This window comes from Emydura macquarii, unplaced genomic scaffold (genome assembly GCF_026122565.2).
Source record: "Emydura macquarii macquarii isolate MOO-44397 ecotype Brisbane River unplaced genomic scaffold, CSIRO-AGI_Emac_v2 contig_2362, whole genome shotgun sequence".
NCBI lineage: Eukaryota > Metazoa > Chordata > Testudines > Chelidae > Emydura > Emydura macquarii.
The window spans coordinates 1,910,644-1,982,732 of NW_027132499.1; the positions used below are offsets into that span (position 1 = coordinate 1,910,644).

The following is a 72,089-nucleotide window of genomic DNA, read 5'->3' on the forward strand; positions in this document are numbered from 1 at the left end:
TAGGCAGTGTGCATATATACAATAAAATATATATGATCCTTGCCCCAGATTGCTTACAGTCTAAGGCCTTGATTTTATATTGTGCTTTGCACAGTGTCTGCAGCGATATCAGTGGGAATTTAGGATACATAAGGAAGGCAGGATCAGAGCTTTCACTGTGTTATGGTTAGAGCTAGTTATGGTTAGGGAATCTTCTGTTAAAATGGTTTTTCCTTAGAAAATGCTGATTGGTAGAAACCCAAACTTTTCACAGGAGTATACGAGTTTCAATGAAAATTTAAACAGGAAAGGGTCCAGGATGAAATTTTGGGTCTAAAAACCATTGAGACAGCCAGACAGACCCATCCTAGAAAAGCCAATAGCTTGGTGTTTAGAGCATTTACCTGGGATGTGGGAAATCCAGTTTCAGCAAATCCTTGCTGTGCCTCTTTTGGGGCCAGGACATGAACCCAGAACTTCCTTTTGAATGCCCAGCCACTAGGCTATTGGATGTTCCGCTATTAGGGGGGCAGAAAGGAGTGTCTCTTTCTTTACATTAATAAGAAAAAAACTTTGAAAAGTCTGTTTCATCCTGATGCAGAATAGGAAAATTTTCAAAATCATGAAAAATTTCATTTCAACAACTTCCTGCCTATCTCTAATTATGGTATAATTTACTGACACATAACTCACCAAACTAGTGAAACAAAAAATGAGAAGATGCTAATACCTTTGGATTTCTTGCTTGTGCCTATTTGTTCCTTAGGCATTTGTTTCCTTTCTGTTCAGCAGAGACATTTTCTGAATCTACACAATACACAGCATGACTCATTTCAGTTTCTCTGAGTAATATCACCAAGGGAAGAGCAAAATTGCAACTATAAAAACAGACGGTCACATGATGAAATGTAGTTACTGAAACCTAATATAATGCAAAGTGTACCTTAAACGTAAATCCTGATTGTGTTAAATGGTGGTACCAGCTGTTTCCATCTACAAACTACAGCAACAGTTTTACCCTGGGAGTCAGCAGGTCTCACTTTCTATGCCAGTATGAAATTATGAGCAGATAGTTCTACATGTATATTTCAGCTTGTCTGTAGCTCTGAGACAGGCAACATCACACACAAGAAAATGGGAAATTAGACATAGAAGAACAAACTTTTGATATTGAACCCTTGTTTTATTAAATAAACACATTTGGTTTAATTTGATTTAAGATTTTGTTTGCATGTTTTTTGAGTCTGAGGTGACTGCAGAATCTAGGAAATGAGTATACAGAAGACAAATTCTCTAAAAGTAGTGATTACAAAAATATTTATCTTGACCAGTTAGCCATGATGTTTGAAATCTGAGCCAACATGGATGTCAGAGCCTCTAGTTAATAAACAAACCCAAATGTGGTTATTTTCCCCAACATTCTTCACTACATTTTTATCTGTTCATGTGTGTGAATATATGTTAATTATGTTTATCATAAGAAATGTTAAGAAATAAAATAGGAAGTATTATATTTACTATAAATTTTACAAAAAAGGAGATTTGTATTTAAACTGAAGCACATCGTTAGTTCTATTGATTCAGTGAAACATACACATGTATAATAAGTCTCTGCAGGATTGGGAATTTATGTATGAATGCATAGCGTTGTAAGGAAAAGGGCAATATTAAACTGAACAAAAAAAAATCTGATTTTCATGTAAGTAATTTGTCACTGACACTTGGCTCAGGCAAAATAAAAAAAATTGTGAATGCTTTTTCCTTGATAAAGCATTATTTGTTTTAATGAAGCTCTTATATACCTGGTTCTATTTCCCTTGGTCATCTTGAAGTATTCATGAAAATCAAATAGGGACAACGGCAGGTAAAGCTGCTATTTAGGAACACATAAAACTTAAAAAATTAATGTGTAATAACACTCATGCTAGTAATTTTCAATGGAGGATCCAACTTCAGATTTCACGTAGACTTCATCAAAGAAGTAACATTTTCATAAGTTCCAGAGGGGAAGCCATGTTAGTCTGTATACAGCAAAAACAACAAGAGTTCCGTGGCACTTTAAAGACTAACAAATTTAATTTTTGTAGGCATAAGCTTTTGTGAGACTTAGCTCACTTTGTCAGATGCAGAGGTAGAATGATACAGTAAATAGGAAACATAGATATACAAGTGCATAGAGAACAATGGGGGAGGTGGATGAAAACTGGGTACTTCAGGGTTAATGACAGTCATTAAGTAGGAGGCGAGAATGGGTGAGCAAAGCAATTACCTCTTGTTATGAGAGAGCCATTCCAAATCTCTGTTTAAACCCAGTTTGAATGTGTCAAGTATGCAGATCATTTCTAACTCAGCAGTTTCTCTTTGAAGTCTGTTTTTGGAGTTTTTTTGGAGAAGTACGGTGACTTTCAGGTTAGTGACAATGTGCCCTGAGAGATTAAAGTGTTCTCCCACTGGTTTATGGATGTTATTATTTTTTATATCTGATTTGTGTCAGTTTATCCTTTTGTGCAGTGATAGTCCAGTTTGGCCAATGTACATGGAAGAGAGGCATTGCTGGCACATGATGGCATATACAACATTAGTGGATGTACAGGTGAATGAGCCCCTTATGGTGTGGCTGATGTGGTTAGGACCAGTGATGTTGTCACTAGAGTCGATGTGTGGGCAGAGCTGACAACGGGGTTTGTTGCGGAGATAGGTTCCTGGGTTGGACTTTTTGTAGGGTGTATGGTTGCTGGTGAGTATTTGCTTCAGGTTGGGGGGCTGTCTGTAAGCCAGGATGGGTCTGTCCCCCCAACCTGAAAGTTGCCGTACTTCTCCAAAAAAACTCCAAAAACAGACTTCAAAGAGAAACTGCTGAGTTAGAAATGATCTGCAAACTTGACACATTCAAATTGGGTTTAAACAGAGATTTGGAATGGCTCTCTCATAACAAGAGGTAATTGCTTTGCTCACCCATTCTCACCTCCTACTCAATGACTGTCATTAACCCTGAAGTACCCAGTTTTCATCCACCTCCCCCATTGTTCTCTATGCACTTGTATATCTATGTTTCCTATTTACTGTATCATTCTACCTCTGCATCTGACGAAGTGAGCTGAGTCTCACGAAAACTTGTGCCTACAAACATTAAATTTGTTAGTCTTTAAAGTGCAACAGAACTCTCGTTATTTCCATAAGTGGAATCTTCTGAGAAGGTTTACTAGATCTAATATTGCACTTGATTTTAATACCTGATTTCCTAGGCCAGAAAAAAAAAAGTTGAAAGACCTGAAAGTTTTAGCACTCTGTGACAAGTCTTGCTTTGACTTACATTGGGAAAATTTCCATTTTCCTCAATAAGAATTGCATATGACACCGTGTCACAGTTTGAGCAGTTTTCTTGGTTTCATAATGATTTTATCTCATTCTTGGACTTCAGTATTCTCATTAACCACATTTAGGTTCAGTTGTGGTAGTATTGGGTTATTAATGATTAATCTATTATTATTTTATTATTTATTGTTAGGGCCTTAAAGTCCTGAAGTAGTGTGTGCTCCAAATATTCTGTGTAATTCCCCCAGTGAAAATTATTCTGAAAATCCAGAATACCAATTAAACAGTCCAACCTTGGGGTGACATGAGGGCTGTGGTGGTTGAATATGCTCCCACTTATGTTGATGCAGGGGAAGGGAAAAAAAAGATGAAATATTATTCAGCATATGGGAGTACTCAGTCCACAATTTTTTTAAGATGAAAAGAGTTTATGGGATTGGCTAATTCAGGTTATAAGAAATATACTGTGAATGGCATTCAAATCATGTGCTGAAATCCAGTCCAGGCTATGCATTTGAAATTCATTATCATCTGATAGTGCCTGAGTTGTTTACATAAAACTGAGTTTGTGGTCTCAGTACAGTTCCTGACAAAAGGTATCTATATTGGAAAAGTGACCATCAAAATGGAATTGAAATGCTTATCGGCAGTCTCAGCAGAGATTCTAACTAGTAATGAGCATGAAGACTGAATTATTTCCATTAGAAGTGATCTCTTCCTAACAGATTTTAAAAGATGATGGTGAAAAAATGGGGGTCCTTGTTTTGCTGCTCCTGCCCTGTAGATAATTTTGTTAGCCCTGCAGAGCATATGTAATTTGTAGATTGTTACTATTATTTCAAATGACAATGATTCAATTTAAGCCTTGTAAAAAGGTGCCCAGAAACTATGGAGATCAATTTCCGTATAGATGCTTGTAACAATGTGAAGAAAAAATAGTATACTTCAATCTTCCAATCCCAGATGAGGGCCCTAACCACTTGGCTATTCTGGGGGGGGGATGGTGAGGGTCTGTCTGTCTCCCTCTTTCTCTTACCCTCACTTGAAAAATGTTCCTGATGACATGTGTGTCAAAACTCATAGGTATCCATGACACATTTCATATTGGATGGAATAAATTTTGTCAAATGTTCCACTCACCTCTAGTGGGTATATTCAAAACAGAACTCAAAGGATAGAGACCTGTATGAACTGAAACCACAAAATGGTTCACATTAAATGCCTTTAAACTAAAACTACAAAGTTTCACATAGTTCTAGGATAGAATGAGAAGAAGAAAGGAGTGGAATTCAGTGAGAGTGTTTCCCTAATAAGACTGCAGGATGAGGGTCACAAATCAATCTCATGTTTTTAATACTCATTTGGCCCCCATTACCATAATACCTGAGTACCTCATAATCTTGGATGATGATACAATCTCTAAAACAACCAATCTTTGTGATTAGGGCCAAGTTTCCATTGTAGTCCAGAAGTGAATGGAGAGAGAGCCGGTAGAATGCTTTGAGGACTGGGTGTTAAGCACACATCAGCCTTTATTCCTAACATGGGAAGGCTGCTATTGCTGTATGAGTTGTAGCCTCCATGCAGCAATCACTTTCATTTCCAGACAGTGTGACAAGTTCCTGTTCATCCTTCTGCTTACTTCTTGAGGACATCTCACATTAGTACTGAACCATGCTGAACCAATTAAGAATCAAAGCATTATAAAAATGTAGGAATGGAAGGGACCTCAAAATCTCACCTAGTCCATCCTGCTGTGCCGAGGCAGGCCCAAGCAAACCTAGACCATCCCTCCCAGGTGTTTGTCTAACTTGTTCTTAAAATCCTCCAATGATGTGGATTCCACAACCTCCTTTGGAAGCCTATGCCAGGCCTTAACTATCTTTATAATTAGAAAGATTTTTCTAATATCTCATATAAATCCCCCCTGAAGTAGATGTATAACAGCACATCATCTACACACTGCTGCTACTCTTGGTGTCTCACAGTCTTGCATGTGTTGCAGCAGATAGCTGAAAATATTGATTTTAGTAGAATTCCACAAGTAAAGAGACAGAGTCTGATCCCAAAGCCCATTGAAGTCAATGGGAGCCCTTCCTTTGAGAGGAAGGGCTGGTGATTACCATGACATTCTGGAAACTGTTTCAGAGAAATGAATGGCTGCAGCATAGTCAGGCCACCCTGTACTATGACTCATTTGTGTGTGTGCCACCGCCAACTTATAGCCAGTGGTGTTGAAAACTGCTGAGAAAATCTAGTGAAACTGGCATGGAGGTTTACACTTTCCAAAGCTTAGGAGAAGATATCTACAATTGTCTGACATATCTTATTATGAAACTTGATTGTGAAGGTTAAAGGATATTGGCAGAGGACAGGGAAGGACTCCATTCTTAATTGTGTGCTACATAGGTTCTACTATTAATTAAAACTTGGCATTGTAGGCAGCATGCAACCTAAATTCTGGGTGCCTAATTTTGCAACCTTTAATATTCTTTTAATGTAATTTTTTTTAAATGTAATATATAGCTTGTCTTTTTTTTCACTTGCATAAGAGTATAAATGTCATATTATATCAATAAAACAGAAAAATGTATATAAAACAAAAAAAAAAAATCCCTCTTGCTTTCCCTTCAGCTTCCTATTTTCAGTGATCAGTATCTAAAATCCTTGAAAATGTATGTGGTTTTTCTCTTTTGTTAAGACATTGATCAATCTTAACATGAATTTTCCTGCTTCAAATCCTTTTTTTCACTTATATTCTTTGTAAAAAAGTGCCCCTCATGGTTGAGCACAGCATATCTCTTTCTCTTTCTGGCACCCCCGCCAACAGCTGCTCTGGTCCTCCAGTGGTCTGCCTCTTCTCATGACTCTGCTCTCTGGTCCAGTCACATTGTGATCCCAAAATGGTGGAAGAACAGAGTCCAACAGAAAAATAAAGACAATCTTCAGTCTTGGGCTCAGCAGACTGCCCCTCTCCCTCACAGGCAAGCCTCAGCAATAATACAATGTCTTACATCTGTCCGCAAGGTCCTGTGCATCACTCCACCTCACAGTCTAGGCTAGTTTTCTGCCTTCCCAGGGTTTCAGGCAGGCCATTGTCCTTCAGCAGCTCCTGATCTTCCTTCAGGCTCACCTCAGAAGCAGATTGTCCCCACTCTTCTACCCTTCTATCAGGCCCCTCCTCTGAAATGATCATGTGTACTTTTTAAATCCATCCCCTTCACTTGGCCACACCCTTCCCAGGTGTAGTCAGCAAGGTTACTAGCACTTTCAGACAGCTTTAATCCTTTTATGCCTGTGCTAGGTTTACATGGTATGCGTCACACTCTTCTTGATAGCTTGGATGGAAATCCAACATACCACTAAACTATTGCAGTAGCGTCACTTTCTTTTTAAATATAAGCTAATTTAAATCTTTAATACTGAAGTCAATGGGAGATTTGCCTGAGGATTTTCATGATTCAGTCCTGAAATTGTACTTTTTAATATGTAAGAATCATATTTTTATCTTCAGTTTTCATTTTATTGGAAGCTTAGGCTTTCTTTCTGTTATTAATTTCCTTCTCTTCCTCCTCCTCCATGGTGAGCAAATTTAGTAAGAAAGGGGAAAATGGGGCACTTTTATAAAACCGGGTTACCATAGCAGCAAAAAGTAATTTGAGTTTACCACCTACAGTAACAATAAAAGATGAGTTATGCAGGATTCTTATCAACTGCAGAGACAGTAATCAGACAAAATCAATTGGCATCTGTAATGGAGGAATACTTACACAAAGACAAATCTACAGCTGCAAAGAAAGCATCCTTTTATTTACTAGGAAATGAGAAGCAACCCGTCTATGGCAGTGGTGATGCTGTGGAACTTGCAGATTTAAATGGCTTATTTGTAATAGCTAATATTCTCAGAAATGTTTACTGATGCTTCTCTAGATTTATCACTTATGATAATAAACGGAGGTATTTAACAGTGTGCAGTAATGCACAGAAAATACCATACCAATATATGACAATTTGTGGATGGGTGTATTGCCAAACATTAAGGAAACAAATAATAATAAAAACAGTCATCTTGTTGCTTTTTCTTCTTCCCATCTCGTTCCATTTGCAGTATTTATATCCAGCAACAGAACGCAAGAGATGAACAAAATACTATTGTTTTTAATATCTTTGTGACAACTTTTATATATTGTACTCATTTTTCATGTAGAAAATTCCAGTACAGATGTATAATCCAAACTGGTTTCCAAAAGCATAAATAACAGTACACTCCCAGGGCTTGAATCACTCTTTTGTGTGCAGAGTAGATTAATTTGCATCCTTTTCCATTCATGGTGCAGCTGGGCACCGCCAGAGAAGATAGACTGTGGTACGACTGCCACCTTTGGTCAAAAATCAGGGCCTGCAGCAGAGCCAGTTCCTCAGCAACCTAATGAACACAGCTGTCCTGTAGTAGGCTGCCTGATTAGCTACACCACCTGATTGGTAGGAAGAGTCAGCAGATGGGCTTCTAAGCCTAGCAGCAGCAGGAATTCAGTAGCTACTCAAAGCATTTGTTCATGGATGTGATAGCTCCTGTGTGTGCTTGTTCCCAGCCTTGCTCTGACCTTAGCACCAGCTTGCCCCTGCCTTGTCTTAGTTCAGGTAATCCAATCCTTACCTTTGTCCCTGATTCTAGATCTGATGCCTGATTACTGACTCCAGTGCTAACCCCTGGAGTTGACTCCTGCTCTAACCCCGGGGCATGACCACCCAGATCCCAATTATTGACACCTTTTCCTGCAGTTTCCAATGGGAGAGTAAGAAGTAGCATTAAAAGGGCTGGATTTAGAGGCAGGTGACAGCCTGGGTGCTGGGTTTGGGGGATTGCTGGGCTCAGGGTGCTGTTTTTGTTGTTAGTGAGGAAAAGGAAAATAGAATGTTTGAAGTAAAATGTTTCAGGAATTCTGTATGTGGATTCATTTTTCACTAACCTCCTAGAATGTTCTGGACCTCGTAGCTCTCAAAGGTTCTGAAAGGTTCCTTATTTTCCTCAAACCTCCTAGAATGTTGTCAGCAATGCTCTTGCAGGGTATAAAGGGTAGGGTGTCATCAGTTAGTGAGATATAAGAATGAACTCAAGTGAAGTGAGAGCCCAGATGTGACATTGTGAACCTTGTTTTATTGTGAAAACATACTTGTGTTTTAGGACTCAAAGAGTTCAATAGTGACTAATAAAGGATATATTTAATGAGACATGAGATATCTATCGAACCCCTATCTACGCAACAGTATAAAAGAAATACTGTTACTTGTTTTGTCATGCTTAACAAGTAATGTTTGACTTTCTAAGACTGTGGAATAGAGACTTTTGTCCTCCCTAATACTGTCTGTTTTCTCCTGTAGAAAATAAAAGATGCCCCTGAAAAAGCCTTCAGGAGCTTAGTATAGGAAGTGAAAAGCTCAATTGAAATCTAGTTTGCAGCAAGGGGCAAATTTTATGGGAAAATATCTGGAACAGAACAACATAGAAGGGGCTTTATGCAGTAGTGATTGTCCCAGTATAGAAGAAATTGAGAACTTCTTAAAATTAAAAAGTTTCTATAAACTTAGAGGAAATTATGTTTTTATTTGCTTATATCTACCTTCCCCATTGTTGTTCTTTACCCTTGGATATGCATATATATACCTCCTATTTGATTTCTATTCCTTATATCTGATGAAGTGAGTTACAGCCCACGAAAGCTTATGCCTGCAGAAATTAAATTTGTTAGTTTTTAAAGTGCCAGAGGACTCTTGTTGTTTTAAATAAAAAATAAGATATTCAAAAGTTTAACAAATGGACAGGCACTGTCACCAAAGACGCTCCTCACCTGGGTGCCATTTGGTCTAAGGCTGGCCATGTGCTTTAACAAATAGTTGGTGCTCCATAGGAATAGCACTTGCAAAGGGTGCCCAGGACATGAGCTGAGAGAGTGCATTTCATTAACATTCATCAATTTTTGGTCTCTGTCAGCCAACACCAGGCAGAACAGTTGACTTGCTTTACTAAGCCATCTTCTGGGTAAGGTTCCCTTCTCTGCTGGGCTTCAGGAAATGAAGCAAGCCCCAATATTGTTAAACAACCCAAGAGTGCAGATACAGAATTTCAATATACACTGCTCCTTACCTGCACAAATAATTCCTGTTAGAACAAATATTTGCTACATAAATTGATAACAAACAATGATTTTTTTCCTGATTCCTAAATGTTTAATCAGATAAGATTTTATTACTAAATGTTTTCATCTGAGTATATTTTGTAGGGATAATGGATAGATAATTATCTTTTTGGGGATAAACAGACAACGGCTATTCAGGTGCCATATATTTTCATTTGGAAGTCTCTCAGTTTTGTAGAAGCTATCACTTTTCTCCCTCTGACTTGGCATATGAGAATGCAACTATTAAATGAGGACAGCCTCTACAGGAAGATGTAATTGAAGTAATAATGTCTAACTTTTAATAGTACAGATGTTTTTTATTTTGATTTTGATAGATTTTGGAGGCACGTTTGTTGTGGTAGCTATTCTCAAATAGACGAGAGAAAAAAGTTCCTTGAAAATGATATCTACTTAGCAATTTGAACACGTAACAGGTGAGATTAAAAAGTTAGTACTTGTGATCTCAGCTGCACCAATGTAACCCCAGAGCAACTCTACTTCAGTTAGTGAATTTACTCCATGTTTATACAGGTGTAACTGAGATCAGAATGTTGTTCCATGGGTGTATGTTTACTGGCAGCAGATTATTATCATTTTAAAAAGTTGAAACTGTCATCGTAGTAATATGGGAATTACTATACCCTTTCCTTCTCCCTTACTTTTCACCTCCATTTTCTTCCCTCATGTCCTTTTGCCTAACAGTCAGCCTCTCCCTCATATCCTTCCTTTCCAAATACAAACATGCTCCAGTTTCCTACCTTTATAAAAACAAAACAAAATAAAAGATCCCCCTGAGCCTACCTATTCTTTCCATCTTACTCTTCAAAGTCATTGATCAAGCCAATTAGAGCCATTGCCCTGACTTCCTCTCCACTAATTATATCTCAGATTCTCTGGAATCTGATTTGCGGGTCTTTGTGCCTATTTTCCCCTCTCAGTATGTGTCTGACATTTCCTCCTGAAATAGCTCACAGGCAACTAAAGCTAAAAATGCTTGGGCCTTAAATTTCCTTTTAAGCCCCTTCCTCTTTCCATTCATGATTAGTATTGAAAACAACCATATCCCTGGTAACTTCCAGGTTGAAAACCTAGGTATCAGCTCCTCCCTATTGTTCTCTGCTCACATCCAGGAGCCTTACCATTTCTTTCTTGACAACATTAAAAATATGCAACCTTCATTTTGGTCTCATTAGCAAAAATACTACCATGGGCTCTGCTCATCTCCCATTTTGGTTATTTAAGTCATGTTCTAAAGCCTCACTAGTAACCACCATACCCCTCTTGACTCAATCAAAAAATAAAGCTACCAAAATTATCTTTTGTTCCTCAAAATAGCCATATCACCGTACCTTATTCCCTCCGGAATTCTTCCATTGGCTTCACTTCCATATAATTTGAATTTCTTATCCTTACCTTAAAAGTTCTTCACAGTTCCACTCTTCACTCACACCTCATCTCCTATTATGTTTCCGTTCTGCTAATGATGTGACCTATTAGTATCATCATAATTTATTATTATTAACATTATGGTTGCAAGTAGCTGCCTCAAGTAAGATCAGAGTTTCTTCATGCTTGATGCTGTACATACACACAGAGCTGAGTAGAAACTGGAATATCTGTCTTAGAAGAAATTTCAATGTTTCAACATTAGTTTCTGCCCTGAATTGGGATAAAAAGTTGATTTTTTTTTTTTTTTTTTTTTTAAGGAACAGAATGTTCTGAAAAAAATTCTATTTGGAAGAGAGAAAATATTTTTTATCTAAAGAAAACATTTTTATTTGAGAATATCAAAATATTTTTGTTTTGGTTTGTCAAAAGGATCCAAAACATTGTTACATTGCATCTCTCTCTGCTGATTCACTGCTTCGTTGGAGTTGTAGTTTGAATGTCTTATGCCCTGCTTTTTCCCCCCGATAGGTGAGGCTCCAGACTTAATATTATCCCTTGCTTGACATTGTTCCTGTTCTAGTCTAGGATGGGATATTGTACATCTGATACTAGTTTAGGGTTTGATTCTATACCTACCTTAATTTGGAGATCAATATTACAGTACTTCACTAGTATACATTTTAACAAGTAGGAGTCCTACACATGGTACCATTTTCCTCATGACTTAATATGATCATTAATTTAAATCTAACTCAAATACCTAGCAGCTCAGTGTATTTATACATAAAAAGACTCTCTTCTAAAAAGTTTCTGTTTTAGACAAGTCAGCAACTCTTTAAAAAGAAGGAAACTGCAAACTGAATACATTTTTCTCTCTGTTCTTCGGCATTTTACTGACTAACTAAAAATGCATTTTACAAATGTATTTCACAAGCACAAGATATTAAGCTTTAGAACAAAGGAATTACTCTTTCATTTGTCTTTTTAAAGTGTTTTCTTGCAAAATACATTCAGTTCTTAAAAGTTCATAAGCCTCTTTCACACTAAATTGATATCACAATAACATGCTTAACCACGACAATGGAGCTGAGTGGTTATTTTAAGTTCTGAATTAAAGCATCATAGCCACAGGCATGCAGATTTGGGTTTCTCTTTATACCACAAGTAATTTTTTCCCCATTCTGCTAGACTAGGCTAAACATCTAAAATTCATTTTAACATTTAACTGTGATTCTTTTGTGTGTGTGTGTGTGTTCTTTGGGATTTTTCCTGGGCTCAACGCAGGGGTAACTGCTGTGGGTTTGGTGGCCTGTGTTGTGCAGGAGATCAGACTAGATAATGTGATGGCTCCTTCTGAACTTTAATGACTCTGTTTATGTACTGGGACCAATTAAAATGTTTGCCTTCTTTGTAATTTACAGATCAGATGCAATCTGGTAATGTGACCTGTTAGTGTCTTCATTTTATCTGAGCAATCATTACATCAGATGAGAAATGCAGTGTTTTTTATTCCATATTTATTAAATAATTTAATCATATTGTAATGTAGTGACAGCTTTTAGAAATGTACCTAGAGATGCAGAGTCTTCCTGGTTTTATGACCATATTATTCCAGATATTATGACCATACTTAAAATGCAGAATTATTTAACTGACTCTGCTGGCAGCCAGATTAGGTAGGTTCAATCTAGCACCAACCCAGGGTCTAATCGTTTGAGTACCTCTCTGAATGAGATGGAACTAGGGACGGGAGGAACCAAGACTTGAAGAGGTCATGGAGAGGGTATACATCCCTGAGCAGTTCTATGGAGCTCTCTGGGGAGTAGTTTGCAAATGACGTTTGGGGGAAAGGGCCAGATCCACACTCTTTAATGGAGAGAACACTAGGGGTATGTCTACACTGCTGTCGTCAGATCGATCTTTCCAGATCAATTGAGCAGAAGTGAAGACCTGCTCAATCTATCCGGAAGTCAATCTACTAAAACCACCTCCGAAAAAGACGTAGCGCTGCATTGATGGGTACACATTTCCCATTGGCACGGTGCAGTGGAGATGGCATGTTAAATTGAAGTTACAAAGACGATGGGAAGTTACAGAAGCTATTCTGCATAGCTTGCATAACGTCTGTTGACTGATGCCAAATTTTGCTGACAGCGTAGACTAGGCCTAGGTCAGTCAGAAGAGTATCCTTGCTGGAGGATTCAAATTTCACTTCCTCTGTGCCGCCCGGGGGAGGAATCCTTTGACCTCATCCCACGGTTTTCTTTTGCACATATCGGAGATACCTTGGCTGGGGCTGATAAGTGGATTTGCCACAATGAGAAAAAGTTCTCAGAAATCTTGAGCCAGATTCTTAGCAGGTGAGAGTCAGCATGGCTCTGTTTGAAGCCAATGGAATGACAACAAACTACACCAACTATGAGAATAATCTAGTTATTTGTGAGGATCTTTGTGTAGGAAGTTAGGTAGGAAGAGTCCTAATGAACATTTGATAGCACACATTGAACTTGTTGTTTTTCTTTTTAGTAGCTTCAAGGCTTAAATTCAACATTGGGTACAGATTTAGGGGGAAAAAAAGGATAGAAATAGATATATTGGGAATACGGAGATGTAACACTTAAAACATCATGCTGCTTCATAAGGCTAAGGACCTGATTCAGGAAAACAGTTATATGGCTTTATGGCTTTATCTTGGTAAAAGAGGGGGGGGAAAGGAGGGAGAGAGAGAGAACTAATTACAAAGTCTCAAGGCTATCACAGGGTGATACTCTTGTGATAGAAGCATTCAGTCCACACTAAGATTAACTTTCACCTGAATTCAACTGACCATCTCTCAAACTTCTGTTAAACAAAATGTTCTAGATCTAAATGGTCATTTACAGATACAAAGTCATAGTGGATTAAAGTTGTATATATCACAGTTAGTAGGGTGGATAAGTTTCTCTTTTTTTTTTTTTTTTTCCTCGTCAGAGTCACTGACATGCTGATGGAAACTTAGACAAGTCATTTTACAATTCAGTGCCCAAATTTGCCCTTCTCTATAGAGGGTGTTATGATACTTTGGTCTCAGTGTAATAAATCAATGGGACTATGGCAATTTACTCTATGGACCTTAATGTTTGAAAAATGCTTTGAGATCCTTGGATGAAAAGCATAGTAGCCTCGAATCTACAGATCCTTGTATGGTGCAGTGCACCGGGGTATTGTGAGCTACATGTGGTGCAAATAATATTAACCACTAGCTATAATGCTCTGTCCTTGGGAGATGTAAATTTCAAGTCACCTGCATGCCCATAGAGCAAAAAATGTTGTCTAACAAGTACAAACCTCAGTATGCTAGTGAGATGCCTGGCAACACTTAATCCTTTTAGATCTTGTTAATGTTACTAGACAAATGTGAAACTTATTTGCATGGAGGATTGCTCTCATTAACACAGGATTGGGTTCCCTTCTTCTCCTTATCCTGTCCACCAGTTTTTACCTTGCACTTATATACACCACACTCTTCACTTTATAATGTGTAGGACCAAGCTCTTCCTTAGGGGAGACAGCATGATGCTGGATTTCAGGGTACCTGGGTTTGATTCCTGGCTCTATCACTATTTGTTGTGCAACTCTGGGCAGGTCACTTCACCCCCCTGTGCCTGTAGGGTTGCTACCTTCCTAATGGCTGGTAACCAAACCCCAGAGCTTCCGCCCCTCCTCTTCCTCCCAGGGCCCTAATCTTCTCCACCTCTTTCATCATCTCTGCCCCCTTCTCCACCTCTTCTCCCCAAGGCCACACCCTACATGCCACGTGCTGGTGCAAGCTGCACCAGCAGCCTGAGCCCAGAGGTGGTGGCTGCACTGCCTCTTTCCTTCCACTTAGGGTTGCCTAACAGACATCAGGGCTTGTCAAATGGCACCTGGACACAGAAGCCAAAACTCAGACTGTCCAGGTGAAAACTGTATGGATAGCAACCTTGCTTCCCACCATTGTCTGTTTAGACTGTAAGTTCTTCAGGGTGGGGACTGTTTCTTACTCTCTGTAGGTATAGTACCTATTATAATTGTGCCGAGATCATATCTGAGCCCATCAGATCCTGCTGTAATCCAAAGAACAATGTAAGCACAAGATGTTAATTATATTGCAATAAAAATGGCTTTAAAAGAGGCAAACCACACAATCAGTGTTACTCAAGTGGAATAGTTTCACATTTAGTTTCTCCTTATTCTTGTTCAACACACACACAATGAGATAGGACCATAAAACATAAAATGAAAGTAAGATTTGTAATGTTGAGGGAAATATTTTAAGTTTGAAGTCATCCACCTAGCAATTGGAATTTAGGGTAATTATTTAAAACAAACAAAACTGAGAAGTGCTTATCAAACAAAACTACAAATTAACATAATTTCTTGAAAAATTCTGTAACTAATTTCTCTTTGTGATTAGCCTCACATCAGCAAGCCAGGGAGATAATTATGTGTGAAATTATATAAATCTTTTTGTATTTGCTGATGTAGGGTGTTTTTTATTGCTTGAGATTCAGGTGTGGCAGATCAAATTAATTGGATGAACAAGTGCAACATTTTCTCATCGAGAGGAAAAGTCTAAGGTTTGGTCTACCCTAAAAATGTATACCTGTGTATGTCAGTTGGGGGGATTTTTTTTTTAACTGACATAGCTATGTTGGTATGAGCTTTAGTACAGACTCATTTTTGCAAATCAAAGAGTTTTTATACTGGTATTACTTATGTCTCTTGGGCAACCATTGTGAGCTATGCCATCAGAAGCACTCTTATGCTGGTGTAAGCAACTTCTACAATAGGAGGATTTGCTGGTATAGCTATATCATATAGCTATACCAGCAGAACTTTTTTTATATAGACAAGGCCTGAACTAGGGAGTGAACAAACTCTGAGATTTGCAGTTTGGGCTTTGCGACTGTTAGCAAAGATCATCAACTTTTAAGAATTCAAACCTACATTCGAGCTCTTCCTTTTGTTACGTTCTGGGGAAATAAATCCCAGAATACTAGGATATTAGTCCCAATGAAACTGAGCAGGACTTGTGCTCTGAAAAAGTTACTTATGCATTTTTGAAAATACTACATCTCTAAGAGACAATTCTCCTTAGGTGATCAGTTCCCTATGTAATAAAAAAAACCAAAACTCTTCTATTGTGATACTACTTCCACTGAACTGACTATGAAAAATTCATGTTCAGTTGCCCAAACTCTCACACAGCTAATTCAAGTGGGCTTCCATTTTCACCCTAACTATTCCCATAACCTTCCTCCAGGTATCAGATATTCTAGAGTATTTAAATTGAGTAACTAACTGATTGATGATTTGCAGGAAACAGGTTAGATGACTATGTGCAACATATAAGGAAGTCTCTAATGCACCCTCCTATCTATAAGACAGTAAAAGAATGGCATAGCAGCAGCATATTGAATGCTCCCTCCAGGACACATGGAGTTTTGTATGGATTGACCTTCCTATCTGAACACTGAGTGCTGAACATTTTGCTCAAGGTTTAGTAGTGTAAAAGGATGAGATTGATTTAATTTTTCATGCAGGGCAATATAGATAGCCACAACACATTATTATAGAGCCTGTTTGTGGAAAAAGAGCTGAATATGGGCATTTTTTCAAACATAATGTTCAGTTTAATCAATAGGCTGTAATCTTAAGTAGTTCTGGGCTTTACTTTCTCAGCTCTCACTTCTCCTTCCCTGGACTGCTTCTATTCTTCTGGTTCCCACACTTTCTCTAGGTATACCAGCTCCAAGTTCCTCCTCCCTGTTGCCAGGGAGTGACCACAGCCTTTCCCTGCAGCGCCTGTCTGTTGCCAGCTTCCTGGCTTTACAGACCCCACATGTTCCTGCCCAGTTGAGCTTGCATGCAATCAATTCCCTGCTCCCTGCCTCTTCCTCCAGGTGTAGCCTGTGGAATAAACATGCCTACCTGGCTACCTTACCCCCTTCCAGTCCTATGTGGGCTGGACACCCTATCACAGTGCCCAACTCACAGTGAATTTCTATGGGATTTGGGTACCTAACTCCCTTAGGAACTTTTGGAAATCCCAATCTAGCTGCATCCACAGGTCACAGATTTAATAAACTAATCAATCGCTGTACCCACAGCTCACCATCTGACAATGTGTTATCAGCTGGCAAGTTTCAACACATACCACAAGAGGCAAGTATTAAGGAGGGGTTTCAAGTATAATGTGTTGCTTTTTGAATGGGATGTTCTCTCATGTGTTTGATGGAAGATGGAAGAAAGAGCAAAAGTGATTTGTGGGGGAAATGTAGGAGCTGGTGGTCAAAGCTCTTGAAAATTAGACTGTTAGTATTATATTATATGGGGAAGTCTCTGTGTAAGCTTCCTCTTTTGGGTCTGCCAATTAGCTTCTTTCTGTTGTACACCTCTCACAAGAATTATCAAAATTCTAACCAGGCTGAATGATCTTAAGTTGTTTATTTTCGTAGTGTGAAAAGATTTGGACTAACGTGACACCAATAAGCTAATGTTCACTTGTGATTTCACTCAGTATCTGAATTCGGGTATTCACTGGCTGGATTTTAAACCCGTTGACTTTTTCCTTCATCTGTTTCTGCAGGTTTCCGTTATCTCCTCCACGTAACTAGTTTGTAAAAAATAAATATTGATGTCAAAATTCAGACGCTTAAAGTATGGCACCTAAAAATAATCTGAATATCAGAATCTATATCTGATTCTGATTAAAAAACTAATGAGAACACACAAGAAATCTTATTAGTGGGGCTGGTCAGAATTTCTATTGAAACCTGGTTATTTAAAAAAGTTCGGATTTTCAACAAATCGATTGTTTTTGTTGTGTGGAAAGTGTCTGTCTGCAGAAATTTTTCTTTTTATTGAAAAACTGATCCAAGGTAAATTCATTTTAAATACGATTATAAATTTAGTATTCAAAATAATGTTAAGTATTTAAAAAATGTATTTTTAATTTAAAAGGGGGGTTGCACTCAGAGGCTTGATGTGTGAGAGAGGTCGCCAACACAAAAAGTTTGAGAGCCACTGGTCTATAGACTAAATAGAGGGAAACTTGGCACTCAAAACTGTAAAAGGCTTAGTAAAAAAAACAACTAATCAGTCCCCCCCTTAGTTATCTTGTCACATACTAGTCTAATTTTTTTACATGTGTATAAGGTTATATAACTGTAAAAGTTGTTACTGATTATAAAACTATTTTCTTTTCAAATTTTGGGTGCCTAGAATTCGCTCCTTAAATCTGTGTTTAGAAATCAAATATTGGGGCTTGATTTTTAGAGGTGCTGAACTCTCCCAGCTCCAGCTGACTTCACGGATAGTTGTGAGTACTCAGCACTTCTGAAAGTCAGGTCACTTTAATTCAGACAACTAATTTTAGGCAAAAAGGGGGAATGTTTTAAAAGGCACAGAGGGCAACTGCAAATTAGCACCCACATTCTATTAGTGCCTAATTCCCATCTGGGACTTTGAAAAGCTTCCCCCTTCCCCCAAGTTTTATAATTAATCCTTCATGACAGCCAACATAGAGCCAAATCATGAAAGTAAGTGGAAATTATTCGTGCTCAGCACATGTCAGGGTTTAGGCCCTGATTCAACAAATCATCTAAGCATATGGGAGATCTGAGGCTACTCACATGAGTTGATTACTACATGCTGATGTGTGTGGGTGTATGTATATATATATCATATTAATAATATGTATTATCTGAACCATCTGTGCGTTAAGCAAAAATAGTATAGTAGTTATATTGGCTAAATTGGCCTATTCTTTTACTCTAATTTTATGTTGTGTCCCATAATACCTTATATTAGCTGAAATAAGCGATGGAATAAGCAGATAGGAAACTTGTCAAAATCAAAATACATTTGTCTTATGTTTTAGTACAAGCTAGGGAAGTACCTCCATGTACCACTACCTGGATTATTACTATGCAAAACAAAGGTAAGGAAGGAACAGAACAACAAATCAGGGAACTGCTACAAACTGGTTGTTTGGATTTTAGCGATGTATAAACAGATGTGTAATGTGTAAAATCATCATAGAAATAATACCCGCTGAAATTTGTAACTTTAGGACTACCTTCTGTGTAAGGTGAATGGCACAATGCTTCATGAGATGGTTTCCCAGAGACTGGTATCGTATTGAGCCTTTTTCCTGTACTATATTATTAACTTATAGCAATAAATCTGACTGGCATTGGTTATTTGGTCTCTTGAATATATTTCATCGCAAACCAAAGTGTGGTTAAGCAACTGACTATACCATTTATCAACACATGCTTAAATTTAAGCAAATGCTAAAGTGTTTTGCAGGTTCAGGGGCTTAGCTCATACTATTTTTCTCCATGACTCCCTGTTATGCCAGGCACCGCTGCTCACAGCTGCCTGCAGGTTCTGGATACCAGGTGAGGAATAAAAACACGCCCACTTATCTTCAATCATGCCTTACGCTCCAAACAGCAACGGGAGACTCTAGGGCGCACTGTGGAGCGGGCTGCCGGGGGATTTTTGCCTTGCAATCCAAATGGATTCCTGGCCGAGTCTCATTGTGCAATTTGCATTTCAAGCTTTTATCTGCAGCATAACATATCAGCTCTAAGATACAGCTAGCATTGGAAAATTTATTGCACGTGACCTTGTTTCCTAACTTTCCTCCTCTTTTGGCACCACAGACAAATTCACACGGCCTTGCACAGCCTGTTTACCAGGCCGAGTAGCGCTGCTTATCAAACCAGTCCTGACCAGACCTGTCAAGCCCCTATTTCTAACCCACGCATCACAAACATCTTCCGTGGCCTACACTCCCCTAGCAATGAGTTCCATGGTCTAACTCTGCACTGTATAAAGATGTATATCCTTTTATTTGTTCTGTGCTACTGTCCTTCATATTTAAATAGTGTATCCTTTTTCTCATATTTTAGGATCATAAAAAGGAGAGAGATTGATTAGGTTTCAGTACACCCTTCATAGCTTTATACACTTCACTCTAATTCCCTTTATCTCCCTCTCTCCATAATAACTCCAGCCTTTTCAATGTATTTTTAAATGTATTGAGTGTAAATCAAGGACTTATTTGTGCTAAATTTTGCACAATTCCTGTTTCTCCAGTGCTGGAAACTTTTATAACTGAAACAAAACCCAAAACAACCAATCCCTTCAGTTCTTCTTTCTGCTTGAACAAATCAACATGTATATATGGCATCAATTTTCAGCAGAGTACCTAGACAACTAATGCCTGGTAAAAAAAAATAATCAGAACCTGAAAGTGAATAAAAGACATAAGGATGGATTTAAGTATCAGACTGAAATTTCAGTAAGTTAACAGTGGGGGAGGGGGTGCTACCCGCCTACCCCCTTTCACATACTGGGCACATAGTGGGTCCAATGCAAGGTTTCAGAGCTCCATATACAAAACCAATAACTCACGTTAGTCCCTTTTCAGCCTAATTGCTGGAAGTCAGCTCTCCTCTGAATCCTCTCACCCTTTATCTCCCTCACTGGGGGAGGGTATCAGGAGGACCTCAGCCTCTGAAGACTTCAGTTCACCCCTTCTCCTTACAGGCAAAGATCCGCCATGTCCCAGGTCTGATTTACATCAGGAACTGGGTTTTTTTAGCCTTTTTCTATGGGGGTGCTGGTTGCAAATTGTAACAAACTACACATTTCCTTATTACCTCCACAATGCTGTGAAGAAGACAGAAAACACTTGGGACTCCTGTTAATTTGGCCCAATGGGAAAAAATATTCCTTCCTAATCCCCTTAACAGGCAATTGGGCAGACCCACAGCATCCTGGAAACTGGGTATACCCGTAACCTGAATGATAAGAGGGAGGGCAGATGGGACAGCAGGCATGGTGAGATGGCCGCCAGACACCTAGGAAGGTTTTACATTGAGGGCGGAGGGATCATGAGACCCAATCAGCTTCCTTAATCCATCCCTGACTGACCAAGCATCTCTTGTAGGTAGGTAAAATACCATGTTGACTTTGAGGCAGAAGAAGGGACTAGGCTCCAGCATATCTGGAATCTCTACAAGCTCTTTTCTCTCCCTCTCAGGGGCTGGTCACTCCCGGCTGGTGTGATCATACTTCCCACCCCACTGAGACAAGGTTTCCACCTATAGTTATTAGAGAAATGTAATCAGATTATGGTAACTATTACACATAATTAATTCCAAGCAGTGCATTTTAGCATGTGAAATAAATTTGAGGAAAGTACAACATATTAAATAAGGCATCATTTCACAGATTCCTAGAGATGCAATGTATATTTATTAAACTACATTAAAATGTTAAATTTGCAATATGAAGCACTCAAAAGTATGAAATGCCTGAATTAAAGTTTCCATGGGCAGCCTTTGTCCCCCTTTATGCATATGCATTATGATACATGGGATTCCTGTCTCATTCAGTGCACAGGATGGATGGTGTTCAAGGAATGGTCAGCTGTTCCATATTTCCTTTTATGTCCATCAGTCAATGTGTGATGCCGGTATTATTTACTGCACACATTGCAGCATTGGAAGGATGAAGCAAACTCAGTGCAGACAGACTCTTCAAGGATTTAGCTGCCAAGATCTCACAAGTTTCTACTGAGTATGTGTGAAATGTTTTAAAAGCTCAAAACTTGCCCAAATTTGGATGAATTTTCATAGGGACAGCAACAGGCATATTCCTGACACCAGCATGACACATACACTCACCAAATTTCAGGTCCCTTCTGCAAAGCTTGGAGAAACTGGATCCTCTCAATGAAAAAATGATTTTTGTTTTTGTTTTTAAAACATGGTCAAAACAAAATATCTTTCCCTAAATCATCTCAAAATTGGCTGAACCATGTTACCTGAAACTTTTTTTTTTTTTTTTTTTTTTAAAGTCAGCCAGAAGCAGATACCTGGAAGGAAATTTCAGCCTGAATGATTTATATTTGGCACAGTTAAAAGCCACTGAAAAAAGCAACATCGTTTTTTTCTTTCTTTCTTTCTTTATCTGTGTTCCTATTGAATTTGGGTCCTGGTCATGGACCAGAACCCCATTATGCTAGGTGCTGTACAGACAAAGAACAAGAATAGATCCCTACCCCAAAGAGTTTACAATCTATGGAAAGTGCTCGGCAACCTTTTCTATAGGTATTGTGACCTGTGCTACTTGTTATAAATCCAATCTCTCTGGTTTTCATGTAATGGAATGGAATGCTAGGTAGCTAAGAGGAAAGAATAGAAGTAGATACCAGAACAAGTGCCTTGAACCTTGCAGAAAAGATATTAACCTGTAAAATTACATTACTCCAAATGTAGCTGCAGTAACCAAATGAATAACTGTAGCAGTCATCTTGGCTATTAAAACATAACAGTTTCAGACATCTGTTTGGTATGTCCTTTGGGATTTGCCTTTTGGATGTCTGCTATCTGTGACACAGTTGCTGTACTTTATGGTACCACAATCACATCTTTAAACATCCCACTGCAAAGACTCTCCTATATGGTCTTTCAAAAAAATCTATACCAATGGTAATACTGCAGATACGACAGATTGCATAAAAAGAGGAGGAAAGATTCATGAATAGGAATTGGTAAAGACTATTTCTATGAATGCCAGGGAAAGGGAGCAGGGCAAGTAAGTTTGAGTGCATTCATTGCAGGAAAGAGGGGGATTCACATCCTTTTGGATCTCAGTGGGATACTTTTGTCAGTTCTATTGCAACTGATTTTTGACTTTTTGAAGTCAGACATTTTTTCTGTAGTTAGTTTTGGACCAGGTCAAAAACTTTATTTTATCTGGAATCTCCCATCCTGAATATTAATTATCATTAATCCAATGAACATCAATGGGAGCTATAAAATCTGTGTGAATAAAATTCAGAATTCTGTGGACAGACTTGGAGGTTGGTTGTGTTTCTGTCCAGAAAAATATCCAGGGTTTTGCCCTCTCTTTAAAAAAAAAAATCAGGTTTTGAAGTGTGGAGAGGAAAGAGGTGGTGGGTTTTTTTTGTTTGTTTGTTTGTTTTTTAATTTCCACATCACTTTAAAATATTTGAGCACACATAGTTAAAAGGGTGAGATATTAGAAACAATAGGCTCTAATTTCAATATTAGAATGAAAATCTTAGTTACTCCAAAATTTTAAAAGGGTACTGATGAGAACTTCAAGATTTGTATTACTCCTCTTAGTGAACAAAGTTTTAGAACTTTCTAGGAGCCCATCAAGGCAGGGGAAATGGTGATGAAAGGTAGGGGCTTAGCAAGTGGATGGATTCAATGATCCCTGGATGTTGAAGGTCAGGGAGTGGGTGGAGTGTAGAAACAGCAGGGGCTTAGTTTCCTTGAGGCTAGTTCCCTAGCAGCTTCTGGAAGGTAGGCAAGTTGACTATTATAAGAATTTCAGGCCTTGTATTTAATAGATGGCAAGGTTCATTACATGTCTGAGATTCCACAATGAAGGAGGACTCTCACTATGAAAATGTGTGGTTTGCAGCATTGTTGTAGTTGTGTTGGACCCAGGATATTAGCGAGACAATGTGGGTGAGGTAATATCTTTTATTGGGCCAACTTCTGTTGGTGAAAGAGACGAGACTCTGTGTCGTTTGAAAGGAAATCTGGTAGAATCAATGGATTCATAAAACTGGAGTGGCAGACTGGTGAATCAGAACCTTAGTATCTAAAATAATAGAAGGAAGGAGAGGTGGAAAATATTCTGTCAGTGGCAGAGGTACAGGATTAAGGAGGGGGATGAGGTATCCTTTAGGACAGTACAAGGAAAAATAGCTATGAGAAATAGGCCGAAACTGAAAGACAGCAAAATCAGCGGAGCTGCGGGAGAAGTGTGACACAGTGTGCAATATTGTGTGTGGGGGGGAGGGTTAATCAATGTTTCTGCCCTGTGTCATCCTTTGTAAGCTCTCAGACGCATAGAGGAGAGGGGCAGAGGAGAGAACAAGACCTGGAGGGGTTTGGAGCAGCTGCTGAAGCACCTAGGATCAGGCCTAGGAGCCAGTATAAAATCCCCACCCCTGCCAAGTCTCAATAGATGAGATCCCCATGCGGAGCACCCACTCCTCTCCCTCTACTATCCTTGACACCCCTCCTATCTCTGTCCCACTGCTTCTGACTTCCCCACTCCAAATGCAAAGCACCTCTGACACCCATTCATGTTGAGCTTCTGCCATCTCTGCAGCAAATGTTTTGAGGAAAAGTTTCCTGAAAATGAGATCTATTCATCTGTGAAATAGCACCCCAGGAGAAGTGGTGGAATACCTGCTTACAGAGTCTTAAAACTGACTGGACACTAGTGAACTAACAATAAGGAATGACTCTCATTTTGGCTGTGAGGCAGGCTAGATAGCAATGGAAATCACTATTTAGGTTACCTTGTAGTATTCTTTGTCACTTCAGTAAATTTACATTTTTAATATATTGTGATGAGAATATTCTAGGTTGTTTGTTAGAATGAATTTACGTCTGTAACGTGTAGGGGTCACTGTATGAGGATGCTGCATCACTGTTCTGTTGCAGCGGTTATGTAAGGCAGCTGTGTGCTTTCACACTAGGGCTTGTCAGCATTCAGCCTCATTCGAGAAATAAATTCTTGTTTATATGAAACTCTCATTTTCTGTTGTAAGTTTATGGGATTAAAGGAGACTACATCTCCTGTGAACATACTCAGAGTTAAATTTTGCTCTTTGGCACACCATGTTTCAATCCAGAGAAATTACCATGACATTACCTCATAGGTATCATTGTTCCTGTGCTGCATTTGCCCTTTTATTCCTTGATGTCCAATTAAGGTTTTCGTTTCACTGTCATACTGATATCAGTCATTGCCCCCATTATTTTAATTTTATTTATTTCTTCAAATTTCTAAAGTACAGGTAGTGGCAACCATCCAACTCAAGGATGCTGGGCGCCTATCCCAGAGGTTAAAAACCACACACACAAAAAAGTTCTGCCCGTAAATACATCCACCCCAGCCTACCATCTTCCTCAACAGGCTTATAGAAGAGAAGCAAAAAGAAAGGCTTTGCTGAATTCCTGGAAAGTTAACAGAGCTAGGTTCTGGCAGGGAGCATGTTCCAAAACAGAGCTCTCCTTACAGAGAACACCTGCCAGAAGCCCCCTGTTGTTTACACTGAGGGTGTCATAACTTGAGTGTCTCTGTTGATCTCAGTTGTGGCAGAATGTCACTGGGATACACATGCCTTCACAGGTAACCAGGTCCCAAGATATTTAGGAATTTATAGGTTAAAACATATTAATTTAACAAGATTTCAGGAATATTATTTTGGATTTTCTTCTGTGGATCAGAGCCCCTAAATTTCTCTTTCATTTTTAGTGGGATGGATTCATTACATTCTGGATTCATTGTTTAGCAACTAAAGCTCTGGAAAAACTTCTGTATAATAATAAAACAGCTCTGATTGGATAGCTACAGAAGAAGACCAAATCTTAAGCATTGTAAATAAAGAAATAAAAAGCCTGACACACAATCAACAAAAAAATGGGTCCAAATCTTATATTATACAATATGACAAATTTTCAAACTCATGCACCCTAATTATAAATTCCAGAAGACATTACCAAATGGTAGTCGGAAAAAGGAATGAAAAGAAAAACTCAGCCAGACATCAGAGGAAGATCATTTCAAATGCAGCATAGTAACAATAACATCTGATATTGAGGAGAGCTATCATGAGTAGCTATCATAAATAGAGCAGTCAGATTAGCTTTGGGACCCATTATGTCTCAGATCCCATGAGGATTCCTCTCATCAGGTATTATTGCTTAAATTTATCAGACAAAAATATAAATAAATTTGACAAGGGAACAGTGTATGAAACTGGCAACTTGTTACTAAAATATTTAAACAAAGGAGAGGAAAAAAGCCTCAGTTACAGGATTTCATATTAATGCAAACAGAATGGATACAGGCAGAAAATGATTGGACTAGAGCGACATTTCAAATAAAAAGAGAGTTATCTGACATATCTTAGCACAGGAAGGGGCCAAAATATTTGAAGGAAGCTCTTTGCACCAATCTTGCACTCTTTATGGTGTTACAACGCCCGTAGATTGTGCACGGTGTATGCAGGAAATATAGAATCTTATCTATGAGACATGGGGAAAATAAAATGAATGGGTTTCTACTGGATGCTTTCTTAATGTGTTCCATGAAATAAGTTTCATGGGGTTTGATAAATATTCAAACAATATTTACCTTCAGCTCTGAAATGTAGCAATTACTTCTGAAATGCCTTTGACTAAGCATATGATGGGGCATTGGTGAATATTAGTGGTTCATTGCCATATCTTATACATGTTTCCTGCTTTATTCTTAGTGTATCTTGATTCCCCTGGACTCCCTTTTCCTCACAGCGCCTTCTTTAGCAAGCTCTCTTTATTATTATTTTTTATTTATTTATTTATTTTTAGTGTCGCATATTGGCCCTGCCATTAAATCTCTGCTGAAAGCTGCTGTATAGTTCTGGGAGACTCTCAGCAGAGGAGCATCACTTTGAAGAATTAATAAAATGCTGGTTTTCAGAAGAGGAATGGTGTCATTCATCTTAGCATCTCTCTGTTGCTTACAGCAGGGATGCTGCTGTGGGACTTGGGAGCCAATGTGATCCTTTTCCACAGGATGGATGGATAGAAATAAAAAGAGGAGGGATCCAGATAAGAAACTTTTGAGGAGGGACACCAACACCAGGGACAAACATGGAAACAAAGATTGGTATCAAAAAGTGAGGAAGGATACCAGAGAGGGAAGGGTTGGGATTAGGGTGCCAGGGAGAGAAGGATCTGAGCATATGGAGGGAATCAGGGAGAGAGACAAAAGTGGCAGAATGGAGAAACCTTAAACTAATTTTAAAATGTATTTCAGTTAAATTGTTGAAAATGTCAATGTGGCTAGAACATTACTTATCTGTGTAGCAAATGATCACTACTTACAGGAGAACATTAACATTTGCTTATAAACAAAAGTAGTCCAAATCCCTGAGATCACTATGGCTACTGACCCATCAGAAGGCAAGATTTCCCAATGCCATATGATAAAGTTTTTTTTATTGAGTAAATGTTTCAAAAAAATAACAAACAGGTAACCCATTGAGTTAAAGGGGCAAAGTTATAAAACATCCAGGGACAATATGCAGGTTATTGGGAGCACAGGGAGTGATAGGAAGTCTGGGGAGAATAACAAGGGATAAGCTGCGGGGTCCTGGATGGGGGGTGATGGTGTGGGTGCTAAGAGATACAAGGGGATATATGGGAATGGGGGAATGTTACTAAGTATGCCTGTGGGTTACTTTTGGGGGTGTTTAACAAAGAGAGCAAATAAGTCCATACAAAGTGGTGCGTCCCTCATTAGGTCCGATGCTTTAGCACTCACCGCGTCCGTTGGTGTGTCCCCCGCCGTGTCGTTATTACATGTCCTTATTTTCTTAGCGCTTATTTATATTATGGACCATAGGCTTCTATCAGGTTCTGGGCCCTGTTGTGCTAGTTGCTCTAGGAAGACACTGCCCTGCCTAGGGGATCAAAATGTGCAATAGCTTTCATGGTTTTACATAGCAGCATCTTTTTGATGTATTTGAAGTACTCTTTTGTATATGCTTCTTTTCCATTATGGCAAAAGCCAGTTAAATAAGTCCCGATAATAAAATTGGGGTGAGAGGAGGAAAGGAACTTCATGCCCTGTGGACTTCTCATTTTTTGAATGTGGAAACATCATTAAAATCATCTAAATAGCATGGAAAAGTAATTTAAAATGCAAAATGTCAAGATGCAGCACATTTAAATACAAGTCCAAGAAGATGTGTCTAAAGATTAAAGGATTCTCTTTTGAGAACCTTCAAAGACAGTAAAAATTATAAGCACATTACAACAAAAATATGTCCTCATTGCTTGGAAGGGGGAAATAAAAAGAATGGGCAAGAAGGTTAATCTGAGCCTGAAAGTTCCTGTTTTGGGGAAAAGAGATTTTAGAAAGAATTGTATGACACACTGTAGTGCTGTCTCTGTTAATGGGACAGCAGTGGCTAGTGGAGTTTTTCAGGGTCTCTGTGCTCTGCACTGTGAGGGCTGAAAGCTGAGGCTGTTTCATGTACCACGTGCTGGGTAATAACTTGAAAGGACTTCATGCTTGTAAAACTTCATTGGCTCTTTATTAGAGAACTATTTATAGAAATGAGGCAATAGCAGCTAGCAGTCCAGCCCTGTTCCAGCCTGACTTCTGGGTGCCTTGTTGAAACTCCTCCCTCTTGCAATCTGTGCTCTTGCCTCCAAGTTTTATGTAGATTGACACAGAGGCCCCCAAAATGCAACACTGGGGGCATTTGGGAATTGGAGGAAGGAGTTCTACTGCCTACCCTCCCCCACCAATAAAAATGAGAGGAGGAACAGACTGCATGCAGGTCATGAAAAAAGCATCCCTCCAGACCACACAAAAATGGGTATGGCCTTAGGCAGGGGGAGAAAAAGAGGTTGCATAGTGTTAGAAAAGACAATAGTAGGTAAAAGGGGGAATAGGAACTGTTTCTGGGAGAGAAGCTGTGTGAGAAGAAACAGCAACACTTGTAATGGTGATTGTGGGGGATGAGAGAAGAGAACGCTCTAAAGTTTGGATAATTGAACCCACATCAGGTTGACTTTTTTGGGGGGGGAGGGGGGGAAGGGATTTTTATCCAAGCAAAATATAAATCACTGTTAATAGTGAATAAAATAAAGAAAGTCTGCCCGTCACTTTGGTGCGTAATGGTGTTGGTATCTCCCTTTCACTTCCATTGCGAATCTGTACAGTTTTGATGCTACCTAAGTTCAGAGGTTACAAGACTACAGTGGTGCTTTGTTTTAATGTATAATAAGTGAAATCAGTTCTTATAGTCATTCTTTTTTTCTTTCAATGATTTGGATAGTTTATTATAAATACCCAAGGAATTAGAGAACAAACAACAATGAGAAATCAAGGAGACAAGATGGGTGAGGTAATATCTTTTATTGGACCAGTTTCTGTTGGTGAGAGAGACCAGCTTTCAACATACACAGAGCTCTTCTTCAGGTCTAGGAAAGGCGCTCAGAGTTCCACAGCTAAATATAAGGTGGAATAAATTGTTTGGCTAGGTAGTTACACTTATCATAAGAGAGCATCCAAGGTGAAGTGACAAGTTAAAACCTTTTCAGTCATAAGACAAAAAGGCGGGATTAGAGGGTTACAGATTTTTGTAATAAGGCATAATTCTTTATTAAGTGTCTTTATTAAGACCATGATTTTTAGCATTTAGCAAAGTTATACATCTAAGCTCGCAGGTTCATCTTTTGATGCTGTGGTACAGGTTTTCTTTGAGGACAAGGACTGAGAAGTCCGATATGGAGTGATTGTTTTGTGACAAGTATTCACTCATGGGAAATAGGGTGTTTTTGTCTTTGATCATTTTCCTGTATGAGTTCATTCAAGAGTTCAGTGATTATCTGGTTTCACCCACGTAGTTGTTACAGGGACATTTATTTCTCTGAATGAGATATACCATATGTTGTGATATGCATGTTTAGGATCCATGGATCTTGAAAGGTGTGTTGTTGGGGGTGTTGATTGTAGCAGTGGAGATATATCTGCAGGTTCTGCATCTATTGTTATGGCAGGTCTGGTGCTGCTTTGAGTTGGTCCTGGTCTGTGGGAACCTTGCCTTTCATGATCTTGGAGAGTTTGGGGGTTGTTTTAAGGCCAGAAGAGAGGGTTCAAGAAATATTTCTTTTGGGATGGTGTCCCCATCGAGTATGGATTATAATTGTTTAATGATACCTTCCCCTTAGAGCTCACTGAATACAGGCTCAGGTGGTTTTCCTCAGTTTCCCCAACTCTGGAGGCTTCCTAAGGGAAAACCTTCCTCAGTTTCCCAATCCAGAGGGCTCCCTGAGGACAACTGTCAGTTCTTCCCCTGGGAGCTCACTGACCTAACAAGGTTCAGAAAGGAGTTAACGGGTTTCATGAGAGGATGGCACGTCCGTCTGATAAAGAGACTACACTTTATTAACCTATAGTTTTACAATTGCTAAGCATAGATCAGATAAATGAATACAGCAGTGAAGCTGCTCACCAACCAGTGTTACAATCTCCAGATGGAGCTTGATGGCCAGTCAAGGTTCCACTTCAGAGTGAGTCTTCTGCTCTGTACCTTCTTTAGTACAGGATGAGGTCGGTCTTCAGACTTCAGAAGGCTCCCTTTTTTTCTTCTTCCACAACAAGACTGTCCAATATTTATACACTGTCTTTTCATTAACACTTGCAGTAGCAATGGCAGCCTATTTCCTTATTGCAAGCGGATTGTTGGAAAAGGGAGGGGGAGGAAGAGACACTGCACCCTGACCGCACCTCTTGCACCTGCTGCCTTGTCATTTAACTGTTTTTAAAAGGCATCTACAGCTTGCATATCCCCCGTCGACTTACTTACGTTGCCGTACTGCGGTGTCTTCACTGTGCTGCGTCGACCAGAGACGTCCTCGGGTCGATGCAGCCTTATTTCTTTTGGGGAGGTGGTTTAATCGCATCGACTGGAGAGCACTTTCGGGATTGATCCCCAAGTTGCTGGCCGTGTAGACATACCCCCAGTTTTTTTCTTGAAGCAATCAATGCAATGAACAAGCAGGTGACTTCATCTACTGCGGGGTGTCCAGTAAAAGGATTATTTTTTTCTTATGATTGTTGGTGGGAATGTGGTATTTGTGGATGATTCTTTGAGACTGAGTCAGTGAAAGAATTCTCTAGTTCTCCACTTGTTAGTATGGAATCAGATTTTGTGGGGAACTAGAAGTTCAGTCCCTTGAAGAGTCCAGATCATTCAGCTTCAGTTAGGTGTAGTCTTGATAAACTGATGATGTTGGGATGTCATGTAGTGTCAATGTTGTGGGTCTTGGTTTCTTCCGGAGATTTCTATGCATTCTTTTTGTACTGACACAGCTGTAGAATCAAATGGTGATTTCTTCCTAAACATTGTTTCCAGAGGACAAGCTACTTTTTTTTTATGACATATCTTCTCATGCAGTCCATGGAAAATACTAATAGAATATGAAATCTGAAATTCCAGAGTTTTGCCTGAGAGCTGTGAGGCAGAGAAGAATAAACAAACTTTCCAAGTATACCATATAAAACAGTCACTTGAAAATGTCCAGCTGTATACAGTTTCAAATTACATACCATGGCCCTTTAATTTAAAACCTCATAGGATGCCATGGGCTTTTGACAGGCACCACACTCTTTCTTCCCAAGTAACTCTCATGTCCTATAAATCTGTGGTATTCTAGAAAATAGTGTCCTGAAAATCAAAATATACTGATACCTTGTCTTTGTCTCAGTTTCACCATACTGCCATGAGTGGAAAATTCCAGATGAGGCTATTGGGAGCTGTACTTTCCATTGCTGAACATAAATCAATCCTTTTACAAATTAAAATGATTAAACTGGAGGAATTTAAAAGCTGATATTACACATCAATCAGTAGTACAAAAACCTCATCACTGACAAATCTTTGTGTGACATTTTAAGGAGTATGATTAATAATCAAACAATATTCAATCAACAATATTGCAGCTCAGTTGCTAGTGTTTACCAGCTCTCACAATTTGATCAGGAGTCTTGTGATAGTTGGTGCTTTTTTAAAGCTCCAGCACCTGGAATCATATGATTATGTGAGAATCTCATCTTATTTATTTGTTTTAAAATGTAAGTTCTAGTGCTCATGGCTGAAGAACAAAACTTGAAAAAGTAACCCAAATGCACCCAAAATCTTAAAAAATTAAAAGGCAAATGAAAAGAACCACAAATTTATATACTTACTTTTTAGATCTCATGTTTTTTGAAGCCTTACTCATGATTTTTAACACTTGCTTAAGTTTGCAAAATGTCCCTAAGCTTCCACTATGCTACTTCAATCGGCAGAGCAGACACAGATCATTTGTTTGTGTGTGTGTGTGTGTTGTTGACCAGCAGATAGCAGACTGAATCATGACTTGTTTGGTTCCTACAAGTGTGCACAGTCAATAAGATGCAGCACAAGTCATTCTCTAATTGGAATTGTTGATTGTTGCATGTGCTAACAAAACTAATTATTTTTAGCTGGTAGAGGCACAAAATGTAAGTCTAGACAAATTGGGTGCATGGTTAATTTCCTCATTAGCATACGCAATCACCCCCATTCACATTGGTGCTTTACATTGTGTCAGAAACAACCTTAACTCCCTACATTTCTTGCCAGCCATGTCATCCTCTGGCAAGAACACCGGAAAGCCACATTTATCCTTAAACAAGTTGGCTATCCTGTTGAGAAATGCTTTGAAACAAGAAAATCAGCTCATTTTAGACCCAAGCAAATAAAATAGTTGCAAAAAAGAAAAAATGGAACATAATGCCTAAAAATTTTGTTGGCGGACACAGTCATATTGTCGTTAAACTAGAGAAAAGGCTTGGGTGATTTTCAATACAAAAATAAAGAGAAAAATGTCAAAAATCCCTGACACAAACTAGTGGTGATGCTTAATAGCCCTGATAGAGCACCTCTGGTTGTGCAATAAAAATATGAAGTAATAAGTAATTGAATTCCAGAAAGGGTGTGTCATCCAGTTAACTCCTGGCTTCTACCCATGTTCAAAGAGAGGTATAGCCATATACCCCCACCATATGTATCTGTATGAAATCAACAGGAGGTATGTTTGCCCTTTGCATGTAAGGCTACAAATCACCAACCACCTAAATCTTAAACACATTACTTCTGCCCCAATCACAAGAGGTGCTGTAATAAGCCAGGGTGTGAAAGTTTAGCATTTAGAAGGTCTAGCTGTGCAGAGAATATGGCTTTGAGAAAGAATAAATGACATGGATATCAGAGAAGAAACTCCAAACAGATCCTAGAAATATAATTTTGTTTCTGCAGTGAAGCACAAATGTATAGCATAACCTTAAAGGATAGATCAATAAGGCTAAGATGTTGGCGTCTATTAGAAACAATTAGATTGTTATCCTTTGGGGACTGAAGTGTTTGAGGGTTTTTTTTGAGAGAGCGAGAGAGAGAGTGCAAGACAGAGGGAGGAAGGGAGGTCTTAATGGATGAAATTGCCTTTACTGAGTCTAAAGCATTTCTTCTTCTGGTATTATATAAATTGGTACCATTTTGAAGCAATTTCATAGCAGTCAAAATGGTATCATGTAAGGAAACTAACACAACAGAGCCTGCTGTATTGGCAATAACAAGCCTGTCCTTACTTCTGTAGATACTGTCAGATAGGAGAGCAGGCTTGAGGGCTCAAATGTTACATTTTAGGTTCTTATCTACAGTACAGAAAAGATAAAGTACAGAGTTTACTGTAAAATATTGTATTACACATTTTAAATCTTGTTCAGGAAGAAATTTTGAAGAAAAAGTCTGTGAAAAAGCACAGGGAAGGAAAGCAAAACTATTACATTTATGATTAGTGGAACTTTGGTATAAGTGGAAAATGAAACAAAAACAGGATTTCATCTACATGAGGGAATTTACAAAAAGAATTGACATGGAAATTCACTCATTACCTTTATATATCGCCTTTTAAACAACAATTGCTTATGGGGTAATAAAAAATCTAGGGTCATGTTTCAGGATTAGCTGATTGTCTTTATTAAGTCTGATCAAAAGAGGATTGTAAATGCAGCTGTACAAATGTTGAAGAGCATTTTATATTATTAAGATGTAAACAAAGCCTTATTTTATATTGTTTGTGTTACCATAGTCATAGACCAGGACCGTATCACTCTCAAGGGCCCTCTCAGGAATAAAAATGTGGCTGCTTTTGAAGGGGCAGTTTCTGTGCCCTCCAGCTGCTGGAGGAGCTGGCTTTCCGAGGCGGCCCCAGAAGAATTCTCTGCCCATGCTGATTGGGGGGCCGGCATGCCCCAGCTTGCCCCCTGTTGCTCACGCCCCTGATTACTCTAGGTGCTGTTCAAACACAGAACAAAAAGTTGGTCCCTGCCCGAAGGGGCCTACAATCTAAGTATAAGACAAGTGACAACAGATGGATACAGACAGATGGGGGAATATAAGTAACCAATGAGACAATATTAGTCAACATGGTAGGCAGTAGTCTCTTGTCCTGCAAACATTTATGCTTGTGTTGAACTTTATACTTGTGAGTAATCGCAAAATAAACAAAAATGTATGTACATTTTTGCTGGCTTGGGTCATTCATTATAGGAGTTCCTCTTATTTGCTCTATTTATAGATTCTTTAGTAATGTGCTCACAGTATGTTTGGAAAATGATATTCATACAAATACAAAAACCCTAAACAGCTACTCACAACATGAGAGGACCCAAACAATGATACTTGACAGGCAGTCATGCCTTACCTTTGTAAAGCATTAAAACTATATGAAAACTTGTACAGTAAATTAGCCCTGAGCCGGATGTTTATCCCACTACAGTTGGGGAAACCTAAACATTTAGTTAACCAGCTATAACGGTCCATCTAGATAAAATTGAATATCACAATAAGACAGTAACGCAAAAAGCAGGGAGAAAGAACATGTTAAACCATTGTGTAAAATACAAATTAGAGCTTGTTTGAATTTTTTAAAACATTTCTTCAATAATAATATGACTAATAATAATATTAAAAACAGAAATCTATGCATAGTATCTTGGGGAAGTAAATTGCCCACATGAATTCCCCTCACAGTGGCACCAGTAGCGCAAGAGGCAATGATTAAGGATATTCCATAACACAGTTTGCTGGTGATACAAAAGCAACAAAAAGCTTGGGTAGATATCTCTCTGTCTGGAGAAATGGGGAGAATCAGAAATTGTTGTGTTGATGTTAAGTGCATGAAGTCTACAGATACTACGATGACGGGCCTAATAAAAATCCATAGACATCCACACACTATAGACAAGACACTTGCTTCTGTGATTCCCTTTGAAATTAGAGAAGGATACTGTTCTAGAGCAAATAGTAATATACAAAACAAACTATCTAGGCAAAAAGACTTCCTGTGTAGGGAATTCAGTTTTCAGAACTGATTATCCACTATCTGAATGACACACCTTTATTTCTCAAAGACAATGAATTGCCTTATGGAACTCCATGATAGCCCTGTATGCAATTTAGAAAGCTATCAGGGACAAACCAAATTGCTTTTTCCTGTTTTATTTTTAATCCAAGTAGCAAAACAATTCATTTAAATGTGATTTTACCAAGCCATTCTTATGCAGATAGCCTTCTTGGCATATGCAAAAGATTCATTTGTGCCAGTTATTTTTTTATCATTACAAATGTTTTTAATTCATGTCTGCAATATTTCTGGAAGCTATTAGTTTCACCCCCAGAAGGGAATTCACTTTAATTAAACCTGTCTTGGCATTTTGAAGTACTTTTGTAAACATTTTTTTTCCCCTACTTTCAGCTGCAGGTCTCTTAAATGTGAAAAAATGACAAGAACAATAGGTTCCTTTCAAAGAAAAAAAATGTTTTATCCAGCCTGGACAGCTTGATTAGATAAACTATCTTTTCTAAATTCACAGGGGGAAAGAGAGTAACAATTTCCTACAGCCATTTAATCTTTTTTTCTTTTTTCTTTTACAAATAAAATATTCAAAGCTTGAAAAATAGCTTATATTTCAGCTTTTTAAAAATTTTTGGTGGTTGTTGATGTTTATCTTGCAAATGCATGGACATTTTTTAAGCCAGGCCAGTTGGATATATACAGTCTTGTCAAATGACACTTGCTTCTCATGACCCAAGTATGACATTAGAATTTTGAATTCAGCTGGTAATTTTTTGGCAGTGAAATTAGAGGTGAATCACAGTTGACTTTCAGACCTTTAATATATGCTTGAAGTAGAACCTTTTTGTTGTTGTCATTTGGTGGCTAAGAGCTGTTCAAACCAGATAAAGAAATCCTTTTGAGTGCTTAGCATTATACAGAAACAGTCTCTGAGATTTGATTTAATAAGAATCACCCTATTGTGAAACTCTAATTTTAAGAAAAGTTGCTAAAAATATTCATAAAAAGAAACTCATTTCAAATGAAACCTTCGTGATCCTTCCTCAGCTGTACAGGTAAATTAGTTTAAGTAAGAAAACTAACTAAAGCAAAGGCTAGGGCAACTTTAAAAAAAAAATCTGATATTCTGAATCTCTTTGTAAAGCTTTCAAGTATTTTACAAACTGGAGCTTTTTTGGAAGTCTCTATGATTGATTTAATTTGGAGATGGTAGGGTGGAAAAAGAGGGAATATGAAAGAGGAGAGGGACAGAAGTTAATATATGGTTATTAACTTTAAATATGCTTTCAAAGCCTTAGAATGTACTTATTTTTAGTCTGCAGAGCTCAGACCACTGGACGTAGGCCCTGAGCTTCAAAAAGTTTAGCTTTATAACCATTGAAACACACATTGTCAACCTTCTGTGTCAAAATATGCAAAGTAAATATCTTTAAATCAAACTCTTAGTTCTTAAGCAGATTTTTCTTATTTTGCCTATCTGTAAATTTCAATTATTGTCAATAGAAATATTTTTGTAGGTTTCTGTGTGTGCAATGTAATTGACGTTCATTGGTATTACTGATAAAAGTCGAATCCCTCCAAGCCTACTTATGTGCTAATATATAAGGGATTTGTTAACAAAATGCTTCTGTTAACTGAATTACAGTGTCTCAAATATGAGAATCAAAATAATGTGTGGGGAGGGCTGAAGGGGAGGGCTTGCCTTTCTTATATAGCTAAAAAAAATATTAACTTTCTGAGGACAAATGCTGTCTGTTAGTTTCTTATGTATGTATTTAATGTTCAAAAGGAGACTGATATGATTTACACTAGTAAATCAGGTGTAAATCAGAACTAACTCCATAGAAGTCAATTGACTTACAGTGGGGTGTGTGAGAGTGGACCCCAGGCATCATAGAGGTTTATATGTCCTGTTGTACAGCTGTAAGCCTACAGAATTTTACCATTCCATAATGGCACACATACAGTGCAACATTAATATTCTATTGAGTTTCTTTAATATTTCTTTTCTCCTCCTTTTCACAGTCTCCTCTTGATAGCATGCAAATTCAGTTTTTACCAGTGCCTCTGAATAAGCATTGTCACACAGCTACATAAATGGTTTCTCACTTATAACAAAATTCTACTTTATTCAGATCTTGTCATTGAACCTGCTAAGAAGAAATGGCATCAAATGTAAATTCTCTTTCTCCCTCTTGGCAGATAGAGAATTCTATGGAATTGCAATAAAATGTGAAGTCTTATGTATTTGAAAAAGTTAACAGTCAAAGCATAATATCACAAAAGCTGAAAAGTTTGTTGAACTTTTACAAAAATTTAATCCAGTGCAGCTTCTCTGTCCATTGTTTTTGAAGGAAAAGCACCTCACCATCAAGACCAATGGAAAATAATGTTGCTGACTGTGAAAACTGAATGAAAAAAATAATGGGCCAGATTCTTGGCCGTACTACAACTTGCTTGGGATATATACAGCCATAAAGGCAATGGATCTAGCCCTCTGATAATTCCCATTGTGTAAAGTGAATCATTGGGTGGGGTAAAGCAGACTAGTGTTTTTATGCAGCTCTCATCCCAGGGGAGAAATGGGCTTGGCCAGGGCATCTCTATGCACCAGTAGTCCCCAAGTGCTAGAAGGTTCCCTAAGGACTGCAGGCAGTCAGCCATTAAATTAAATTTGTCTGAAGGCAAATTCTGTGTTGTGACTCTTGCTCACTATCTAATGCCCAGAAGTGGGAGAAACATAAAGTGGTTTTTTTACCCCTTTTACCTTAGTTTGATTTGGATAAATATCCAGAAGTTGGAATGCTTGTCCAATTTATCAGAATCTTGTATCTTCTACATTCATGACTAGTCCTTGCCATCTAATCATACCTTGTTAAATCTTTCATTTTCAAAGGTCTTTTAAGTATAAACATGCAGCTGCTAAAATAACTTCTCAATTACTAATTATACACTTGTGTGTCTCTTCTGTATTTAAGTATCTTGAGATTAATGAACTAACATCACAAGCATTTCATGCATTTTTTTTCGTAGTAGTTACTAAGGGGGGGAAGCAAAAATGGGCTAGCACAGTCTTTTTAAAGATTGGGAGGTTTCTCCTATCACTTTCAGAAGTGATGATCAAAATGAAAGTCCTCCTTCTGGAAAAAATATTGCTACTAAATGTAGGTACTGAAAACCTAACCTAATAATAACTGTTAAGTCTCCTCCCTCTATTTTATTTTTGTTGTCTTGTAGTGATTCTGAAAGGATTAAAAGGATTGGAAAACGTGTCTTATAGTGAGAGACTCAAGGAGCTCAATTTATTTAGCTTATCAAAGAGAAGGTTAAGGGATGACTTGATCACAGGCAATTTGTACCGACACAGAACAGAAATTTGAAAATAAATGGCTCTTCAATTGTGCAGACAAAAGTATAACAAGATTCAGTGGCTAGAAGTTGAAGCTAGACACCTTTAGATTTAGAAATAAGGCACATATATTTAACAGTGAAGGTGATTAATCAGTGGAACAATTTACCAAGGCTGTGGAGGATTCTCCATCACTGGTCATTTTTTTTCCCTAAAAGATATACTCTAGTCCAACCATTGCTATTGGACTTGAGTCAAGAATTAACTCAGGGAAATCCTATGACCTGTGTTACACAGGTGGTCAGACTAGATGATCACAATGTTCCTGCTGACATTAAAATCTATTATTATATAAAATAATGGACTTACTTCTACCTGAGAGTCAGAGCTTGTTTTGTCAGGATGCTTACTCTGTCTTTACTTACTTATTCCAGCACTAATTCCTGAAGAGAGCTTCTTAGATTATAAAATGTTCAGGGCAGAAGCCATCTTTTTGTTAAGTGTACATAGTGGTACCCTGATGCATGATTGGGTGCTCCAAGACGCCACCACAATACAGACACACAATGATAACAATGCTACATGTTCTCTATTTTTAACTGAGCTTGTGACTGATTAGTGTCCTGGCTGGCTATAAATAGTTTTTGTCCACATTTCTTTAGTTAGTACTAGAGCTAAAGTCAAAAATGTTGTGACAAAACAGGAAGTCTCATGTGTCAGTGTTTCTGAAATGAAAAATGTTATGGAAATTCTGTTATGAGGGAAATTTTTACAAAAAGTGAGTTAGTTCCAGATCAAAATTTGCCATGAAATGAAAATTCTAAATTTTGACTAGCTCTGCTTAATACTTTCTTAGTAATTGTTGAAGCTACAATGTTTCACCCCTGCCAGTGGAAAATGGTTGTTTCCCCGAAACCAATTGGGTGCAACTTCTTTATTTTTGGTTGGATTGAGTGAACATTTAACTGTGCCTATATATAGAAGGCATTTACACAACTATGGTTAGACAGCACAGTAGGTGTGGGTGTTCAAACAGAGTTAATGCAAAGGTACAGTGCATTTGGGGGGAGGTGGGAGTGCAAGGAGGGAAAGCCTGTTGTGTGGATTCAACTCCATTATGTCTGCTGTTGTAATCAAGTCAAATGTGATTGTCGGGCAGGTTATAAAATTAAGGCTCTACTTCTCATGTAGACTGGCATTAGGCATGTATGTGCAAATCCCACTCAAGTTCTGGGAGTTTCACAAGCATATCTGAGGGTGGAATTTGGCCTTTGAAGTTGTATATGTTCTCTTCCTTGTAGGCATGTCTTCAAATGTGTCGGCACGATATATGTGTAAAGATTTGGAAGGGATGGAGGAAATGTCTTATTGTGGGTGAACTAGTTCACTCCTGCATATTTAACTGAAAATAACATGTTTAGATTTACTCTGAAAAGTAGATAAGATAGAACATTCAGTAGGTGGCCCTCTTCCTTTGAATCAGTACCACCACTGGCTCTAAAAGTTGTTAGCTTTATTCAGCTACTGGAAGCAGTGAATGAAGGCTTGGTGACCATACATTGAGTGTATAAAAATGTAGAGAATCACACAATTAGCTTTGAATGTGTCCCTAAGACAGACATCTATTGTTTTGTCTCTAAGATATGGTAGCTTAGAGGAGCTTTTCGTAGGTACTATATAACTGTGTTATGACTCAGTGGTACAATTGAAATATCAATCTTGAGTGTCTCTCACTCTTACCAGTTATTGTAATTACACTGAGATATCTTATGAAGTTGATTAAAAAGGAATACTCACTACTTTCACTCATGCTGCAGATGGGATCAGCAGATCCATAGCTAGCTTTAAATTATTCCCTGGTGAATAGTTATAACTCTTCAGTGCTGATTTCTGGTTTATGAATGAGATTAAGGGTTAAATCAACCTGCTTGGATAAGACCTGAGTGTTCTCTAGCATAAACAATCCGTTTCTGTTAGAATTAGACAAATCCTCCTAAATACTGTTGGTCCAAAAGCTTTTCTTTTTAAAAACCTTATAATAATTTCACCTAAAAAATAAAATACTGTCATCGGCAAGGTTTGGCCTTGAGTGTGTTAGCACTGGCGTGGGTGGTAATTTGGCAAACAGTTTGAGGATGAATTATAGGGAGGTTTGTTACTTTGTATGATATGATAGTGGATTCTGGTTTTATCAGGTCTGGAGGGGGGGGCGTGTATTTAACTGATTGTTTTGTTCACTGGCAGTTCTGGGGAAATAATTGGTTAGAACCAAACCAAATCCAAAAAGCCTGAAAAAATGACAAATTGAGAAAACGTATTTTGGGTCAAACAAAATATGTTCAAGTCTCTGAGCCCATTCATATCCTTTTTATACCAAAAGAACAGCTTCAACAGGAGCCCTTGAGAGAGGGTTTATAGCCTGGTGGTTAGGACACTTGGGTGGGATGTGGAAGACCTGAGTGCAAATCCCTACTTCAGTGCGGAATTAGAGCCCCAGGTCTCCCACATCTAGGACACATGCAGTAAAAGTTTTATAAGCTAGGTAGTATCAGTACCACTGCCACTTCATTCCCATTCCTGGTTTTGTTAATGTAGACTGAACTTCTCTCCTGTCCCTTTCTGTACCCCTCCCCCACCCTCCTGAAATTCCCCCCTGGGTAAAACTATTTGGCAAATTTGTGTCAGATATACTAATAGTTTCAGGTTGATTGAAACTGCATTTTTCAGTGAATAAATTATTTGTCTGAAAAAATTCACTCAGCTCTAGTCATATCTGAGAAAAATAGGTAACATTAATATAATGAGGTTTCTGTTGATCTATTTGATTGTTTCCTGACATATTTTGAATAATGTCACTTTCAGTCAATCAACTTAAAACCATGGACATTATTACCTGTAAATCTGAAGTAAATTATTTTCGCATCAGCAGATTGCTCTGTTTTTTAACTAGAGACCTGCTTGACACAGTCATAGGAGATGAATTAAAATAGATCAGCTGAATAGTCTACAGTGTCAAAATATTGAACAATGCTTGAGGCTTCTATAAAGACACTTTTTTTTCCCCTCTTAGAGTGAAACAGAACCAATGATATTGATATATAAGGATTATGCTTATGTCCACTATCACCACTTTATTTGAAGTGGGGTCAGTTTCCAGTCAAGAAATTGTTGTACTTCACTGTAAAACTGCACTCCTGACGGAAGCTTGGCATGCAAATTACAATCAGCTGTCTTTGTTTAATTTTTTGTAAAAATATATATAACTAGATTAACAAATGTGTACTTTCAAGTTTCTTTCTAAATATGCCAATATATTCAATAACTTTTAAAATGCAAATTTGCAAATGTGAGAAAAGGTGTTTTGGAATATATTGTGCATTTGTCCGTTTGGCTTCAATCTAAGTAACAATTTTGCGGGGAGGTTGTGCAGTAACAAAACAATGATATTTCATACAGATTCTGGATTATATGAATGCAGTAATAGATCTGTTTCACAGATTATCATAATCCATTCTGGTCTGGCTATGACTAAATTATGATGCACCATGTCTAAAGCACACTACTTATTGACTATTAATCATATATAACTATTTATTGTTTTACAGTTTCCAAAAGTGGTCCCTGCTCTGAAAATCTTACACAGTAGACATAATTTCATTTTTTCATATTTTTCTATATTTATGCATAGTAGATTGAGTTAGGAATGAAGTAAAAATTGTACCTCTGAATTTCCTTGCCTTAGTCAGAGCCTTTATTTATATCAGTCTTGATTATTTTTAAATACATATATGAATAATAGATACCACATATAGAAACTAAAGTATATTATATATGCTACAGCAACTGCAGCAAAATAACCTCTTTTATGCCCTGTGCTGTGAGATACACATCTGTCCGTGGTTATCCATTAATTCATGACCCTCTTGCTCTGATTTCTGTCCTTTATATACAGTACCCGGGTAAAGATCTCTGTCCTTTTATTGAAAGCCTTCCATTAAATTGACCATGATCTCCCATGGCTGCTACATTCTACTAGATCTATAAAATTGCCAACTGTTATATAGACTTGCGAGTGCAACGGATACAGCTATGGCAAAACTTGTAACTAGAGTATGGAACTCACCACTAGAAAATATAGAAACATCCATTAACCTCACTGCATTGGAACTAAATGCACCACTTCTTGTTTCAGCTGAAATGTCCAACAGAAAATGCCTCTTTCTCAATTACTCACACAAAACACTGAAAATAACAGAAAAAAATTCTATTCCAACTGCTTCTGGGAAGACAGGGATAGATAGATAATTGGGATATATTATTATTATTGTTTTAGGCCCTGTTTCAGCAAGGTATTTGGTTATGTGCCTAACTTCTAAGCATATGGATAGTCATTCTCAATGGAGCACAGATGAAAATTTTCAGCCAAACCTTTTTTGCCAAAAAATGCAGGTTTGGGTTGACTGAAACAATTTGTGAATTCATATCAATTTCACCTAATTGTTTCAGTCAAAGAAAAAGAAATGGAAAGATTGAAATGGTTCATTCTGACATTTTTCAGAATGAAATGTTTCAGTATTTCAGGTTAGATTCACAATGGGACTTAGCTGCCATTCACAAAACCACGGAGGAAGTGATCACAGTACAAGTCCCTTCTCCAATGACTATTTATTTATACACGGTGTGTTACCCTGGATTTGAGGAGTGTTTTACCCCAGAAGTTGATCAAGCTTGTAACAGACATATTGTGTGCATTCAGCCACCATGAATTAATAAAATAGAACACCTCATAGTTAAGGGTTAATTTGAAGAAGCAGGGCTTCTAGAGGCAAGGTCAGTGCATGCTGGAAGTTTCTGCTAATCAGAATGGGAGGATGGGAGAAAAAAGAGTCAACAATCTGAGACTGAAAGAAAACAAGTGGACAGGAAGGAAAGGAACCTTGAATGTAGGCATCTTTGATACAGAAGCTTATTATGGCTAAATTTGTTAGGAATGTGTTGTTAATAAGCAGTTAGGAGAGGTGATGACCCAGTAGGTGGTCACTATGATCTACGTGTTTTGTGATAGTTAGTATAAGAGGACTAGATAATACAGCGTACTTCGGAGCAGTTCTCTGAAGCTATCGGGAGAGAGTTTTCCTGACACCTTTATTCCCTGGTGGGGAAGCATCAGGCCAATGCTGATCTGCTGCAATTACTCAGTACTGCCCCAGATTCTACATAATTATTTGGGATGTTCTAAACCTATTGCTTATGTCTGTGTCTGCTTAAATCTAATAAATACTAGTTTTAGATAAGAGCATGCCTGTTTGTATTAATCTTTATCAAATGAAAATGCTGTGTTCCTGTTGACTTATTCTTGAAACTGCCTACAGTGAAATAGTTAAGTTACCACTTCTGTGGGTTCTGAAAACCTTGGATAACACGTGAAACAGCTTCAGTAGGATGGCTTGAGAGACTGATCCCAGAAAAGTTAATAGGCTAGTGGTTAAGATGGTCATGTAGGAGACCTGGGTTCAAATCCTTGTCCAAGGAAAGATTTCCACTCCACATGACTGCCCTAACCCCTGGGCTTTTGGTTATAAGTGTGAAACTGCCAATTCTCCTTTGTTTTGTAAACGGCACCTAACTCCCCTTGTGATTCTAGCTCTTTATTTATGTTGCTTTATTTATGTTGCTTTTTAAAAATGTCTACAGATGCCAGAGATCAAAGTGAAATGTTTCATTTCAGATCAAGTGCAACATTTTGTTTGACCAAAAATGATTTTTAAAACTTTTTGATTTGATCAAAATTTTGGGAAATTTTGGTTTTGAGTTCACCTGAAATGTTTTTTTGTTTTGTTTTCAGAACTTCCAGTGAACCAAAAATATCAGTTATTCACACAAATATACTACTCACATGCTTAAAGTTAGGTATGTGCTTGGGTACCTTGCTGAATTGAGACCTAAATCCTGAGCAGGCACTCAGATACCAGAGTGTTGGGTGCCTACATAGAAATTTAGCTATTTAGTATTAAAAAAAGTTGTCTGTCCTATAGTTCCGAATAACCTTATCTCCCTGATTATTCAGCTCATAGTCAATGCTACTTAAATTATGGAACCAATCCTGTGAGTGTCTGGACACATTGTGGCTAATGGTTTAGACCCCAAGATAACAGCTGCCTGATGCAAGATAAAGTGCCCTGTGTTTCACTAGTAGCTAGCTGATCAGGGCTATGGAACACCAATGTCACCTCTATCTGTTAGGACAAATCCCTAGATACTAGCATTGATCTGCAAAACTCATTTTCCTCTTTTATGGAGATTAGGAGCCCTACTTCAAGAATAAAATAAGCCTGGAATCAACATGCAGAGAAAAATGATCCTTTGGAGTGGATTCATCAAAGGGATAATGGGTAGATATTTTTCATTTTCCAAATGTTAATGAATAAATGGCTTTACCATTTATTAAAGTTCAAAAATAGATAATGAATGGTTTTAACGGTAATTACCAAATTTCTACAGTTACAGAAAATTGTCACTATAATACATAAATCAAATGCACAGTGTACCAGTTTTCTATAAATGTTGAAATCCAGTAATTATCCCTCTCTGTTTAAGGTGTTCATAATGTGCCTATCAATGGAGAATTTAGGCACCATAAGACTCGTTTAAAAATATAAATGCCATCCAAAAGGATTGTATTCTTTCCTTTTCCTTTTTACACTGTTTTCTTCAGTGCATATGTTACTGAAGCTTGATTCTCTGTGTAAGAAATGTAACTGAGATATTCAACAGCTGCCAATATTAGGTAAAGGCCTGTGCAAGGATTAGCATCTTGAATTGTGATATAAAGAAGAGAAGGTTCAGGGTTTGTACTACTGTAGGTGGCGGGAAGGAAGGGAGGTTCTTGGTAGGGGAATGAGAGGAACTTCTGATAGATTGGGTCTTTGATGTGGGAATTAGTGAGAACGGTCCTTATTGTGTATTCCCTTTACCTAGTGTGGAGAGGTCAGGATTAATTCTAAACTACAGAAGAAGATGGGTAACAGAGAGCTGATACTATAAGGCTTCTCTCATACCATTCTCTGCACTTGTCCCATTTGCACTGAGATGAAGAGCGCTGGCAGTAGACACAGTGGAGCAGTAGACACGAGGGTGCAGAGAAGGGTATTCACTGGGATCTGCAAAGCAGACCAAATGATCCTGAAGTTGGAAGATCGAACCACAAGACCAAAACTGGCATCAGGACTGCTGCTGTGCATGAATTACCTTCGTCTTCTTTTATAATAGGTCTTGTGGGTGGTTTAGGACTTCCCCTTTACCACATCATTAGTAATTCAGCACCACTTTGTGTTTGGCTGCTAATGTTTTGGCATGGACTTTCGTCTTCTGTGCATGGTGAAGAAGAGATTTTCCACCACTACTCCCAGCACAATGTCTATTTGGAATGGTACTCAGAAGCCTGAATGTGAAAGGTAGAGGAAACTAGCAGAATTCAAGTGCCATTGGAATATGTTTGACATCAACTTCTTTGTCTAGGAAGACGTGGGACCATTAGTGAGATTTTCTGGATTGTAAATGCACACTTAAGGCACGCAAATAACCTTAATTCTGTCCTATAGCGTTATAATCATAAAATTATGATTAAATCACTTGTTTGTGGTCCCAGATTAAATTAAAATCATTTTTAAAGATTAGGAATTTTTCCATAGTATTTTTTCTTCAGATCCTTATTATAGTTGTTTTATGTGCCCTTAAGGTGCATTTCCATGCCTTAATGTCTTTGAATTTATTCCAGTCATCATCTACGTTCGGAGGTTTATAATATTTGTTTCTGGGATAACTAAAACATTGTTGTAATTAAACAACAAGCATAAAATACTGGTATCTCAAAATTAAATCCAGTTATTTATTTGTGTTATCTCTGCCATCCTGACCCCTGCTGTATCTAATCACTTCACAATAGATAATGTATTTATTCTCACACCACCAGTGTGAGGTCAGCAAATACCATAACTAAGGCACTAGCCCCCCCCGGCTCTACCTAAGTCTCTTTTTCAGAAATGACTTACAAGTCCCATTGACTTTCAATGAAACGTAGGCTCCTAAATCAATTAGTTATTGCAACACTGTGCAAAGTAATACCTTTGAAAATCTGGGTGTAAGAGGCTTGCTCAAGATACCACTGGAAGTCTGTAGTAGATCAGGGAAATGAAACTTGATCTCATGAATCCTAGTCTTCTGCCTTAACCATCATTCTTCTTTAACATCATTTGGAAGACATATAGTCTTTGAGCTTAACAGAGTTTTTGCTCTGAAATATAAATAATGTTACCAGAATATTGGGAATACTTTTTTTCCCCCCAGAGTCTCCAAAGAACATTTACAAACTTGCTTTATTTCAGTAAAAGGCCAGTGTTGTATGATTTCTTTTTCTGTCTCTTTCTTGGAGAAATATATTTGTCACTTGTCTCAATAAAACTCTATAACTCATTGTTGGTTTGTGTTTCACAGTTCCCTTCTGACATTTTCACGTTGTATTTAAGAGTGTAGGAGTGCTTCTTCACATCCATGTGTTATTGGCTAGAGCCCTTTTAGCACCTTTGAAAACGTCATTTGAATGTAAGGTTGGCCAAATCCCATTGTGCTACTCTCCTTTCTCTGCAGTAATGTATATATATTTTTGAGAGTTTTGTAATAAATTATAGAACTGGTAGTTAGGTGATGTCAAGGTTTTAGTCTCTATTTATACAATTGCTACAAGGATGCTTCACTCTTTTTGAAAGACTAACGACAAGAGCTGGAGCTTAGCTGTAACCCAATGTGTAATCCAATGTGGGACAAAAACAAGTATCAAAACCTTGAACTTTTTAGTGAAACAAAATTCTTGTTTTCTTGCCAGCAATATTTTATAATGCTGTCACCACCCACCAGTCAGCTTTTCCCACATGTTGCTTTGTGTACTTAAGAAAAAGTCCCTGATTATTTGCTTGGCCACCACCTTATTCTCCCTGCCTTTTCTTAAAACTCATCTCTGACAAGCTTTGTACAATACCTTGCCACTGTGCCAGCAGGTGGTGAGCCATGACTGAAGCTTATTGTGTTGAGATATACTTGTTTTATTGAAACTCTTCCTGCCCCTCACTTATTGAGGATCTGTTGTAATCTAAATTGTAAGATGTTCTGGACATTGATTGTCTTTTTAATGAGTGTTTGTGCAGTGCCTAGCACAGTGAGGTCCTAATCCCTGAATGAATGCTTATGCACATCTATAATATTGCTACCACTAATAATAGTAATACTAACTGTGTATGTAATCTTGCTTTATAAAAAGAGAGGAGAGCAAGGTTTCCAGCTAGAACAATTGATGGATGCCAGTAAGGATTCCAGCTAGATACAACTCCTTCTCTAAGTAGTATATGTTGCAGATATGTGGTGTTCTCGGATGACATTCTCCCGTGAAAACCTATGCTACAAAACACTGGGCCAATTGGGCCAGTTGCTCTCACCTAGAAGCCTGACTAAATCAGAATGAAGTACCCAATTTTCAGATCTGGCCCTCCATTTTACATGCCCATTTTTGCTAGTGTAGCCCACTGTTTCTGCAAAAAGGGACATGCATCCACTGTCCACATAAAAATAGTCATTTGGCAAATGGCTTCCAGTGCCACAATTGTGCACCCTTTTCTAGGGAATAGTCAGTTGCTCACACAAATTTGGATGCAGCTAGAAGTTGGGATTGAAAATTTGTCCCAGAGTTCAATGAGAAGGGAGAATGTACAAAATACTTAGGGATCTTATTTAGGGATCTTACACTGACAAGTTTTCAGGAATTTACATATTATTTTACAATTCCTTTTTATCAATAAGAAAAAATAAAAGGTGTTCTTCTATTCGGCTATGTCTGCAGCTTTAAAGAAAATAGCACTAGCAAGGGCAAAGTTACCCTCACTTTTTACCTAGTACAAAGCCTGCCAAATGCTGCTATGCATTCCAGTAGCCTTTGGTGGATAAAATTAATATTATAATTTAACTACCATCTCTATGTATATAAGCACAGTGAAACTAAGTCTGAGGTGCTGCCACCTCTGAGTCTGTGACATCCCACAAAAACATTGCAAAAGGTTATCCAACAAGATAAGTAAGGGGAAAGAAAAGCATTATGACATAATGTCTTTCCAGCACAAGACCCTCCTATACATATAACTTTTGATGTTATAGCAAAATTACATAAATGTCTTATATCCACAATCACTTAGGTTTAGAATTCAGTGGGTTCTTTTTAAGCAACATCATAAAATAAATAGCAGAAATTGGATTTTTGGATTGCTTTCAAGATTTTGTTAATATTTTAGCCAAGTCTACTATTACAAACCAATTACTGAAACTGAAATGAATATGAGGGTGTTCAAAGATCTCTCTGTGGCAGAGTAAAAAGATTTGGCGCACCTGTGGTTTAAACACTAATAAACTACTCAGGAGTTAGACTTCAATGTGATTGTTTTCTCAGGAGAATTAAAAGGCTAAATTAATCTGAATGGAAATAGTGCTCAACTACCAAGGCAGAATTATCTACACTGTTGTGATTAGATATCTTTGGAGGTACTACATTAATATGGATGTGCCCATGGAGAGACAAAGCAGTGGGTTATATTTCACTGCAAATGACTCAGGGAAGCAAATGTCTTATTTCTGATAGGAATAAACACGATATGAAAAACAGGATGTTTACAGGATCTGTAAATTTTTTTAACAATAGATTTAAAAAGACAAAATACATGAAAACATGACACTCTGAAATCACATATTTATAGTTTGATACTTTTTAGGGGGATGGGAGGAAGAAAGATAGTCTAAATAGAGGCAAATTTTCAGCAACGACTCTGTCGCCCGTACAAATTATGCACACTGATATTTAGGTCTGTGTATCTCACAGGACATTGAACTGGTTAGAATATGTGAAATTTTAATTGGGGATGTTTTCACTCAACATAAAGCCTCCAGTCTGTTTAGAGTTTTACTAAAGCCATTTTAAAGTTAGAGATCTGCAGGTGACAGATGGCTTGCCAAAGTCCTGTGTTCAGATGCTCAAAGACAAAGGGCTGTGTGTCTGAATAAAAGTATATGGAGTGAAAAACATATCTCTGCAGAGAGACAGCACAAGGCCTATGTACCATTTAAACCCATTTTAAACCTTCAAAATAGGGTTTAAATTGGATTTAATAGCCCTTGTTCCATTCTGAGAGAAATTTCAGCCATGGTGCACGTGAATGTATAAATTATTAAGGAAACATTGTGCATGTATAAAATCAGTAAAGAAAAATAAAATACTCTATATGTGCAATATATTATCACTTTCTGTTATGTCTGTATTATTTCAACCAGTTTATTTCAAATTGCCAAGATATATATTCCTCTTCTGGGACTCTCTGCAGTTCAAGCCATCTCTGAAATTCAAATGATCAAAATTTCATAGTTTGACAACAAAAGACATGCACAGATTGTTCTGCTTACTGCTCTTTTTTAACTGTTCTCAATATTATCAATTATTATTTCCTTGCAAAAATTACAATTTTAAACCCTCCAAATGCAATTTAGAACGAACAATTTGGACCTCTGCAGTTGTAAAGAACCCCAGGGACTTCAAATAGGTTTAGCAGAGAAGTCTGCACACACACTATATTTTGCAGGATCAGGGTCTAAATGCCTACACCGTTTCTGTTACTGGTTTGGTATATTTGGCCACCTATTCAGCAAAGCATTTAAGCATCTTACATAACAGAGTAGATTGTAAATTCTTTGGGAGTAGAGGACTGTCTTTTTGTTCTATGTCCCTACTAGCACAATGGGGTCTTGGTCCATTTGTGGGGTTTTCTAATTAAACGTGTCCCACTCTCTTAAGTGGTTGCCCAACCCTTCCTAAAGTGGTATATTTAGCTGTAGAGCCCCATTAAATTATTTTTAGTTCTTATAATTTTTAACAGTATTTTTTGTCAGGAATGGTGTGTTGTTTCATTTTATCCATCAGCTTATGCCACTGCACTGTGTGTGTGTGTGTGTGTGTGTGTGTGTGTGTGAAGAGAGAGAGAAGCCACACCCTGTCTGGTACCCAAATACCATTCTGGATGAGGAAATCTGGACTGGGGCCACCACCCATGGGGCTATTGTCAGGGGCTAGGATAGTCCATCTGCAGGTATGGGGTTCTGTGGGCTCTTACAGGAACTCAGGCTGCTGAGATGAGCCCTGTGCCCGGCTTCTGCTAGGGGGTGGGGCTCAGTCTCCAGTGCCCCTGCCCTGCTATCATTCAGCATCACCCCATGGGATGATGAGCGGGAAGAGTAGAACTTGGACGCCGGGGTGCTTCTTTCTCCCCGGCTCTCTGCTTCAACCCTTTTTCTCAACCAGAAGTCCTCTGACCTTGGGGTCATGTGCACTGTAAGTAAGCAGCAGAAGTGGCTCATCACTCCTTCACCAAAGATGAGGTAGATAGCGGTTCTAGGGTGCTGTGGCTGCTGTATAGCAGTTGCTAGCTCACTGTCATCAGCGATGATGCCGGTGGTCTCAGAGACCAATGGAGTGAGCTCCAAGCCCTATAATGATTTTTTGGTCTTTTTTTTTTTTGGTCTTTTTTTGTTTTGTTTTGTTTTGTTTTTATTTTGAGTTATTTTGTATTTGTGAGAAAAACGGGTCTCCAGTCATCAGCTCTGAATACCTACCAACTTCCCTGCACGGATTATCTCCGACTTTAACCTTATGAAAGCAGGATGGAACCCCCTCCCCGACTCCCTCCAGAATACCTAAAACATGATGACTGGATGGTATCAACAGACACCTCACAGGCATCTTGCCCTGTAACATGCTAGATTTGTCACAGGACAGAAGATGATGGAGTCACATAATGCATTTGGTGGCCTTCATGTGACAGCATGAGAACAAACCTAACTGGAAGCATATGAGTAGTCCTACGGGAGCCATTACAAACCTATTTTTTGTTCCGATATTCTGTCTTATAACAAATTATTTTCTTTGATAATGTGGTATCTAAATTATGCAGAGATAATTTGAATTCACAAATTCAATATTTACCCACCACCAATCTCAAGATTAAAATAGTCAATGGTAATTAGATGATTTAATCTGACAAAGTTAAAGCATACATTTATATCAGCAATTGTCAGCTTCTGGTAGAAGTACTGGTTTCTGAGCTTTCACTTCTTTAATATTGATCATGGTACATAGTAAATCTGACTTTCTTAAATAATTACACATTTGTGTCCTACTTTTGCAGACTGAAGTTCCAGGTTACAGAGAATGTGAATGGTATAACTACAGCACAGTAGAAGAACCTTAAACCTCTGTATCATCCATCAGCCTGTCATACTAAGCTGTTAATACTTGTAATATACGATTTGCAAGGAGGCTTTTTATACAGTGTATTACTGATATAGAGAACAGCCATTATCTAACCATCTATGAAAGTTTTCAGAATGTGAAGCTAAATACACAATATGCATTATTTTGCTATGTTTCTCAAATTATTTTTATACCAGTTTCACATTTATATTTATTTTGGGCAATATTTACTTTTTTAATATGGATAATATTTTAATAAATATGAAATAAAACACTCAGGGAAATAAAACAGATTAATTTAGTCTTCCATAATTCATTAAAACTTTTGGGACAGAACATCAACTGTCTGTCTATCTTAAGTACTTGTAAATCCCTCCCCCCCATTACTGTATCATCTCAGCATATCTCAGTCTTTAATATATTTATGCTCACAACACCTCTGTAAGATAGGGAAGTACTATTAGCCCATTTTACAGATGGAGAACTGAGGTGCAGAGAGGGTCAGGTTTGACAGTAGTGTTGTCTGCAAGGCCACACATTGTTCAGCTTCGTGTCAGCAGCAGGGGAGTGATAGGTCAGATTTGGTAGCACTCCAGTGGAGCAGGATCAGACATTATTGTGTTCTCTCTCCACTGTGTGACCACAAGGAGAGCCAAATTCTCCCATTCAGGTGAACGAGGATACCTCAGATTACATTTATTAGACTGAGGTGCAGTCACCGGAAAGGAAGATTACAACACCTCAGGAGACTGCCTCTGTGATCGCCAACTCAGATCTGATATACTTGGAGGGCCCTGCTGAAGGCAATGATGAAGTCCTGACAAATAACAAGAAAATCCCACTGGGAGACCAGCATTGGCATCAGAACCATATGGCTGTGGGTGGCCACTGCCAGAATGAGTGTCTGCACTAGCATCTGTGGCAACCCCTACACTGCTAGGGTACCCCTTTCAGAGCAGTCACCATGGTCATTGTTCTCTATAGATGAGGAGAAGCCACTATCACTAGCCACCCCCAAAACATCTGGCCCAGGTGGATCCCCAAAGGACCCATATTTGAGCCATCCAGCCAACATGTCCTACACTACTCACCAGAGACACCAGGTAAGCTAATAGTTCCCACACCAATGCCTCATGAAGGTTTGCTCAAACTCCCTCTTTTGAGTTCTCAAAAGTGTTTTGGGGGGAAAGGGACATAGCAAATCAAAATGATGAATTGGTGTTGTAACTGACAGGATTAAGGAATTAATTTTTGGTCTCAGACCCAAACACATCAGCCTACTTTTGCCTGTCCTCCCCACCCTTTCCCAACTGCAGAAACAATTATCTATGCCCAGCCAACTGAAACATTGCATGGTACTCCACCAGCTGAACTTTAGGCAAGTGAGTACTCTCACTGATGTAGCTGGTCGGCAATTACTAAAAAACATACATTCTTTCATTTTTTTAAAAAACTTTCTTCAAATTATTAGTTTTTTGTTGAAAAAAGAAGATCCTGAAAATTTTCATTTTAAAACAAACTTAAAAAACTCAGTCTTCAAGTTGCCAAAAACTGAAACATTTTCATGGTCTAATATTTGTGGTTTTGTTTTCGTTTTGGTTTTTTAAAGAAAAAACTCCCCAAAATTAACCCCCCCAAAATCTATTTTGTCTAAAAAGGCATTTTCTGTTCAAATGTGTTAATGGAAAAAAAAAATTGACCATCTCTACCTATTAATTTCAGTTGAATTGCCAACAGGAATAAAATTGAGCAAATGAATACATCTTTGAAAGATTGATGTAACATATTTGAACTTTACAAGTGAAAGAAAATATCAGTTAGCAAATCCCATATTCTCTCGTCAGAGATGATAACACAAAGGGCATGCTTAAACATCTCAACCTTCATTCATCTGCAAACCATCTCTCACAGAATTTGTGCTTCTATAGCTTTCAGTTCATTGCAGACTAAGTGATACAATCTTTTTGCTGTTGTTGTTTTGCTCAGATGATTGTTTCCTCTGTTTACTCTATGTATTCTGATAATGAGCTTTGCTGTGCATCTGTACTTATGCCTGAGATGCTTTGACAGCCATTTCTTTACAATAGGATGCTGCTATGTTTGTCCATGATACTGACAGTGTGACCTTGTAGTATGGTAGATTTTGCAAGACATTTTTTATTCCCTAACCACCTATCAAATCCTCATAAATGGAAAAAAATGTATCTGGATGAGAACCATACTGATACATCCAACAGTTACTGTTTAGTCCCACCTTTAAGACGTGCTACACACTACCTCTGTTTTGAGGGAATTCTTGTCTAAACATTGATGGAGTAACTGAGCAGGCATGATCAAGTTGGCTCATGACAAAAAAATTCTCCCATAGAACCTTATAAGCAATAGATTTCTGTATTATCCAGGTTAATTTTATTTCCATTATCTGTGTATACTATTTTTCTTACTACACTTTTTACCAACAATAATAATTATAAGGAGATTGGCAGTGAAACCTGTATTTAGGCTGCCTAACACTTTCCACTATATAAGACCCTTTCATTTCAGAAACTCTCCACTGTTTTGTAGCCTCATTCAGTGCACAAGGGGGCAGAAATTAAGGCTATACGAGCAACTATAAATCTGGTATTTCCTAACTTTCAAAGACTTAGCTTTGCAACCTAAATATTATACTTTTAAGCTACGTGTATTTTAAGGAGGGGTGGGGTGGAATTGTATGTAATCGACACAGGCTATTAGTAAATATTTAACATTATTTTTTTTAACCTTGGTTCCTCCTTCCTGCAAAGTATAGTATGCAAAACAGCTACACACGTAGAATATACATGTACGTGTAGAACAATAATAGAAGAGGTCATACTACTATTAGCAGTGAAAACAAATGAATAGAATGTTCAGGATGAAATGATGCTTTCCAAATAGTGGTACAGGCCAAGAAACACACCTACATATACAATTCACTTTGTAGTTGTTTAGGCATGGCCAATGACTGAGGCAGGTTGCTCTTGTGTTTTCGCTCTTTCCGGCCAATAGTCCACGTAGGAGTCAGGCCTATGCAGCAGTGAGGCCCAGGAAACCTGGATTGCGACACTTGAGAAAATAAGTAGCAATTGATTGGCACATGTGGAGCTACAGATGCCCACCTGAAACCCATGAATAACATTCCATGGTTTTGGTATGTCAGCAATTTGAGTTTACCATAAGTTTTCAGCTACGCACTGGGTGCCTAACCACACTGTTCTAGTCCTCAGGCTGAGCTAAAAGTGCTCAGTCCTGACACTCAGAATCCATGCTGTAAATAAAACATCCTTTGAGCTGATTAAAATTCTTGCCTGAGGTAACCCAAACTCCATATTGGACAGGCATCTGTAGAACACCCTTTCTTGGAAGCCTCGCCCACTTTTCCAATAAGCATACCCCTTTTAAGAGACAACACTAGCTGCTTCTGTTCCAGAACTCACTTAAGCCAGGATACAGTACATGAAGTTCACAGCAAAGACTGTGCACTCTACCCAAAAGAAAACTGGTTTTTTTTTTTTCAGAATTGACAGCGAACCAAAATATCCATTATTCACCCAAATTTAGTTCTCCAGGTTTCATTCTGGATTTAATGCTGCAGGTCCTGATTCATGTACGTCATCTTTGAACATGTTAGTAATGTTATTGACTTCACATTGGACTACGCCCATGAGTAAGCAATACTAGGGTGAGTATATGCTGTAGGATTGAATTTGGAGTGACAACTGTAAGTCTGGGTCCATTATTTTCTTTTTTATATTTCTGTGCTTACATATTTACTTAATGCAAAATCATTAAACTGAATAAAAGTTGTTTTTTTTTAACTAATTTGCAACAGTTTATCGTTTCCTTACAACAAGGAATAAGATTTAAACTACCATATTGTTCTCATTTCTTCTGAGCGCTGTAATTTTGCCATGCATAAATAATTTTTAAAGGGATTAGTGCATTCTGTTTCCCCTGAACTATGTTGTTAATTAATATAATACATCTGTCGGGTTGTTGTGTAATAATTTGAAACCTGAGTGACTAGAGCAAAGGTTTCTTTATTTAAGGAGAGACTTTCTATACTACCAGTCTTCTGATCTGCAGTCTGAGGATGATGCATAGCAAAATTAGGTAAATGCATTACTTTGATGTTATCATTTAAACATCATGAGGCATAACGCAAATGAATTTAATTTTTGAAGACAGGAATTAAAAAAAGTGAACGATTCAACAGAGAAAATAAGGTATTTTTGCTACATGTCAAAGTACAGAAAATATAAAGTCACAGAAATGACAGCTTTATCTATAGTGAATGCACACAGGAAAGACGAGATGGGTATGTTAGGTGGGAGGAAGTAGATCAATACTGTACAAATATATAGACAGAGATATGGGTTGCTACAAACACAGCTAGAATTGAAGAAATGCTTGGAAGATTCTAGAGGATAAAAGAACCAACTGGAATAGCTATATAGCAAAACTGAGGGATACAACAATGGGACATGGGAGGAAATAGAATAAAACAAGAAGTTACAAAGATAAAGAAGCAAGACGATCTGATGGAGAGAAGAATATGCACAATGTACATAACAAGATATTTGAGATTATCAGTGAGGAAGGGTATTTTTAGGTACAGCTATTGACTTGACACAGGATACAATAAGGAGGAAAAGAATGATAAGAAATGGGGAGGAACGAAAAGAGTTATGGGGCAAGTTTATATAAACTACTTCAGCATAGTTAGAACATTCTGATACATGTTGTGAAATACAATTGACTACATTCAGATCTTTTCCAAAAGGAGAATAAGACTATGATACTGTGGGTGCCATATTTTTAATAGTCATAATTACACTCACTTCCAGTGGAAACTTGGGGTCAGATTTTAATGTGAATTCAGGATTCAATGACTTCCACTGAGAATGGTTCTCCCAGTGGAAACTGCTGAGCATCTCTGAAAACCTGGTTACTTCCTATTTAGACACCTAAATGAACTGAACATTTAAAAAGATAGACTCTAAAAAATGCTACTTTTTTTTTTCTGCAGTCTTCTCCTTTACCCTCTCCCCTCCCACAGGCAACAGCCAGAAGACATATTTTTGAAGAGTAGCTCCATATCCAACCACTCTGATCCACAGGTCCCATTGAAGAAATATTAGAAAATCTGTGAAAGACCAGTGCTTCCTCACAGCAACTTGCCTGGTGGTAGAATCTAATAGGTCTCTGAAGATTCCTACTCTAATTTTTGTTTGTTTTTAATATGCTGATGTTGTATTTTATTCTAATGCCACTCAGGGCTTTCTTGTTAGTCACTCATGGAGTGAATAGCATGCATCTGAAGTCCGAGAATATGTAATAATTCATGCATATCTGAGATGTACTTTGGGCTGCGGTAACTATGGAACCTCCTGAAAACTTGGCATTCAAAATGACCTTGAGTGTATTAAAACCTGAAATGTGGTCCTAATAAAAAATAGTACAAGATTTTATCCTAATATCTAATCACATGAGAATATCTCTGAGATGTATAATGTAAGGATAACTACTCCTTTTAGAGGGAGCTTATGAAGATGACATTCATTACTATACCTGCAAAAATTCTCATACCATTAAGTACAAGAAATTTCCATTCTTACTACACAAATCATAATAATTATGTCAGATACAATTTCTCAGATTCCCACCAGATGCTGATGGAAACAGGATATAGTACAAAAGTGGCATTTAAAATGTAATGCATCTAAAATACTCCTATGGATTTTTGTACAGAGGAAAGAATTTTGGGTAACAGTGATCAGGTACCCAATTAGTACTAGACAATTGAATATTATTAAAATCCAATATCATAACATGGCAAAAATGTAGTTAATCTAATTTATATGAAGTTTTTATGGTTAGTGGTGTCTCATTTCAGCATATTTTGAATAAATGATAAAGATATCTGGAAAACAGGAAATCACGTGAGGAAATATCAAAGTTCTGTTATTAATGAGAACAGTTTTTCTAATATCTTGCTAATAATCAACTGTCTATAAATTAATTGCCTGTGTTTTATAAATACAGTTAAATAAACAGTTCAGTGTTATCTTTTGTAAATTTAGTAGAAAGTTATTAAAATATTATTGTTCCAAAACCCTTAATTATTGGATTTAGCTATTGACATAAAAGAAACTAATCCTACCCCCGAGTCCCTATTCCTCATAAAAGATTTTAATGATGTGTTGCCATGGAAGCAATATTTTTCACATTCATGAGTTTTGTAGCCTACAGTCTTGTTTAAATCATCGTAAGTATATTACTCCAAATGTCTTCACTCACACCACAGTGTTGTCAGAACTGAGAGAGAATTCTCCAAATTATCCCAGCTGCTAACCTGCCAAGCCAATTTTTACCCTGCAGTTTCCATTTCTTGGAAGATACTTACAAGTTAAGCTTTCATTTTTAACAGCTAAAAAAACCCTTTCAAAATAGACTATCCATAGATAAATATATCTTCAAGGTAGACTAGGCAATTCAGCAGTTTGCTTCAGACCGACAATATTGAAATGAAACAGCATGCTTGGCAGGATGGGATTGTAATGACTGTTAACTGTATGGTCTTGATCTTCCAAAAGAAAGAAATGTATTTAGAACTTGAAATATAGAGCTGTTCTATCAATTCACCTTACTAGTAACGATCTGAAGAAATTTACATACCTTTTGCATAATATTAAGACTTCTAAAAGGTGTAACCTTGGTTTTCTCAGGATTTCTCCTCATCTCAGCCCTCTACAAGGTAACTATGTGTATTAAAAGTGTAAGACTGACTGGAAATTTCAGTCATAGGGAAGTATTATACATTTGTGACTGTTGCTTATTATAGTAAACAGGAAAGTTTTCCTATTAATCTCTTCTCCTTTATTCAGTGGTGAGCAAAGCCCCAGAGAGCCCTGGTGTAAGAATAAGTTAGGTACCCCCTTCCTGATTTTAAATTCATCCTCCCTCTAGATCCCCCCAAGTCCCAATCCAGCCCTCTAGTTCCTCAGCTCCTGCCTAGATTTAAATTATTTAAATACAGTTTCAGGAAAAGAGGGTGGGGGGGAAAGGAGCTTCAAATTGAACTGCTAAGCTATTTATGTAAACAAAGTCAAAATGTTAAGAAATAGAAGAGAGACAAAGTGGGTGAGGTAATATCTTGTATTGAACCAAGTTCTGTAGTTGAGAGAGACAAGTTTCAAGCTCACACAGAACTTTTCTTCAGGTTTGGGAAACATACTCAGAGTGTCACAGCTAAATAGAAGGTAAAACAGATTGTTTAGCATAAGTAGTTAAGACATATTTCAAGGGACCATTCAAGGTGAAATGACCCATTAACATCCCTCCATTCACAGAGAAGGAAGGGAGGGAGGGAGAGGAAAGCAGCAGGGGGTTGTTAGTGAGTTATAGATTGTTTTAATAAGCCATAAAGCCCGTGTATGTATTCAATACATGATTTTTAATGTCTAGCAAAGTTATGAAGTTAAGCTCCCAGGATCATCTTTTGAAAGTTTTGTGCAGGTTTTCTTTGAGGATTAGAACTGATAGGTGAGATATAGAATTATTGCTTTGTGAAAAGTGTTCACTCACAGGTGATATGCTGTTCTTGGCTTTTATCATTTTCCTGTGTGAGTTCATGCGAGATTGAAGTGATTGTCTGGTTTCACCCTCAGAGCTGCTCTTGGGGCAGTTGGTGCACTAGATGAGGTATACCACAAGTTTTGATAGGCATATGTAAGATCCATAGATCTTGAGAGATATATTGTGAGGGGTGTTGATCATTTGGAGCGGGGGAGATATGTCTGCAAGTTTTTCATCTATTTTTCTGGCAAGGTCTGGTGCCACTTTTAGTTGATGTGTCCTGGTCTAGTGGGGAGCTTGCTTCTGATGAAGAGCAGAGAGGCTGGAGGCTTGTTTGAAGGCCAGCAGACATATGTCCACTACTACAATGATCTACATCGACTGACCGCGACCAGCAGCAGCAGTAACAACTGAAGTCCGAGATGCCTGAGTTCGATAGTGGGTTGGGCCCCCATAAGCTTGTTGGCACTGGCACCAGCACCATTGAAACCATGCCACTGCCTTTATTCTATTTGTTGCATCTACCCAATGGCACTCATATGCTGGGAATATAAACTTTTTCCAGCAGTGACCATCTTTTTTGTTTTAATCCTGTGTATGCCAAAGGAGGTTTTCAAGCAGTTAAGTGCCTAACACCAATATCCTTCTGATAGGAGTTAGACACCTAAACCTCATTTGGGCTTTTGAAAATCTTCTCCACAATGCCTATCCCTGATCAAAGCCCATGCATGTTACCACGATACAAATAAAAATAATGCATTTGCACCTGCAACTATTCACAGCAGAAACATTTTTATGTTCACCCAATCTGGGACCTTTGGACCAGATCCTCAGTTGGTATTAACTGGCATAGATCCATTGCAGTCCATGCTAATTTATGCCAGGTGAGAATCTGGCCCTGTTTATGAAAAATCCTAGTGAAGCACCAAACTTTCAGTTTTTAATATTTGCAAAGAGTTAAAAAAAATCCCAATGTATTAATTGACTGTATTTGAATAACAAATGTGAAGAAACTGAAATGGTCTGGAGATAGCAAAACAATATAAAAAAAGAAGCTATATGTGTTACATAAATTATTCTTTGCAAATGATTCAGTCATCTCCAGTATAGGATCCACCACAAGTATTGGATGGGGATATCAAATACCTGAAATAATTTGACTTGAGTTCAACATAGTTGTGTTTCAGACATTTCTACCTGTAGCATATATTTCCAGAGTTTATATTTATATATTTATATAACATATACATTGTCAGTACCGATATGTTGCCACTTTCTATATTAGCTAATCACCAAATATAAATTATAAAAAGCATAGCCTTATGGAAAACTTCTTTAGACTATGATATGTCCCTCTCCTAAGATATTTACACATGCTTGGGACTGCTAACACTAAAGTCAAGGCTGAGGGTAAGTCTTTACAAAATAAGGCCTTGCACATTTATCCTGCAATTGATAATGTGAAGAAATAAGCCAGTGCACTACCAATGACAACATCAGGGCCTATAATTCAATTTCAATTTTGTTTTATTTCAAGCTTGTGTTGTATGCTAATAAATTGCACATTAGACAAGTTTAGATACTTTCAGTTATCGAGTTATCAGTTACTCTTATCGAGTCTCCTTTTCATCTGTGTGAAAAAGTTAAGGTATTGTATTTTTTCCATATGTAACATATTATTAATTTGTCATTAATTTTCTCGAATCTATGAATTTGAGTATAAAATAATATGTGATCACATAACTAAAGACTTTATCATAACGCATATCATATGCAGCATCGGGCATAGTGGGCAGGCAGGTTGAGGGAACACCACCTGGCAGGAAAAATGCTGGGAAGGACATATCCCACCACTGGTTGTGCCTCTGGTTTCATCTGGCTGATTCAACATGGTGAAGAAAGATGTTGAGGAATATTCTTAGGCTGAAGGTTCACTGATACTGAAGGGGCACGCTCAGTGCAGAGAGAAAGTTCAGTTTTTTAGCAGGAAGCTTCCAGCAAACTCTGCTGAGCATAACACAGATTACAGATTAAAATGGTGATTTCTGACACTTTATAGTACAGCCAAATCCAAGTGGATTTGCACAGGCACATTCTAACCCACGGACTTGACTCTGCCAAATGTCAAGTCTGTATTGCAAACCATAGAGACATAAGAGCTTTTCAAAGGGCAAATTGTATATATATTTAAAAAAAAAAAATCCATCCAGGAATAGGGGTCTGCACTGGCAGATAACATTGAAGGTCTGATTCTTTAAATTGTATCTCATCATTATTTGAGTGTGCAAGGATTGTGCCCAGTCCTGCATTCCTTCTACAACCTAAATCCCCAATGCCAGAAGTGGGAATTTAGGGTATACAAGGAATTTCAGACAAGGATTTAAAATTATTATTATACTTTAAATATTTTTTCATCTGACACAGCATAGTTGTATTTTAAATTTGTATCTTCTAACTTAAATTGTATTTCAAATTCATAAACAATTTCCTTTTTTTTTAACTGAAACAACAAAGCCTTTTTTGATAAACGATATTTGGTGGTGTTTTTTCAATTGTAGCTTTTGCAGTATGGTATGAACCACTTTGTTCCAGTTTAGATTAAAGTCCTGGTTTTGTAACACTCCCTGGAAAAAGAATATATAAAGAAAAATATGCTTTTAGAAGCATTAGATAGAATCAAATGTATTGGTTTAATAGTGAATAATTTTTAACTCAGCAAAAAAGGATGCTAAAGTTATGAAATTGCTGCATTATTTACTATACTTAAAAATTATCAAACTCCAAAAACTTTTTTACTGTTACCATGAGAGTAAATGATTTGAGATGAGTCTACATTTGACCTAGAAAACTTTAAAGGATTTAAAGCCAGAAACTCATACCACATGAATAAAAAATTGCATTGTTTCTTGATAACTGGTGTGACCCTTCCCATGCTCAGGGTCAGGGCAGGCTGCAAATGGAGAGCAGATTCTCCCAGCTCTGGTGGGTGACACTGAAGTCAGACTTCCCAAACAGCCACAAACTGCGCTTCTGAATCCCCACAAAAGCCAGTATACAAATACACACAGCCCCCTTTACTGCATTTCAGCTCCTGGCTCCTAAATCAGCACTAGGTCCAGTACAGAGATCAGTTATTTAAACTCTATGCTCTTTACTAAAAAGGTTTCCTCTGACCCCAAAGGGTCAGCCACAGTACCAGATCAATGTAAGTTTGGATCTTACCCAAAATATCACGCTGCCAGCCAATCCTTTAGTAACTAAAACTAAAGGTTTATTGTAAAAAGAAAGAAATAAACCATAAAAGAAATGTTAAAGGATTAGAGCAATCAGGTACGTACAAATGATTGAAAGTCCATATACATCAGGTCTCTAGAAGAATTGTGGAGTTTGCAGGCTTGTACAGTTCCTCTGGTATACATCCAACACCCAGATGGGTCTAAGTCCTTTGGTTTAGTTGCAAAATGAATTGATCCAGAGGCAGGTATATGGCTGTAGCTGAACAGGAACAAAGACAAAATGGTTTCTGTGTCTTGGCCTTATCTACCCTCTGGCCTTGGCCATGCTGTCTTGTGGAATGTTACAAGAACTAAAATGGAGTTCAGAGTCACATGGGCCAATCCTGGTGAATCTTCAGGCATGCCTTTAGTTTCTTCCTGGGCCCCTTGCATCCGTGAGTGTCTTATGGGCCATTAAGCAGGCTATTGTCCTGCCGCCATCCTATCTGGAGTATGTCTTATACAGCATAGTTTGAAACATAGGTACATCAAATATGTCCATAACTCCCATTACAGATATAACACATGAACATAAGTATTGCCATCTTTCTCAGCACATTACATCCTTTCTAACAGTACCTGACATGGCATATCTCACATGAATTATTATGATTTTGACATATTGATGTTAACCAATATGACAAATGCCCCCTCTCTCCCAATCCAACCAGTACCACAACTGACTTATTAATAAAGACTTCAAATAAAAAAATTCTAATCACCATATCATCTAAAGTATCAAGAAATTATATTTCTTTCTTCATATAATTTGTTGCTGGGAATGTTATTATACTTGCTTAATGAAACCAAGTCTTTACTGGAACTTGAAATGCACATATTTATTTTGGATATCCAGTGAAAAATATACTTGAAGTATCATTTACGTCTGGTTTTGATGGGAACCTCACTAGGGTTGCCACCCATCCAGTTTTACCCAGGGTTTCACCCAGACAGTCCGTTTTTTGACTTCTATATCTGGGTGCCATTTAGGGTTGCCAGGTGCCCAGTTTTTTACCAGAAAATCCAGTAAAAAAGGAGACCTGGCAGTCTATGGTCAGATGTACTGACTAGATACCAAAAGTCCAGATACCGTGGGAGGGGAGATGCACTGGGTCATTAACGTACACCAGCCCCTGCTCAGATAGGTCTGCCTCCTATGTGCAGGCAAGCTCCTTGTCAGGCTGCAGCAGCTCCCATCCCAGCCACAGAGCAGAGGGAGCCTAGCTATGGAGAGGGAAGGGAGTTGGAAATGATCCACCAAGCAACAGAAGAGGGCAGAGGAGTGAATGATGGGGCAGGGCCTTGGGGGGAAGAGGCAGGGCCCTGGAAATCCGATTACCAGCAATTAGAGAGGTGGCAACCCTGAACCTCACACATTGTGACTTATGGAAAACTATCTACTAGATGTCAATTCTGACTGAATTTTTTGGTTCATCTCAACTTGATTCTTAGTTTCACTCACATTCAGTTAGAGGAAAACATAAATGTGAATAGTACTTGAACCTTTGGAAATCGATTCTGCCATGTTTTGTAAAAGTGTATGTAGTAGGTCCTAGTAGTGCATGTTCAGCTCTTTGGACATGGAAAGCCATATGTGCAGTGGAAGGGAAAGCCCAAGCAGACACTCTGTGTAGTCTGAGTTTTGTAGCACACTGGTGGCAAGCTGCTCTCTCAACTAAAGCTGGCTGAAATTTTTCATGAGGAAGAAAAGTTCCCAAAGAACGTGGTTTTTTTTCCCTTTTTGTCAAAATGCTTCTACAAAATTCTTGTGGCAGCTGAAAACAAAACAAATCACCCTGTCTGACAGAAAAAAATGAATGAATATTTTTGCCCAATTGTCTCCCCAAAATTGTTTTTTTCACAAAAACATAAATTTAAAATAATATCAGTTGCTGAAAAACAAACAGTTTTTGTTTAGTTTTTTCACACTCCCACACCCCCGCCCATCAAAAAGAAAACATTTCCTGTGGAAATGTTTTTTTATACAAATATGTATATATATATTTGGTTGACAAATATTTCAACAAAGAAAGTTGACTGTATAACACACTGTTGGGGATACCCGAGCTGTGAACCATTGTGCTACGTCTCTGCCTCAGCAAAGGTGAGCTTTTGCTGGTGTTCGACTCTGTGTCAGTTCCCTGCAACACCAGTCTGTCTTCCTTACCAGCAAACTCCTCAAAGCTATCTTAGCCCAAACCTCACCTAGCAGGTAACAATCAATGATATCCAACTCCCAAGTTTCTCAGAGGTATTTCTCTGTAATTCACAGCCTCTACCACTGTCCATTCACAGAAGATATTGATTTTGCTGCCCTGTTAAAAGATCACTACATCACAGTTCATTAGTTTAACTTGGAAAATACACACTTCCTCTCAAACATGGCAATCAGTTGGTTTATAGAAAAAGGTAAAACAAGTTTATTAAGAGAAGAACATGGATTAAGTGATAACAAGTACAAAAAAGGTTAAGGTACAGATGGTTATAAGCAAATAAAAGTGAAAACATGCATCTAAAAATCTAAAACTTAATCTGGCAAGATACAGTCTTTGTTCAAGATGCTTTCTTTTACCTCCAGTCTCCTTTCCAGCTTTTCACTGGCCACCCTGGCCAGGATCCAACACAGAGATCAAATTGCTTGGTTTCTTTGTCTCCTTAAGATGAAGGATAAAGATGGAATCTCTGTTCTTTATATAGCTAAAGGAATGTCTTTCTCTTACAAGTCAGGATGTCCTCCTAGGGATTCAGTCTGCTGTGTCTCTCTCTGGGATGCAGAAGCCATGTTAATTCTCTGTTTCTCGAATTCAGGACCAGGATAATCCCTTCTGGTTTATCTTGATGGATTTGTTTATGGATAAAGTGTAAATTGAGGTAAACCCACATTGCTTTGTCTAGGACAGTCCTGTTTATCACCATTACCTAGGCTAGGTTGTCTTAAACATGTTACAATAATGTAATACAGAGGTAATTCATAGCTTCACATATACCTTTAAGACATACATTTTACAATGACATTAACAACCAGTGTATTATTAACTTTCACATGATACCTGACAAGGAACATTTTGTACAAATATTATTGCAGTAGTAGGGATTTGAATACAGGGGTGGCTAGAGTCTCAGACTTCCTATACTCTTCACACCATGGTGGAAGAAGATGTTGGGGATGAGGTGAGGAAGGGGCAAAACATGATCAGAATGTCTGTGACTATGGATAAGGTTAAAAGAAGAAACTGTGCAGACGAAGGATGCAGGGCTACACACTCTGCTGTAGCTCTGTGGTTGAGGTAGCATTTGTTAGAAGGCCTTTGTAGATGCTCTGTGACCTTGCTTTGTGGGGCGGGGAGGGTGGAAAGTCCCGACAGGATGTTTTCTGCAAAGCCCATTTGCTCAGAATTCCTACAGAAGTTGAGAATTTGACTCAGACTGTTAAGACATTTAATGGGCATTTATGCATCTCTTCTGTTATTTAACAACAGTTATTACACAGTGGCAGTGGCTCTGCTATTCTAATAGTCAATGAAAAGCACAAGGTGAGTCCCCGCTTAACTGATCCTTTTGGATTTCTATTGTCAATTTCTGCTGTGATAAATTCAAGCTGGGAAGTGTAGTTGCTATCCATCTGACAGTGGGTATACGCCTAATGATACTCCATATTTTAACTAAGAAGTAATTGCAATAGAAATTAGAAACATTCTCATTAGAAAAAAATTAACATACGTATTTTCAGCTACTAAAAATTATGAGTCTTTTTCACGGTTCATAAAATATCTCCATGTACAGTCCTTGGCACTAGCTATTTAGTAAATTAATTTTTTGTCTTTTATGTTTATCATTATTTTTAACTCTTCCTTATAAATTATAGTGGCAGTCTGAAGAAATAGAGGGGTGGCTGGAATATTAGTGTATGGCTAGGGCCTTAGCACCGTCCTCTGTGATCACTAGACATGAAATATTTAAAGAAACAGAGGGAAAATATTGTTAGCTTTTCAGCTCAAGGACTGTCTTCCTACAGTCCAGGAGTCCTGTCCTGCAGGGGAATGTCCATGGAATAGCACAGTCCTGTTTAAAAAACAAAACAAAACCATGAACAAACAAACAACAAAACAATCACAACAACACTGCTCCGTTCCAACAGAAGACAAAGAATTAGTTCCACAGCTCTGTGTGTTTGAACAGCCCCTGGCACATTGTGGGTGCTACCATAATAAAAATAATAATAGTAATGGGACACATCCTTCCCTGATATCAGTAGATTTACACCAGAGATGAATTTGTCCCACTACAAATTTCATTAATTAAATGTGTTTTTCCTCCTGTTGTCCCCTTAACCACATCATATTAGCTGAGAAGCTTTGTCTTGGAAGTGAGAATTATACATGGGAGACCCCAATATTCCATTTACAATTTACTACTTATCAATCATAGCCTACCTATGGGACAATTCTTTTTTTTTTTTTTTCTCCAGTTAATTTCCAGAACTTTCAGCTAGGAACAGGTGATAATCTGATGTTATGTTATCTTCCCGGAGCCAGGATATAAGATGTCGCTCTAAAACTGGGTAGGCTTTTGAAATTGGTGGGAAAGGAGCCATCAGTGATGGTTCATATCAGCACTATTGACAGTGTGTTGTGGGATATCTTGCAGATGGCAAATTACTTCAGGGAACTCAAAAGCATGCTGAAGAAGAAAGTGCAAGCAATATTCTCCGAGATCCTTTCTGTCCCATGTGCAAAGGAAGACTAAAGACATAAGATTCTGGAAGTGTATTGTTGGCTAGATAAGTGGTGTAGTATGGAGGGTTTTGGTTTGTGGAAGTTTGGTTCCCCTTCTATGGGAAGAGAGGCTGTATAGTTTGATGGTCTCCACCTCAGTAGAAGGAGACCAATCTTTTTGGGGAGAGTAAACTACAGTAATCAGGAGGATGTTAAACTAATAACAAAAGGGGGAGGTAAAAAGAGGGAAGGTATGAGCATGCTGAAAACAGAATTAATCAAGTAAACAAAGAATATAAAGAGAAGACATTCTTTAATTGTCAATACGCTAATGAGAGGAGCCTGAGCAACACACAAAAGGAATTAGAGTTGTTCACTTATGAGCATAAATTTAATCTAGTTGGCATTACTGAAACCTGGTGGGGTGATTCCCATAATTGAAATGTTAAAATCAATGGTTATAACCTATTTAGGAAGGATTGAATGGGCAAAAGCGGAGGGGGAGTAACATTCTTTGTTAAAAATGGCATTATCTGTTTCTGAGTCACTGATATCTTGGAAAGAAATGATCTTGAATGCTTATGGATCAATGTCCTAACAGGTAAGCACAAGATGGTACACTTCATGTCTGCTACAGGCCACCAAATCACACTAGGGAACAGTATAAACAGCTTCTTACAAACCTGTCTATAATGTTTAGGGAAAAAAAGATTCATGATCACGTGAGACTTTAATATGAGTGACATATGCTAATGGTCTCATACTGCCAGTACTAAAACATCCTTGGAATTTCTAAATATTATAGATGACAATTTCCTAACTTAAAAAGTGTTGCAACCAACACAGGAAAATCTATATTAGACTTTGTCTTGACAGAAAAAGAGGAACTGATCACAGATCTAAAAAATAAGAACATAAGAACAGTCATATTGGGTCAGATCAATGGTCCATCTAGTCCAGTATCCTGTCTTCTGACAGTAGACAATGCCAGTTGCTTCAGAGGGAATGAACAGAAAGGGCAATCATGAAGTGATACATCCTCTGTTGTCCATTCTCAGCTTTGGGAAAACAGAGGCTAGGGACATTCAGAGCATGATGTTGTATTCTTGCCCATCCAGGATAATTGCCATTGATGGACCTATCCCTCAACCTGTCAATCCTTCCAACAAGCAGTTCAACTGGCTATCTCATCTGCCACAGCCTACAGCCTAGTTTTTGAAAGTTACCTCAGCCAAGAGGAAAAGCGTACAGCTTGTATCTATGATTATTATCCAGTGTGAGAAGGATTCAAACCATCCCTTGGAGCTGAAAGCTATTTCTGAGATCCAGACTGCTCTGCAGATCATTGTACACCTCAGACAAGAAAGACACTGGACCACAGTGCCTGAAACATCTACGAGTGCACCATTGACAGGTACCTGAATTTGGGACAAACATATTAGAGCAGAGGCCCCCAAAATGTGGGTCACGGTGTATGGAGGAATCTTGGGAGGGCAAAGTGGGGCCTGGGCCAGCTCCCACGGGGGAAGAGAGGAAGTGCTACCCAGCCCCACTCTTGCCCCTCTCTGCTCCGGTCCCCGACCCTGGGCTGCAACCCTGGGCCCTGCACCCCGAGCCCCACTCCTGGCCTCATCCCTCACCCCTCACCCAGGCCCTGCACTCAGGTTCCGGGTCCTGCTTTTGGCCAGCTCCAGCTCCCAGCCATGGTCTGGGTCCCAGTGGCTCCCAATTGCGGGTCCTGGGCAGCACCAACCAGGTAAGGGGTGGGGGGCATGACCCCAAAAGCTTGGAGTCCACTGTATTAGAGGGTTGCCATAATAAGTAGAATCAAGGACACCTGGCATTTTTATTATTATTGTTTTATAAAGCTTATTGGAGTTGTTTGAGAACTGTATACTTATATTTGAAAGGAATACTGTATAAATTGTTAGGGAGAGGTACACTTTTTTTTCCCATGAGGCACCATCATTGGTGTTAGGAGTTCAAGTAACCCAGATCACTGGTGGTGGGGAGTCATGAGTTCAGCAGGGAGACCCACATTGGCAGAATGATCCAGGACCTTAGGAGGTAAAGCCCACCCCATACCTACTACGTTTGCACTCTCAGAGGTGCAAAGGGGTTTACACTAGAAGCTCAGGAGGTTGTTAAACAGCAGTTACTAAAGTTAAATATTCATAAATCAGGAGATCCAGATAATTTACATCCAAGAGTTTTAAAAGAGCTGGCTGAGGGTCTCTCTGGACTCTTCATGTTGATTTTTCAAAAAATCTCTCTGAATACCGACATATTTCCAGAAGATTTAAAGAATGCTAATATTGTGCCAATATTTAAAAAGGGTAAAAGGGATGATCTAGGTAATTATAAGTTTATCAGCCTGACATTGATTCTGGATAAGATAATGGAGAAGTTGATAAGTACTTAATTAATAATGAATTAAAGGAGGATTATATAATTAATGCCAATCAACATGGATTTATGGAAAATAGATTCTGTCAAACTAACTTGATTTATTTGATGATATTCAAAGTTTGGGTGATAAAAGTATTAATGTTGATGTAATATACTCAGTCTTCTTAAGGGTATTTGATTTGGTACTACATGATATTTTGATTAAAAAACTAGAAAGATATAAAATTGACATGGCACACATTAAATGGATTGGAAGCTGGATATCTGATAGATCTCAGAATATATTTGTGAATGGGGAATCATCACCAAACAGGAGTGTTTCTAGTGGAGTTTTAAAAGAATTTGCTCTTAACACTACACTACTTAACATTTTTATCAATGGCCCGAAAAAAAACCCATAAAATCATCACTAATAAAGTTCACAGATGACTCAAAAATTTGTTGAGTGGTGAATAATGAAGACAACACATCACTGATACAGAGCCATCTGCATCGCTTGGTGAGCTGGGCTAAGGCAAACAATATGCTTTTAATATGGCTAAAGATAAATGTATACAGCCAGGAACAAAAAATATAAGCTATAACTACACAGTAGAGGATTCTGCCCTGGAAGCAGTGACTTTGAAAAAAGATTTGAGTGTTGTGGTGGATAATTAGGTGAACATGAGCTCCTAGTACAACACTATGGCAAAAATGGCTAATGCAATCCTTGGATGCCTAAATATAGGACTCTCGAGTAGGAGTAGAGAGGTTATTTTACATCTGTATTTGGCACTTGTATGACTGCTGCTAGAATACTGTGTTCAGTTCTGGTGCTCACAATTAAAAAAGGTGTTGATAAATAGGAGAAGGTTCAGAGAAGAGCTACAGAAATGATTAAAGGATTAAACATATGCCTTATAGTGATAGATTCAAGGACATCAATCTATTTAGCTTAAGAAAGAGAAGATGACTTAACTATGGCCTGTAAGTATCTACATGGGGAACAAATATTTAACAACAGGCTCTTTAGTCTTGCAGAGAAAGATATAACCTGATTCAATGGCTGGAAATTGTAACTAGACAAATTCAGACTGGAAATAAGGTGTACATTTTTAACAGTGAAAGTATTTAACCATTGGAAGAATTTAGCAAAGGTCCATGGTGGAGTCTTCATCACTAACAATTTTTAAATCAAGATTGGATGTTTTTCTAAAAGTTCTGCTCTAGGAATTATTTTGGGGGAAGTTCTCTGGCCTGTGTTGTACAGGAGGTCAGGCTAGATGATCAGAATGGTTCCTTCTGGCTTTGGGATCTATGAATCATTGTCAAGGCAGTTCCCATTAATGAGCCAGAAGTTCGTTACATTATGTTGTGGCTGAATTCTATTACAACACATTGTATGTTTCATAAAAAATTATTCAGAGAGAGAGAGCGTTTGTACATGAAACAGGCACTTCAAATATCATTATTCATAGATGAAAGAAAAACTTTGTTTCATTTGATAAGAAGAAACCTTGGTAATAGGGACAAAAGTGACTCTTTCTAGCTATCACAGCATCTTTTCAGTATTAAAGACACTAGTTGATCTGAATAGTAGTTATGGAATACTCCTTAATTAGACGAGCTATGCTGTATATAGTTACCTCCTCTCACTGCACCCATATCAAAATAAAAGAATCTTGATAAGATCGTTGTGACATTCCCCAGAGATATACGAGTTGTGAGGCACCACACTATTATTTGTCCTTAAACAATAAGAAGTCTTGTCTGTGCTTCCTATGGACTAACTGCTGCTCCATAGCTGAGAGTAAGAGGGGCAGAATGTCCTGCTGCTCCTAGCACCATTAAGCAGCAAGTGCAAATCAATGTCTCTCTCCTTGCCTTCTCCTGAGGTTGCTGAGAACACAGGAGTAAGTTAGAAAATACTGTGCTAGGACCTTCTGATAGTATAGAGGTACCTGGGTTGGGGTCCATCTGCTTCAAAAAGGATAGAAATATTCCTCATGGAAGGGGAAATTAAGCAGAGAATCCTTTTCTCTATACTCTCTTCTCTGGTCAATAGAGGACAGGGTTCATAACCTGAAGTGTTATTTCCCAGAATCCACTCTTTTTTGGAGCTGTTAACCAGCATTACTGTCTTGGAATGTACAACAAATTCTGTCTCCCCACCTGTCACTCAGTCTGGTAGAGACTCCCACAAACTCATCTTGGTACACTGGAAAGCATTGCTTTTCTTGATGTCATCTTCAAAGGCCTAGCTTCTCCCATAAGAATGGAGAGAGGCTGGATGGTCACAATGTTGTCTCTTCAGATGTAGGTCCTTCTCCTCCACTTCCAAAACAGACTCTGCAGACCCATCTACAGCTAGGGAGGTAGATGTGGTCCTGCAGACCAGCTGACTTCTCCATGTTGCAGGTGCTGTTGAGGTCAGGATTTGGGCTCTTGTCTGTAAAGCGTCATGCAATGAAAGGAACATAAAACATATAAGATTATTGCCATCATTTTTCAGTGCTTTAAAATACACTTT

General features: G+C 38.1%; 1 long non-coding RNA gene across 2 annotated transcripts; it reads left to right on the forward strand.

Moving 5' to 3' along the window:
• Positions 1–7,838: 7,838 nt before the first annotated feature.
• Positions 7,839–57,709, forward strand: LOC137161617 (uncharacterized). 2 transcript variants are annotated; one of them, XR_010922140.1, is made up of 5 exons: positions 7,841–7,935; positions 9,809–9,907; positions 55,122–55,285; positions 55,653–55,716; positions 56,633–57,709. It is a non-coding gene; the product is annotated as an uncharacterized lncRNA (long non-coding RNA). The 2 variants fall into 2 exon arrangements; XR_010922139.1 differs by lacking the exon at positions 9,809–9,907 and having other exon boundaries at positions 7,839–7,935.
• The last annotated feature ends 14,380 nt before the right edge of the window (positions 57,710–72,089 follow it).